This window comes from Saccostrea echinata, unplaced genomic scaffold, assembly GCF_033153115.1.
Source record: "Saccostrea echinata isolate AGI-Se365-2 ecotype Australia unplaced genomic scaffold, CSIRO_AGI_Sech_v1 ptg000029l, whole genome shotgun sequence".
In the NCBI taxonomy this organism is placed as follows: Eukaryota; Metazoa; Mollusca; class Bivalvia; order Ostreida; family Ostreidae; genus Saccostrea; species Saccostrea echinata.
In genome coordinates, this window is record NW_026889778.1 from 17125038 (window position 1) to 17197126 (window position 72089).

A 72089-nucleotide genomic window follows, 5' to 3' on the forward strand; every position below is an offset into this window, starting at 1 on the left:
ATTAATGATTGAACTTCTGGTAAGTCTTTTGCCTTCATAAACCTTGTACAAATTATCATATTCTACTGTAAAGGAATTTCCAAGATATACGTTAAACTTTTCATCCGTTCGTTGTTCGAGTACGACTGAGTCAACCATTTTTTGCAACAAGTCACATACATACTGACGTCATTTTCACATTGTGACGTCACAAACACTTTGCAAAACATTATATAACACCTGTTATTAATAGAATATGTGTATGACAATATGTGTGCGAAATTTCATTCTGATCTGGATTGTGGTTTTGTAAATATAGAGATAGTTCGCGAACTTTTTGATCACCTCTCGTATTAAAACATATTACCAATATCAAAGTGAAAGTTCATTTTAATATTAAAGGGGCTTAGATCACAGATTTGAAGTTAATATTTCCTCAAATTTTCTGTATAATATCATGACTTATATGTTACTATAGCATTTCACACGAAAATATAATAAAAAAACTTATTTTATCTGGAAAATATTGAAGCTACAAATTTCGGGACGCGTTTGAATGACACATCCTTGCATTTTCACAAAACTAAACTTTATCCTTAATACTTAAGAAAAGTAGAAATTTAGTTGTGTATTAATGAACAATATTAAAACTATAATCCAGAAAATTCAGAATAGAAACTGTGAGAAAACAGAACTAACTCATCAGTATTGTCAGTCCGTGCTCAGTGATGTGTGCAGAGTTTAACAAATTGAACACATCCGGCGAATCGTAAACATTAACAATAACAGAGCTCGTGCCCTTTTTACAAAAACAGTTTACGTTTCCCGGTGTGTTCAATTTGTTAAACTCTGCACACATCATTGCGCAGGGACTGACAATACTGGTGAATTGGTTTTGTGTCCAAGCCCCTTTAATATCTATTTTTGACCATAACCTATGAAAAGTATATAGACATTTTATGTATGATTTAATAAATGAATGAATAAAATAAATTAAAAATTATAAATAATCAATTAACAAATAGATTATATACATATATTTTAAACTAAACAGATGAATGTATTTAGATTATTTATTTAAGTAATAGCGAGCGCAGCGTGCTCTATAGATAAACTTTATAGACTCTATAGTGTAGTGTAAATGTTCAAAGATATATATAAATAAATATTTTATCATTTAACATTCAGCAAATATTTTTTTAAAAATCAGATTTTGAAATTTAATCACTATTTTTTGAACACCCAAATGTGAGTTCCAAAGAGACGATCGAAGAACGACACAAACTTTGAATTTCAAAACACGCTTACTTTATTTTAGGCAATTATCTAGTAAAATTATTCTATTAACACAATAAATTGTGTTTTTTTTTTAAATGTATGCAAAAAAGACTGATAATAAAACGATTGAAAGAACGTTATTACAGATAAAAAGCAGTGATATTTGTTTTTCGAAAAAAAAAGTGTCTGCTATAGCCAGACTAAAAATATTGATTTTGTTTTATTATTACATTATTTTTCTTTGGTTTTTCTTTTGTCCCTGTCTTTTCCTACAGCAATGTCATATGCTTTGACGTTATAGTTGAGCGGTCGTGAGATGCCATAGACAATCAATGATGAGACTGTAAATTGTATACATGGATTTACCAGCACGTTGGAGAAACTTTGGCAGTTTAAGTCTATATTTCTGTATAGTTTATTCAATTTCACAATCTATAGGGGTATTTTCTTTTAGCAATCTTCAAGAAGGAAAGCAAAATAGAGTTTGCCCCGGTTGTTATCACTTTTGATATTTTTATTGCGAAAATATCACTTGCTTACATACCAATTTTCTTCAAGGGATAAATAATAGTATTTCACTTTTGAAAATGTAATAAAAACTTTCATATCTTCATTATTATAAGCATATTGTTGGAACAAACAAAAGAAAAATATTGATTAATCTTGTACGGTCTAGTGTTTAGAGAAGATCGATGTTTTAGCTACTGAAAAATAAGCTGATGCTACAGGACTTTCGACAATCTTGTTCAAAGTCAACATTTCGGAAATTCTATGGTCAATAAAATGACCTTGTTTGCAAATACAAGCTTTTGTTGTATATTGACGTATTTCATAGTTATTTTACCTGGTTTTAACTATGGATTACTTCGTTTCTGATCAATGCTAAGGACGCAGGGAATGTCCACTCCTCCTAGGCACCTGATCCCACATCTGCTGTTTCCTTATTTTGTAACGGAACAGAGCTAGAATGAAGACAAGATCATTAAACTCTCTAATAAATTTATTACGTTACATATAAATCATCATACAAAAGTGATTGTATAGTTTTGAAGAACTTAGAAATAATGTTCAGTAAATTAGCAGTGAAGTCTTTTCGCCAAAGTAGTCGTAATTGGAAAAATTTTAATTTCTTTTAGCATTGCCATATCTTTCTGATATAACTTGGAACATTTGAAATTGTCAGAATATTTCTCACTGTATGGCTTCATTAAAGATGATTAAAGAATGCTCTATCATTTTTAGAGTTAGGAATGTTTTGTGAGAATGAGTTTGAAGTAGAAAATTAAATATAAACAATAATCTTTGTTCTTCGTTTTCGATTGGCTCCTTATTGTAGTCTGAAACTAGGTCCTCATGTCAAGGCGATAACCACTTAAAAGTCAAATATCAGTAAGATCAGGCGACCACTTAATAAAAAGGCGCTTCTTGTATTTCGCAATGTATATCTTATATTTTATCCCTCTAAAAGTACTGTCATTAAACATGAAAGGGAATTATTTTGTAAGCCTACTTGCTATTTTTCTAATATCAGAATATGCTGATGGTAAGTTTGTTACTCTACATATGGTTATTCTTTTGTCAAACTCTACCGACGAATTTAACGTTTAAATTTCCAGGGGTTTAACATTTGAAGTTCCAGGCGTCCGTTTTTATGCCCCGTTCACAGATTTGTATTCTTTGTCTGTTTTTTTTTTTTTTAGATCGATCACTGTGCGCCATCTTAACTAAAGTTTTTTTTTTTTTTTTTTTTTTTTTAGATCGATCACTGCTTCATCTTCACTTATGTCATTAAATGATTTTTTTATGATTTTTTTTCAAACGAAGTATTATTGAGTCTACAGATATAATTTCATAAATAGAATTATAATCTATAAAGCTAAAAAATTAATTTTATTTTAATTTGTTTGCCATTCCTATCACCCCTTTGAATGCTTCTATGGATGTCAATGCTACAAAACTCGTTGTCTCTCTTGACCTATTCAAAGGTTTTAGCTAAAAACCAGTTTCCACAAAGAAATTCAGTAGTAAACAGAATATTTCATATTGTTTCCTGTGCATTGTATGCCACAGTTTTATACTAGAGGTACACATGCACGTTTGTCAGAAAGCAATTTTTTATACACTTCAAATGTACGAAAAAATATTATTTATAAAGCTAAAAACATGGCAACTGATTGAAGAAGTTTAAATCAGTATATCATGTGGAGTATCGGGTGAGTTAAATCCACAAATATTGTATCCGTGGTGAAAACTGAAGCATCAATAATATGACATGTTTCACAAGCATCAATAATATGACATGTTTCATTAAAGTCTCATCAGAGCTTCTGAAATCTTGTTTATTTACTTAATGCCCCCAAAGTAATTGGTTTTCGAGCACCTTCATAAGATCTAGTAGATACAATGGAGCTCCTTATCATATATCAATTTTTAGAAATAAAGCGATAACTTATTTACATATATACATACATGCATTGTACACTTTTAAAGTGTAGTATGTCTTATTTAATAAAATAACCGATAAATATAAAAAAAATATTGTTGGTGCAATTAATATCTGCAATGTTTAAAACCTGCTTGTATAGATGTTCGTTTAAAATTAATACGATTTGGTATCAGAGACAAGAACCATATGTTTAATCATTTTATCATATAAATAAATTTTTTTTTTTTTTGCAGCAGGACTCTATAATTGTAAAATGCCAGAACTGAAAAATGGAAGAGTTAAAATGAGCAGAAAACATGGCATCGTTTACTTTCGTTGTAAAAGAAGATTCAAACTTGTTGGGAAGGATTTAAATGTTTGTCACAGTGATGTCCCTGAGTGGAGAGATCCTATGCCAGTTTGTGTCGGTAGGTCGATTATATATTTTTGATTCTAGACATTTACCCCGTGTGAACCTGGCCATTCTTCTTATTATTATCTGGTTATTCTGATTTTTTCAATAGATGTATTGATACTTAGGTTTAAAATTTTAACATTTTTTGACTGTGAAAGGTATCTTACCTCTGACAATCAGCTGATTTTTCTAGATAACCAGAACATTTCTTTGAAAGCTTTGAAACTCGATATGGGCATCATCCAGATTCAATATGACGAGGATTTAACAAAGGAGATGGGCAAACATAGCGTGCAGAAAGCCTATAGCTTGAGGAATATAAAAATCATGTTCAGTTTGTGAATTTAATATTTAGAGTAAAGTTCTCATTATTGAAATTTATGTAATTGTGATAAACAAATCTTTTCTGAGGAAAATTTTCTCAGCAAAATTTATTCTTCTATTAATAAATTTAATGCGGTATTCATGGGGTTCGAATCCTACCAATAAAAATCCTGAGAATCATTTTCTTTCGAGACTAGCACGCTAACCACTAGACTACACAAGTCCTGACGAACAGTGGCATTTAAATCATGTTTGTGATATGACCCTTGACTTAATGGACTTCAAGTATTTCTCGAAAAAATGAGAATGTTATGTCATAAAAGTATATTTTTAAGGTATAGTGGGTCTTTGCTTCATATTTTTGGTAACCAAAAAATGTATATTTTTATGCAGACTTTGAGGATTAACTTTCAAAAAGATGGAGCGAAGACCCACTCATATCGAAAAATAGTGTTATAGTATGTGAAAATGACTCCTTTTGCCCGCTTTAGTGCGTGTCTAATATTTCACAGGCAAATAATTTCAATCTTTGAGGGATTTTTGCAAATTGTAGAGATTTTACATAAAGTATATTTTAATGTTAGACGAAATATCAAAGAAAATTTTGATATAATGGAAATTTAATTTTTCATCTTCATGTTTGTCACATTATAGGCTTATCGCTCGTCATGTTCACCCATCTCCTTAGATTTGATCATTTTCTGTTTCTTTTCTGTTGAAATTATATCCGATTCCTGGCCGTATCAAAGCTTTCAACATGAAGATGGTAGCAACACTTGTTTTTAATCCAAGCGAATTATAGGAATAGAATGAAATTTTGCAACAATCACTTGCATTGCAGAATACAAAGTATATTAATCATTATTTCGTTCACAGAACGCACTTATAATTGTACAAGGCCAACACTTAAGAATGGTCATGTTCAAGAGATATTCAGGGGACGCCTTTTTAAGTTTCGTTGTGAAAAGGGATTCAAACGTTATGGACGGAAGAGGGCTCTCTGTAATGAGTATTCGTATGTTCGTACACCTGTTTGCGCAGGTAAGTTTATTTTTAAGACCTTTACTATCCTCATATTTGATTGAATAGTTTTACATATTGCATTTTTTCCTAGTAGTATCTTTTTTCAGCGGCTGGTGAAAAATGTCGTAATATATCAGTAGACAGAGATCTGTTAGTTCCTAAAAAGCGGAATGGTGGACTTCTGAAATTCTCCTGCAGCTCTGGTTTACTTTTACATGGGAACAGGTTTATCTATTGTGATGGGTCTTCATGGAGTAGCAAACCTCCAATATGCATTGGTAAATCAGTCATTCAATATCTAGGTAGTGGGAATAACGCCATATTGCTGTTACTTTAAGAGGAGAGAATTATGTTAAATTTTCGAAACTTTTACGATTTATGTGTGATATAGCAAACATTAGAAACTTTAAATAATTTGTTTAACCAAAATAAATAAATAAATAAATAAATAAATAAATAAATAAATAAATAAAAAATAATAAAAAGGTAAAACAAGCAATAATTAGCAATATTTAAGATATCATAATATTCATTTAGATAATGCAATCTACATTTAATGTAATGCAATTTGATTTATACTGTGAGATTTTTGTGCAACCTTATTGTAGAATTAGATTTTGATATATCATAAGAGTTTAATATAATTTTATATGGGTGAATTAACTGAGAAATGCATAACATAACCTAATGAATATTGCAGTCCAATATCCAGTGAAATTATGTGACTTCGAAACAGCAGATTTATGCGGGTGGATCCAAGATAAATCAGACAGTTTTAACTTTGACTGGATACAAGCAACGGCTGCTCAGAACAAACACATCAATGGAACTGGACCTTGGTCTGACCACAACTATTCTGTTAAAGGTATACGTTTGAACTATTCTGTTAAAGGTATTGATTGATTCATTGTATGCTGCTTACGCTCCATTCGAGAATTTTTCACTCACATAGAGACCTCACCATATACATAGGAAGGGCTTCAAATATAGACCAACATGTATACTCAGCACGCAGGGCAATTGAGCAGTGAGGGTTCTTCATCATGCCAACGCCTACCGTAACACGGGACCTCGGTTTTTAAGGTCTCATCCGAAAGACCCATAACTTTCACTTCTCGTGCTGGACGCTTTCAAAGGAACAGTCGCTACCTATTTTTCCGTTTTAGGGTTGACGCAGTGCGGAGAACGAGACCCGAACCCGAACCTCCCGATCATGAAGCGAATGCCCTACCACTTAGCTATTGTGACCGATTTCTGATAGATGTATGGATCTGGCCGTAGCTATTCCATTGAAGGCATAGGACGTTTCTGTTAAAGGAACATAGGTCTGATGACAACTATTCCGTTGAAGAGGTAGCTCTGACCACAACTGACCAATATAAAATAGGTTTGACCACACTTATTTCGATAAAAGCATAGGTCTTCCTTCAACTACTCCGTTAAATGTATAGGTCTGACTAAAACTATTCCATTGAAGGTATATGTCGGAACTATTTTGGTCTTACAATAGTTATTCCGTTAAAACTAAAGGACTGACAACTATTTAGTTGAAAGTATAGGTCTATCCACCACTTTTCAGTTGAAGGCGTAGGTCTGACCACAGCTATCATGTCAAAGGTATAGGTTTGAAAAAAAAAATTATTCCGTTAAACATGTAGATCTTATACCATCCATTCCATTAAAGGTATAAAATTTGAACACAACTATTCCGTTAAAGGTATAGGTCTGACGATTGAATGCACCCTAATATATAATGCTAACAAATCGCTCATATACTGTATAATTATTAACTTTTTTTAGACATTCAACATTTAATAAAATTTGTGTAATCTAGTCATGTTACATCATCCTTATTATTTCTGAAGTGAATTTTTGATACCCCCCTCCCCAAAGTAAACAAAAGATAGACAAATGGCACTTATTTTAATAAATGTGTGAATTCTTCACTCGTAACCGTAAACAGATCAGATTCATGGGAAGGACGGGATGTACATGTGCGTAGCCTATGGAGGTCCTAAACTATGATAAAGATTTATATGACACCGTACAACGCAATTAATTAGATTGTGGGAAAAAGGATTACAGACTTTATCGAACATCTATTTTGGTGACGAAACTGTAGTGAATTTTCTTCTGAAAGTATTTTTTTAACAAACCTTTACCATAATTACTAGTATATTTCACTTTTATCACGTGCACATTGTTAACAACCTTGATCACTTGAAGGTCCTAGGACACCCAAAACCCGGAGAAAGTTGGGATTGATAATAATTTTTTGTTTTTTCTGTTTTTAGGTTCAAAGTAATTTGTTACTTGGTAACATAGTGAATTTGTATTCATTTCAGGTTATTTTATTATTATTATAATTATTTTTGATTTAAATTCAATTTCAATGCAGAGATAAAAGCATGGATAAGGTGAGAATAAAAAGGTAAGAGTGGTTTGATATGGAAAGGACAAGGTATGGTAATTGCCGAATATGGCCCCTTATTTGATGTAAAAATCGGAACACAGTTAAAACTGTGATAGTTTGTTGCTAAGAGCTTAAAATGATGCTTGTTTTAAAACCTTCACTAATTTTCATTCAAAGCTTACACGAAGGCCACAAGAAGGTGCAGAAGTAAGACATTTCCCGAATTTCTTCAATTCTGGTGAAATTTCGTCAAATTTAAGATACTTTTCACTTCGGGAAACATAGAGCACAAGCTTGCCTATCTGAGATTTTATACACAAGATGCATCTGATGCTAGTGTATGAAATATATAAATTTGGTCGATAAGGAAGCTTGTGCTCTATGTTTTCTGAAACAAAATGTGCTGTAAAATCAATGAAAATTAGCATAAAATGAGAAAATTGGAAATTGACATTTTCTGACCTTCCTGTGACCTCTGTGTATTCCATAACATAGAATCAATACTCATTTTATGGTAGGAGTGACAACAGGTTTTCATTGATAAATTGTTGCATCATTCTAAAAGACACCCCAAACCAGGGACCAAAAAAGGGGTCTTAGCCTTTCTTTTCCTTTGTGACAAATATGTGTTTCAGCAGTAACTATGTACATACTCTTTTACAGATCTCTATCAAAATTTGTTTTAGCGATAGCGGATATTTTGTAGGCAACTACTTATTTATGAAAGCATCTAGAGAAAGAGAGCCTGGGGAATACCCTAGAATTATATCTCCATTGTACACACCGAAGGCGGCAGGTGTCTGTTTAGATTTCTACTATCATATGCTGGGACCAGATGGAAAAAATGGTAACAAGAACAGCTAATTAATTATATACTAGAAAAAAAGTTGTGCTTATAATTTATGTTTTGCACGTACTAAGTCAGAATAATGATCTGTGTTTGGAATATGGTGCACGACCCGAAAAGGATGCGTTAAGTATCAAAATCATTACATGTACTACTATTTCTACACAATATTATAATGTGGACTGTCCTATAATATAATTATGCTGACTAATGTTCCATACATATAAAGGCTCATTTTATTCCATATTGATCGCCTTACAAATCTATTGTTAAAAAAGTGGCAATAAACTTCAGTTTGAATTTTGAATCGTAAATATAAATCATACAGGCATTTCAAAAAATCTTCAGTGACGCTGGAGTTGTATAATAGTCAACGGGATACACTTTATCACAGTACACAACATAAGGGATACACAATACCGTTCACTGCATAAAAGCTTTGCATACTGTGTGAAAATATTGGGATATCAAAAATTAAAAGGAAGCATAAAAAAGTATCCTTAAGAAGTAAACAGTAATGAATATCAACTAGATACCAGTAAAATGAAATAAAATAGATAAAATATAAGGTATTGATTTTATCTGTATATCTGTGTTTCTGATACGTATACCCTGTTTTTCCCTCCAGCTCTAAAGGAAATATTTGTTAGAGGAAACTTTGGAAATTTTTGACGAAGAACCTGGTAGTTTGAAAATTTCTCTTTTATAATTAACTTCTTTTCCCAAACCTTTAGATAAAAAAAAATCAGAAATGATGTTTAACTTGTACTTTTAGATGTAGGGTCACTGGAAATTGAAGTATTTGACTACGATAATAAGAGTTTAAATAGAGTTGCTGTGTGGAATGTTTCCGGAAATCAAGGGGATTTCTGGCATAAGGGTTCACTGCAAATCAAGAAGCGGACATCTTTTGTTCAGGTTTTGGAACTTTCTTTTTCATGCATCATTACCCCTATTTTACTCTCTTTCGTGAAATACGCTGGACAGAAAACGTTAATCTAAATCTGAAATAAACGCAATAACTGCATTATTATATTAGTCACCTTTCTATTTTAGATTGTCATCACTGCAACTCGAGGGGATGATTTCCGTGGCGACATAGCAATTGATGACTTCTCTTTCTCATGGTGTACAAGAGGTAATTAAATAGCTCGTTTCTTTACTCACTATAATGTAAACGTTTACCTGTGTATGTGATCTAAGCACTTCGTTTAATATTTCTTAAACATTCCAATTCACGCCAATATATGAAATCCTCCATTTTCTGCCTTTGTTATTGCCTTTATAAAACATCTTCTATGTATAGTATGTTTTAACCCAATAGTCAGAAAACTTATGTAAACATCACCAAATAGTATTTACGTTCTAAAATTTTTAATACATTTCAGGCAGCAAAAGTAAATATTATCCAGTACAATTATAATATATACTGAAATTAATTCATTCAAATCACTGGAAAACAATTAAAAGTATAACACAAACACCACAGCTGTTTTGTATTGCATTGCATGTGAGAGATAATATCAATTTACCGGTGACACATTCATAAATCACCAGTAACGAGATATCTTTATACATTCATAAATAATTTAATTTTGTTTGTATTCTAGCCTCTGATTGGTTAATATTAAAAAAGGAACACAAATTATTTCTGTATAACCTGGTTTGGTATGGGGACCCCCCCCCCCCCCCCCCCGACAACCAGCTGAATCATCTGTATCCATACAGTCCTCTCATTTCCAGTCCTCGGGGTTCATGGAAAATTCCAGATTTAATAAATGTACCTTTAACTTCAAACAATAATTCGATCTTACCACATGTAAACAAACAACAAGGCTGCTAGGCCTATGTGTCAGTTTTTACCTCCCCTCGCTTCCCATCACTTCCGTTACTTCCGTTACTATGGTTGTATTATTGAGCGGCAAATTTGAACTAATAAAAAGCAACGAAATTTTACATCCATAGTTATTTAATGGTTTTTAAATTAAATTATAAGGACTGACTCTTATTCTTGGCCAAATTATTCGAGTATAACCTGGTTTGGGTCAGTTTACGCTGTTTTATAATCCGTTTCGCGGATTATAAAGCGTAAACTGACCCAAACCAGGTTATACTCGAATAATTTGGCCAAGAATTAGAGTCATTCCTAAAATATATTAATAAAAAGCACAAAGAAATCTAATAATCCTCTAATAAAACTAATGTCCAAATAACTGTACCTCACTTCCATTCTCAATGACCGTGTAGTGTAGGGCGGCGCCGTGAGAATTCAGTCGGCATCAAAAGCAAGTTTTTTTTACTTGCCTAGATGGCCAAGTGGTCTAGCGCGCTGTTCCTGTACTGCTAGAATACAGATTCCGCAGGTCGAGAGTTCAACCTCGGGTCGTGGCGGAAGTGGGTATCCTGATAAAGTGAATTTCTCTGTGCTTTCTACATTAATATCTCTTCACTTAGGGGAGTTATGTTAGTTTAAGAGTTGTTGTAAGATATATACAGTATATATATATATATATATATATATATATATATATATATATATATATATATATATATATATATATATATATATATATATATATTAGTATATATTAGTATATAGATGATAAATTCAGTTTTGCTTTAAGGGAACCTTCTTGATTTTGCAGAACCTCTCCTTAACTGCGAGAAGCCTAGCATTAACAATGGTAGAGTTCATGTACGAGACTGGGCCAGCTACATATTATTTTTTTGTAGAGAATCATTCGAACCTCATGGCAGATCGGACAATTTTTGTGATAAAGGTCAATGGTATTATCCTCTACCTGTCTGTGTCGGTAAGTTTTGTTCGACCTGTCTTCATCAAGTGCTTTGTTCATGTACAGTAAAAAAAGTTGTTGGAAAACATATGACGATTTCCTGTCTATAATGTAGAAAACAACTTGCTTGATAGAAAGTCTTGAAACATAAATTTTTAGTTCCTTTTAACCGAAATTCTTTTTATCCATATAAGAAATTAAAATGTGGATGGGGTTCCTTATAACCTAGATTTCCTTACATCCGAGTTCCTTATAAACGAGTTTTACTGTAATCTAATTATTTTTCCTGAACAGTTTATGGTCATATTTGATCTATGGAGGTTACAGAGATTTTACTGTAAAGTTTTTGCACATTTGTTTTTTAGCTAATGGTACACGGTGCCCAGAAGTAAAAGGATACGACAAGTATTTATCAATTCGCAAAAGTCTGAATGGTGGGCTTCTGGAATTTTCTTGTAAATATGGCCTAAAATTGAAAGGGACAGACTTTATTTATTGTGATGGTTTATCTTGGAGTAGCAATTTATTACCCCACTGTATTTGTAAGTAGTTTTAAAACGAGCAAGCAAGCAAACAAACAAAAGCAAAATAAATAAATAAATAAAAATTTTACACAAATAAAATCGTGCACAATGTTTAATCGATGGTTGAGCATCTCATTATATTGATTATGTTTGAATTTGATCTGAATTATGGGTCCTTTTCTACATTTTAAATATGAAAGTACAGGGCTTTCTAAAATGTAGAGGAAACAAATATAACAGAGGTTCATGTGACTTGGAGATTATCAGATTTTTAGTAACTGTCCTAAATGAACATTTCAGACGAAGAACCAGAGAAATCGTGTGACTTTGAGACAGAAAATCTGTGTGGTTGGAAACGAGATGAATTGAACAACATTTACTTTGAGTGGAGACGACAAACGGCCAGAGAGTTAACACGTAACAGAACCACTAAACCCGACCACATCTTCAAAGGTCTCAACAATCATTTTTTTTCTACCTTGCATAAAGACAGTCTACAAATGTATTAGTATTTTTTAACTTTGTTTTTTTAACAAGGACGAGGAAGTTGACAAGTGGAAACTTCTAATCCATGCAATCAGTTATGTCATCGTTTCCCCATTATCAAGTTCCATGCTCTATTTATATTTAAATTTATGAGAAATGTAAATTTTTACTGTAGGTGACCACGTACTATTAGTGGGGACGTGGACGAGAATTCCTGGTAACTCGTCACTGTTTTCGCCATACTATGCGCCAGTAGATAGCGGTCTCTGCTTTGAGTTCTGGTATTACTTCTTTAATCCAGATAGAGAAAAAAGTAAATTATCTTCACATAAATAACTTTGTCTAACTAAGATAATGTTATTTTTTAAAAATAATTTTTATGGAAAAGGAGGTGTTATGACATTTTATTCTGTTTCGAAAAAAGTGTTGTCAAATTTGATTGCTATATTTTTATGATAAACATAATCATTCCATTAATTAGTATTGTTTTATATGTATCTATTCAGATGTAGGGCCTTTATACGTTAAGATAAGTAGCTCCGGTAACAGTTCTTGGAATCCATCGACTTCGTTGAATATTTCTGAATACCGGGGAGACTATTGGCAGAAGGGGTCACTGGAAATTGGAGAACGGTCGTCGTATTTTCAGGTAATATATATGTTTTTTTTTTACACAGAATTTTTGGTATGGACGAGATTGGACACGTGGTGTCAATTTTAGGCGGAAGTTTCTAAATCTACTTCTTTTACGCGCTCCAGGTGTCATATTAATGTAGGCGATTACCAAGCAATACACTTGCATATTATTTATTTCCATCAACTGTTTTAGATTATCATCACAGCAACTCGAAAAGAGGGCCGCATGGGAGGTTTCGTCATTGACGACCTATCGATCTCCAACTGTACCATGGGATAAGAACTGACTTACAAAAAAATGAATACATGTACATGTATGAAGACACGTGTATTTGTACAAGTTCCTTCATTTAATGACAATTTTGCTTAAATTGTATTGTTTGGTTGTACATTACAAAAATAAGTCGTTCTTTTATTATATTACATTTCTTTCGCTGATGTCTTCATTAAAGCATTTGCAAGATAATCTGAACCCCTTGGGATTTTGTTTAAGCCATTAATTTTACAGTCATTGTCACCTACTGGACACCTTTCGCTAGTGTGTAAAATGCACACATTGTTATTATTTGTGAGTGAAATAACATTTATGATTCATGGGTATGAAAAAAAGATATATAGTACATGGACCCAAAAGCTCTAAGTAAGAAACTAATGTTGTCAACGGACTGGATGGGGTGAATATTGATAACATATTTAGCACTGATCACAAAATATCATTCTTGGAGAAGATTGTTTTTAATTTCCTCTGTCAAGTAGAAAGCAGGAATCGTAGCTGTTCTCTGGAAATTCTACATGCAGCGCTAGTAACCCAGCCACAATTCATTGACCTAGGTCGATAAAAAATAGGTAGCAATTGCTCCTTCGCCAAGCACTCGACAGAAAGTTGCGGGTCTTTCAGATAAGACCCTAAAACTCGTGTCGCGGCAGGCGTTGGCACGCTAAAGATTCCTCACTCCTAAATGGCCCTGAGTGCCGAGTAAAGGTCTTAATTTGAAGCCTTTCACCGGTATATGGTGATGTCTCTATATGAGTGAAAAAATCCTCGATCGGGGTGTAAATCAACATACAATCAATTAGTTATATCCCCCCCCCCGCCCTTGAAAAGCGGGAATTTATGTTTGTATAACATCCAAAATAATGTGTATGAAGGTTATTTACCAGTGAAAAATAAGGCAAAAATTTTGTATTGTATTGAATGAATGTGACTTGATAATACATATTTTTGAAATTTGTGTACAAATGAAATTCAATAGTTTCTCGCCGAGGCCCTTGATGGAGTTTGTCTATAATCATTTTATCACAAGTAAGAAAAAAAATTGGTATTTTAACGAGACAATTCGATAACGCTTATAAATCACTTTTGGCAGATGGACCAAATGAAAAAAAGCAGATGCTTCCACGCCATAATAAATTTTTACACTTTTTGAATACTCCTGTTGTATTTGAAGTGGATTTGTGTGAAATATTGACTTTGATCCTTTGCAATACACTCAGAAATTTCAAATAACTATGTAAGCTCTGACCCCACCAAAGCTTTTAATTTTTCGTATGTTAGAAACCCCGAGAGGCCTGCATGAAGAGACGGAAACAAAAATAAGTATATAAATGTAATCATTGATATATAAAGGAAAAAAAGATAATTCTGTGATAAACACAGAGAAAATCATTGAGATATACTGGGATATATACAGTAAAATTAACAATCGCTGAGGTTATATACAGGAAATTTGAGATTCATTGAGATATATACAGGATAAAAACTACTCATTCATAGATCAGATATAAATATACATATAGGAAATTTGATAATCCTTGAGATATAAACCGAAAGCTTTATAATTACATGTATCATTTATTACATACTAAGTAATATCTACTTGAACAATTACAAATAAATAATCTCTTACTACATGTAGCTTATTCTATCATATACTAGTGCTTTAAATTTAATGCATTTTTTTGACACTGAATGTGAAAAGGAAATATAAGTGTGATACTCTTTTGAATGATTTGATTTACAAGGGGTGTGATATTTATCCATATCGCCCGGCAGATCCATATCAACCCTGCAGGAACCGTATCAACCCTGGAAGCTGATACGGCTATTGTGACTGCAGGCATATCACATAATTATGCAAAAACTTGTAATCATTACTAAGTATGTAATGAATAGTTTTAAGGTTTAATCACTTATAGCTCCCATTGGAGATACGTCTAGGGAAGGGTTGATACTTTAGAGTACAACCAAGAAGATTGTCATAGAAAAAAAAATATACTTCTTTGATTAAGAAATACATTGTTAAAAAAAGATATGTCTCCCTTTATCTCGGAAATACAAATTTTAAATAGAACCATTTCGAGGAATTGTTTTTTTATCAGTAATATATTCATATGAAAGGCGTGTGGCAACGCACTTTGAAAAAAAAATACGCACTTTGAAAAAAAATTTCAAAGTGCGTAATTTTTCAAAGTGAGTTGTAACAAAGCCGACATCACTTTTTTTCCGAAAGAATTCGCATGAATTAAAAAATAGGATGATGTTATTAGATAAAGTCAACTGTATATGTGTCAAGTTTCATGAGACGTCTGCAGTAAAGAAAAATTAAACCAGAGTAATTATAATTCTGCAGTCTCATTAACACATTGTAATTAAAAAAAAAAAAAAAAAAAAAAAAAACAGACAGAATTTCGAAACCGAATAAGAAACAGTTACAAGTATATTGTAAAAATGTAAGCTTTTGTTACAAAAATTCACAAAATTTTGGCAGATAATTATTTACAGGAAGTTTTTTTTTGTCAGATCGTAAAAATTAGATGTACCTTTGTAAGTGTGAAAAAATTAACATAGCACTGATTTAACCGCTGCTGACGACAGCTGTCAACTAAAGAAAATGTAAATATTTCTGGTTAAAAAAAGGCCTCAGAAAGAAAAAGAGGAATTAAACTTTTTCTGTTATAAAAGTTGATTTTGTTAATGTTTAGTTCCATGTGCGTCGATAAATGTAGAAGAAGCATTTATTATCGATAAAAATTTGAATTCCCCGTATCGAATAATGTATATTAGACGACAGCTTTTATATAACGAAGTTTAATGGGAAATTGAAGCAAAATCAATAGTAGGTCCTATGTCACGATTCGTTTACAAAGAAAAAACGAGGTAACAAGGTGTACTTTTATTTTTTTTTTTTTTATAATTACTTGTACATATCCCTTACTTAAAAAAAACAAATTATGTTCTACTCCGAGGAGGAAATAAATACTTATCATACATCTATTATCTAAAAATAAGCAATATGTGAGGCAATCCACAATTATTATTACGGAAAAAAAATCTTATTAATTTATGCCATCTAAGATTACAATTATTTCACTTGACAAATTGATAATGTATAAATTAATGTAAATATGGTAGTTGGACCAAATTATAAAAAGAGGAAGTTATCCGCTCAGAGCACGAAGCTCTCACACGATAATGGGGAACTTGATACTTTGAGCATATGTCACAAGCAAACATTTACTGTCATGCAGTTAAAAAGCTATAATATTCACCATGTTTTTGATGGGGATCTATGTGATAATATTTGCTACCAACTTCTGCTATTCCGGAGGACATTTTGGATATAAATATAAAAGTGTTGATCAAAGGCGTGTGACCAAAGACGGTAAAATACAGCTTGGTTCTTAAGTAAACTGGTTGTGTTTTGTTTCCAAAATTCCTAAAATATGCAATATGTTTGAACAATATAGCTTGTCAAAGAGGAAATTAGATTAAATTGTACTTCTAAATCTCAATAAAAAGTATGAAAGTTAAAAAAAAAATATAGGGGATAGGAGAGACACTCGCTCAGGAAATATATTACAAGTATTCGAAAAATGGTGAAGCTTAAAAACTCTAGCAGAACAAGATTTTACAATTTGTTCCTATAATCTGTAACTAAAACCCAAAAAGATTAGAGATTATTTCATAACTATAGCTTTAACTTAAATTCAATACAGAGCAGGGTATACAATGCCATTTCAATTAATAGTAAATTCATGTGATGATCTAGTAGCTTTACAAAAATAAATTCGGTTTAAAAAGGTATGTATTATGCACGTTCATATTTCGTTGATTTCTTCGTAGTAAACCTTAACATTGCTGCGTTCAACGAGGTAAACAAAATAATTGCTGCATCTGAGTAAATATATAAAGCGATTTCATTTTCTGTAAACTTCATTAAAATTTAAATCAGTTAAATTTTTGGGAAAGCAACGCTTCAAATTTAAATGTCTATGAAATTAGTGTACTCTAATGTGTCGATGCAAATCCTTCAGCGAATATGAATTACCTTGCTTTTCTGCATAAATAGACTGTCCTTACATCAGGTTAAGAATATATGAAAATCATTTAGCTCAACGCTTGCTAATTATTTCGCAGAAGTATCTGTTTAGGTCTTAATCACGTCTTCACATTCAAATCCCAGAATGTGTTAATCATTAAATTCTCGTTTCAGCAAATGGAATACCGATATGTGGAGATTACGATTATGGATTTATAGCACATCCGGAGTATTGCCAGGCTTACTATGATTGCAGTTCTACTTCCGGTCCCCTGTACCGACCCTGGGATAAAGGATTCCGTGAATGTCCGTATCCGAAACTGTTTAATGCACAGACTTTAAAGTGTGAAATGTTCTTTTACGTCAAATGTGGAAAAAGAAAAGAATATAAGTCTGGATGTAAGTAAAAGGTATAGGATTTCCCCCTATATTGTGATGCGTCGCTGACCCCCCCCCCCCCCCCCCAAAAAAAAAGAGTAACATGAAAAGTTGGATCACTTTACTTGAAGAAACTTAAATATGCTTCAATAAATATGTTATTTACATAAAGTTTTAAAATATACAGAAATTTAATTCTTACACTATAACAAGCCTATTCATAATTTTCATTCTCTGAATTCTACGATTTAATGAAATATTCTTTCTCAATGAATTCAGAACCTATAATTTCCAGGAAGTTAACCTTGAAGAATACCTTATTCAGAGACTCTAATTATGTTTTCTTTTATCCTCAAAATTGCAAAAAAATTTAAATTCCGCAAATTTATTTGTCAATCTCAACAACCAATTACCAGGTTCTGATCCATCTTGTAGGTGACTACTTTGCCAACCAGTGCTTACGTTCGCATTGTATTCCCTGCTTCATACGCTACCCTAGCTGTGAGGGGTACAGAGATGGAACCCACGAACATCCAATAAGGAGGGGCAGTAAGTGGATGATACACTGTTACAGGGAGAGGCTGATGAATTCGTGGTACGGGTGAAGGTCACTTTAGAAATTGTACACACATCGTGTATTAAATAAAGATAGAATAAAACCTGAAACTGTTTTTCCTCTTATGCTTGGTTTGATCAATTATTGTGTGTATTCACTCATTGTTTGGTTCACACCGATTTCCGTTTGCCCGATCATGACGACACGGCGGGTGTGACCGGTCGACAGGAGATCTTTACTCCTCCATGGCTCCTAATCCCACATCTAATTTTGCATAGGTCCGTGTTTACTCTGCTCTCAATTGTATTGTCCCAATCCACTCTTGAGCTTGATTACTCTTCGTTATTCTCATAATAACAAAAGTTTGGGTCCATGACATGTTATACAATACGTCAAGAGATAGGACTCTGTTTAATTCAACATACTCAATCAGTGCATTAGGGTAGAGGGTACGTATGGAAACAGACAATATGCAATTAGTTTTATCCCATAAATTAATAGTAAGTATATGTGAACACGAAAATACAACATACAAGGTATGCACTTTAATTATATATTTGTTACAATGGCGATTATATTTCCGTCTCCTACATGTAACTGAACTTGTACTTTAAGTTCTTCGATTTCTCGTTGTTAACTTATCGATTTCCATTATTCCTGAATAAAAAGCAATTTGTCATTTCTCTATCATTCATCACAACCAAAAAACATTCAGTAGTGTGAAGCGTGACTTAAGGAGCTCTGATCGTGAGAAAAGATCACTTTATGGAAACAGATGGTATGGTCCCCTTAGGAATTATTGTTTCCTTTTTCTTTAAATATTGGAAACACTCTCTCTCTCTTCTCTCTTCCGCCGATTAACACTGAAATAAGAACGCATTATCGTCCGGTCTCCTCGATCATCATGGATATAAATGGAATTTTCAGTGCTCTAACAATTATTTTATTAATGAAATTAGCCACAATATTTGGAAAAGAAACCGCTTTCGGTGAGTATTCGAGTTGTACAGAAGCTGTAACTTGCATGCAGTCAATTCAACCTTAACATTCCAGTGCACTGGTGTTCCCGATTTAAAAAGTTAGCCACGAGGATAAAGACAATAAAAATTACCGGTATCTCAATACGATATAATCTGTGGGAAAAAAGAAATTCCAAAAATATACCGTGCTATAAGATTAACACATTTGCTAGAACATTCAGGAAAGCTGTCATTTTTGACAATATATCGAAATTTTATTTATTAGCTAAATTGTCGTATCAGTTTTCATTTGGAGCGATATGGAATCAATATCTGGGCCATGTCTGTTTTCCCTGTGCACAAGAAATTTTCAAATATCATGAAAATCGTGTTTCTGAAAAGAAATACATTACTTGGAGCAAAGAAGAAATAAAAATACATTATAGGAGGATCTCTTCAATTTGCGATGAATTACAATTGATATGTTCTGTATGTATCGGGATTGGAAACCTAGACTTAAAAAAAAAAAAAAAAAAAAAAAACCAAAAACTGGAAGGGGTGTTAGAGCACCCTTGGTGACCTCGACATTTTATATTTTGTAGATCTACACGTCCAGAAGTTATGCAGGCAAAACTCCTCCTTAGTACTTCCCCATCCAAGGGAATGTCAGTTATATTACGACTGTTCCACCAAATACAATACCATCCCTCCCAATTTTGTGCAGCACATGAGAGAGTGTCCCTTTCCGGACCTCTTTTCTTTGCAGACCTTGAGATGTGAGGACTACAGACACGTGACATGCGCAGAGAGAACGGAATACAAAACTGCATGTAAGTTTAATGTAATAATGTGAATAAAATAACAGAAACGGCAAGTTTTGAATGTTCTGAGAAGCAAAAGAAAGGGAAAAAAAACATTCGTTTATTGGGACATGCGTGTATGTCAATTTTATAAGATAAAATTTCCATGAGCAAACGGAATTCAGAGGAAAACACTGCATGCAAATATAAATATGTCTATTTTTAATATAACAAAGCTGTCATCGAGACACGTTTTTGAAAGTCTTTGGTTTATATTAAAGAGGCGGTAACAACTGGTGCTGTACATTTGTACCGCAAGCGAACTATGAAATATGAAATATATCCGTTTTTTTTCTTCTTTTATAACAATAGATACCATAGGCGTCGGAACCGGGGGGCTTAGCCACCCCTTTTTTTTTTGCAAAGATAGACATCATATAGGCATTGAACATTGGGGCGTAGACCCCCCCTCCCCCCCCCCCCCCCACTGCACTGTCAATGGGCAAGTTGCAGTGCAGTCAAAGAAGGGTAAGTGGTAGTGTTTGAAAAATAAATTTGGTACAGAAAGAAGTTCGATCCTACCCCCTACCCCCCCCCCCCCCCCCCCCAACGAAATGAATTTTTGGGTTTGGACAAAGGACACATTTTCCTTTTTTTTTTTTTTTGCTTGTCAAGTTTTTTTCAGGTTTGAAATTTTTTCTCTTTCAATTAGCCCCCCCCCCTTTTCAATTTGCTTCCGACGCCAATGGATACAATGCACAAAATATTATAACATTTACTTGTTTTTCAACTTATTATTTTATTCCAGGTAAATATCGAGCGAATCAACTTAATGTCTATCACGTGATGTGCGTATAGTGCAAGATGTTGAAGCACATGAAGCAATATCTCAGGGAATTCTGGGAAAATCTCAGGAGGCCGCACAAGGGAACCAAGATATGAAAGACAATGTATTTATAAATCCTAAAGCACTTATAAACTCTCGACTATCTCTAGATGCACTTAAAAAAGATTTATGTAGCGATAAAATGTCTTGATTTTATTATGATTTTTAAATCGAGTCATTTCATGTACGTCATGGTAAATCAGACATCTTTAAATCGATGATTGGAATGATACCTGGGCTTAAGTATAGCTTTTGAAATAGGGATACTGTATGTTTGATCATTTAAATCCCACTTAAAGATGTATATATACATGTATGCTTATTAAACCTACATTAAATTCAGAAATATGCATTTAATCTACCCTTGTAATATTTTATTAGACGTGCCAGAATTAATTGATGCAAAAAAGGATCTGAAAATTTTCAAATGAATGTGATCAATATTTTCTTATTTAATTGAAGTTTTTAGATAATTATGTAAAAAGACATTAAATTTGTTCAATATTATTTTGACGAGTGCATCATACATGAACACATAATGATGAAATACGTCACTTGGTATAAGAATTTTTAAGATTCTATATTCAACGTGTATTAAAATAAATAATTATCAAGAGAACTTTGGTGTTCATAAATTTTCATCTGTTGATTTCTTTAGTTGAAAATCGTACTTACTATATCCAGTTTACAGTTGTCTTTTCAGCTTTTCTTTTTTTCAACAGATAGATATTTCAGGTATAATTTAAATGAATCTTCTCAATTTGTTCTACTCAAACTTTGGATACATCATTCCATAAAAGAAAACCATTTATTTAAGAAGCAGAAAAGAAACAAATTACTCAAAACGTGTCCTTGAATCTTTTAATAATGAAAAACGATAGAAAATGTTTTTTAAACGATACATAAAATATTGATGCATATTAAAGGTCAACATATATTTTATTTCATAATGGCCCAAAAATGATTATTCAAGGTCAGTGTACAAATAAGAACTTAATGCTATTTCACAATGGGCACGTTTAATTAAATGCCAATATCTTCTGTAGAGGATTATAATGTACAAGTGTCTACGTGTTTAAACCCTGATAGGAGATTCAATTAACTTACTATACAGTTCAAAACAAGTCCTCAAATTATTCCACTCAAGATTAGCATTTACCTTCAACTTCATTGTCACAAAGAAAAAGGATTTATTATATTCACGTATGCTGACAGGTGGAATTTTTTTTTTGACATGTAAAATAATTTATTTCACAACATATATTTGCAATACTCATACAAGTATAAGGGGAAAAATATTTGAAAGAGTAAACAAGAGTGTAAAATTAAAACAACAATTTCCTTTTCCAAACAAACATCCAAGCTGTATTTTCGATAATAACCATGGGGTCGGCTTCATATACAGATAGAAATCTATGTACGATTCTGTTTTCAGTCTTTAAACTTAAATAATCATAGGATGATATAATTCATATTTTTATATCTGGTACATGTATATACTTAACGTTCACTAAATGTAAACTGAATTCTTTGATCTTATGAAAATATTAAGAACCTTTCTTACCAGTGCTGTCTATATAATGGATTCCCTGATAAAAAAAAAAAAAATATTCAAAGCAAGTACCATTGTTCTATGTGTCTTCGAAGATATTTGACGATTATAATCTAATTTTTATGGGAAAAAAATCCAAAATATCTCAATTAATGAACAAAAGTGACCTAGGTATATCAATTTAACAAAAACAAAAAAAGTCTTTGGAATTGTCACGAAATGGAACAGAATTATTCCGCCCTACCACGCCCAGACAGTGTTGGATGCTACGCGGGGTGTAGGGAGGGGAAAATCTACCTTTCGTGGGGATCTCGCATCGTTCCTTGGAGTTTGTGATAAATTTGTTTTCTCTTTAAGAATGTAATTTTCAGAACTCTGAATCAAACGTTCATTCGTCTGAGCTTGAACTTGGAATCGCACCGGTAGTGTTAAGAAGCTGTGATTCTTTGCTTTCCCGTTTTTCAGGAAATTTGATCGTGAAACCACAAAACTATTTCTCTCTGTAGATTGAATTTTACATTTGGCAAAGAGGGGCAATCTACTGTACTTCTTGGACTCAACCTGAGGTTTTAAGGAGGAAATTTTCATCGGAAAACGAACGTCTTTACCGTTTGGTTTTTTATTTTCTTGCGTACTCAATTCTGGATGGTCAATTGGAGTCATCAGCTGAGGGTCAACGATGACGAGAGGCTTAGCCTCGGTTTCATCTTCCTGTGAATTAACAGTTTCCTGAGCGTCTTTCCGCGAACTTTGCCGACCTGCAACGGGAAAACCTCCGTAAAGTTTTTCAGAATTTTTCTTCTGTTCCATGGCATTAGTGTACATGAATCGGACTGATGGGAGAGCTTGGATGTGAAGAGAACTACTAACTGCCATATCTGCTAACTTCTCGTTTGGCGTTTTTTCTCGCGAGACTTGCTTCGCGCGATTTCCCGATGGAGGGGGAAGAGGTGTTGTAGGTTTCGGTGCACTATCTGAATTGTCTTCATCTTCACTAAAAAGAGAGAAAAAAGGGACATTTCAAAATCAGTAGTTAAATTATTGTTGTAGTAATCAGACATTAAACTTTCTTCCAGTGTGTGCAGCTATTGAAATGGCGAAAACTGCTGGTCAATTATTTCAAAAAATGAAAAGAGAATCCTTTCGGCTCATCTCACCTGTTTATTTGTGCCACGACTATACGACATATAGAACCTTCTTCTAGGTGTTTCTGAACGTCTTTTCGCCAATTTTCTACGTAACGTCTTTTAAACGGTGTTAACGATATATCCATTATGGCTCTGTTGAGGGATGAAAAAAATGAAAAAAGAAAAAAAGAATTAGTTTCTTATTAGTTGATCACAACTCTTATTCTGTATGAAGATATGGATTGCGTTTGACTCTTCAAATTTGACATAGGATAATATTATGGATTGCCTAATTATGACTGTTGAAACTCAACGTAATATGATAATATCATCATCTCATAGAAAAAGAATATACAATATTATAATACCTCTGCTTTATTCTGTAAACTAAGGGGAAAAAATCTTCATATTGTTAAAAAAAAACGCAAAAAACATCAAGACAGATATGATTTTTTACATCGCAAATAACGTTAACTTACCACATTAAAACGATGTAAAAATCCATCTAAAAAATTAAAATAAATCAAGAAAATCCTCTCATTCTTAAATAGAACTCTGTCAGCATCGGTATTTATATTTCGGTACCAGAATTTACTATCTCTATTAGGGGGTGAATAAAACCTCAGTTGCGGTCAAAAGCAATACGAAATCGAACTGCCATCTACTTAAAAGGCTACCGCTACATAATTCAGGTGCGAATTAATGTTTAATCCTTCTTTATGTTCAAAGCACTACCTATATTGTTCGCTGCTGTTTTAATAAACCGATCAGAGTGCAAGCGCCAATGTTAATGAATTTTAAAAAGTGGCGTTTAATCTACTGAAATTTAATATCCGTTCGGAGCCGTCATTTAAATACATTAAACGGATTGAATTCGGAACCGTATTTTAATTGACACGGCGAATGTGCAAGCTGTGTGTTTAACGATATATTCCGGGATAGTCATGACACCAATTCATTTAAAGCCCCAAAGAATCCGCTTTATTGCAATTTCAATTCGATTAACTGTCTTTCATCAGTTTGTATAGGAAACGCTTAATTATCACGACACTTCCGGTATCTAATGTTTCCACATATTCGACCCCGCCTACCATCTACAGGTCGCTATATCCAATGATTGTTAATTTATTTTATAGAATTAATTCAAATTTGTTTTTAAAAAGTGTGACAAATTAAAGTTTTTTTTTTCCGATACAAAATACACTATTTAATTTTGACTATCGATTCACCTGACACCTTTAGCGCGCAGATATTTTGTTAATCGTACAATAAGATTAGCTTTTCGAGATCGGTAGAAATACCGTTGATTCCCGGTCCTTACTGGGCCATTCTCGTTTTAAATGGGAATATACATAATTTGATGTATAAAGATTTATAAATATATGGCCCTCCCAAAGCAAAAAAAAAAAAAAAAAAAAAAAAAAAAAAAAAAAAAAATCTTTACTGTCCTTACAACATTAGTGTAACACAACATGTGCTCTGTACCTGTCTCCTTGAAGGATTCTTTCCCAGTGATTAGGGTTACCCTTATTGTCTTCTACAAAAAAATTAGAATTTTTAATTTAAATTTGTATATGACAGATTGTCACATACAGATTTAAATTGAAAAAAAAAAATATTTTTTTGAAGACAGTATGTGTGAAACGACACTTATCGGAGTAAGATTGGTATAATTTAAATTCGGACATCAATCAAAATAAAACAAAGTCTAGAGCTTTAAGTGATATTCTGAAAATCTACATGTACAACTTTCTGAAATATTTCAATAAATAAAAATCCTGTACGGACAAACATATTTATTCTCTTTAGCGAAAGTCATGGCTATTCATCGAATTATTTACACAAGGTAATTTTTAACTCCCAGTAACAAGATTTGTAACTTCAATAGCATTTTACATATACATTTTTTGTTTACATATTCACACATGTATATGTAACCAGGATGATCTATTGTAAGGAATAGCTTGGAATATCGAAGAAACCGAAAAAGGGAAGGGATGAAAAGATTTAGAGGTCTTATTTACAAAACAAGGTACAAGGTGTAATGATGAATCAAATATGACAGACTACTTAAACTCGCTATATACATGTATGTTTCAGTATATATGTTTAGATAAAAATATCTTTAAAAGTTTCTTTGAAACTGAAGTACATGTAAATGTAAATTTAAGAAAACTGAGGTCAAGGTAAATGGAAAGGTTAAGGGCAAATATTTTTGATGTAGTTCAATAACACTCACAAAAATATAGCGGCTTAGGAAGTTAGATAAAAAATATCTTGAATTGTTTCTTTGAAGCTGAGCAAAATGCAAAATTAAGAAAAGTGAGGTCAAGCTCAAAAAGCAGGTATAAGTAAAAAAAAATTTTGGTGTTGTTAAACTTTCTCTATATGTATCAGCATATGAAGTTTGACGTTCGAGGTCCCATGTCACGGAAGGCATTGCCCCCCCCCCCCCTTCCCAAAAGCCCTCGCTGTTTAATGGCGCTTAGTCACGAGTAAAGGTCTAAATTTGAAGCCTTTCGTATTTGATGACGTATTTATATGAGTGAAAAAATTTCGAATGGGACATAAAATCAAATTGATCAATCAAATTTGAGAAAAATAAGGTCAAATGTCAAAGAAAATGTCAAGGTAAAATAAAAAAATGCTAAAGCAGTTGAAATGTACTCATCAAAATATATACGTATATATGACGTTTCTTAAACCGACCTTAACACAAATTTAAGAAAGTGGAGTGAAGGCCAAAGGAAAAGTCAATGTTAAAAATATTGATGCACTTAAATAGTTCTTACCAATATTTATCAACATGCAAGTTTTGATAAAAATATTTTGAATATTTTTCTTTCAAACTGAGCTAAACGCAAATTAAAGAGTGACGTACGTATACGTACAGGGGGAATTTTAAGGACAGAAGACGGAAATGATCATGGCGGGTCATACATTACATATTTCAATAATTCCAAAAATTCTAAAAGATTAAAAGCAGTCGCATCTCAATAAGAAACTGAGACATTAAATTGGATGATTTCATTTTCTTAAAGAGGACAACTTTTGTATATTTAATATTCATCCTTGTTTTGCATACACAGAATAAACTGTACAGTATACAGATTTGTCCTTCCTCTTGTAGCGTACGTCTTACTACGGATTCCCTCTTCCTGTTTTATGCACTTAAAATTATTAGTTAAGAATAGTTTAAAAATGAATATTGTGATGAAAGGTCTCGTATAAAAATTAACAGCTTATAAATGCCTTCTTGCATTTTCCTATGGCACGTCATCATGATCTGAATAACTGAAAAGAGTTTAATCAAAGGTAAGTTAACGTTCTGTTATTCAAGGTTTGCATTTAAAAGAAAATCAATTATTGTTTTTTTTTTCAAATATTTTTTTCCATCTTATTTATAATACTTTTTCTTATTCAGTCCCCCAAAATTTAACTAATTAATATCTCTTGATTGTTGAACACATTTTTTATAGCAGAAACAAATAACTTATATAGGTATTGAAAACCTTGATATCCTGCTTATTTGAAAATAAGTACGTTTAGAGGAGAGATCAGTGTTTGTACATTCTTCTCTAAATATACCAGATATTCTAGATCTGTTTTGACAGAACATAAACTATAATTGTGTTTCAATATCTTATATCACACAATGAGCAGCATTTTAATCATCAAATCATTAAAAAGCATTGATCATCCTAAAAAGTATTCCTTGACGGTCAGCATTTTTTTTGTCGTAAGAGGATGCATGAAAGACTTCAGTATTAAGTAAAACCTGCCTCATATAACTAGTTACCTTTTTGTAGGTTTGGTAGAACCGCTCGAAATTCTTTCATTTCGCCCCAACAATTGCCAGATATGACACAGAAAACATACCTGTCCAGTACAAATGTTTATATCCCCAATTATTCTTTACATGTATAAGGATTTTTAGGAAAAATAAAGGCATTACAATAAGCACAAGGGAAAAATCGCAAACTTTTTTTTATACGCTCGAAAAACGTTTTATCTAACATGGTTTTGCAAATTAATTTATCGCACATTTTGGAATTAAAGATAGATCGCGACTAAATAAAGGTGCATACAAAAATTATGAAGAACTTTACTATTTCATGTATACATTTTTATATTCATGATTGATGATTTGCATAGTACCAACATATTTATTTCCAAAATATGCATTTATTAATAAGCAGTTCACAAAATCATGTTATGTTAAAAATTGAGCCCTGTGACATCTATCTATATTTTTTTTAATGAATACACCAAAAAAGGTTCATGAACGGTTTAGGCTTTATTGTGCCCTAAAAAAATTAATGTTTCCTAAAAGTTATGAAATGTGCTTAAATATGACTTATGTATATGAATGTGATAAACCATGAAAGAATACATTATGATGAAGGAGGACCATTCTCGAAATATGTCGTCATTAATTTGGTATATATCTAATTTTTTAACAGAAAAAGCCTCAAAATGACTCATTTCTGGGGTTATTTTTCTTTAGAAAACAATGTCCACAGCCGTCGCCCATAGCAATTTTCAGATATGTTGTGTAAAATTCTTTGAAAAATCATATTTTTGAAAATCTTTGTGGGCGATGAATGTGCTCTAAATTACATGAATTACATAAGAGAAAATTCCACTGAAAATTGATGTCTTCTGGAGCTTTTTAATAAAATTGGGGAAAATGCACAAGTTCATGATCTCACAATTAGCCTTTAGGAGGTCATTAGTCCGAAATATCTGAAGTTTTCCTGGTTTTTTTCACGATTTTGATATTCTATATGCCAGGAAAACGCCAGAACTGGCGCCATTACGAAAACTGGGAATTCGCCGCCTCCAACCGGAGGCGGCATTTTCGTGCTGATTTTCGATACTTGCGAACCGAATTAAATCTCACAACTTATCAATAGTATAATACTTTTAATTCTCATCAACATAGTTTTTATGGTTCGTTTATAAAATATACAGTCCGATGAAAACATTTTTTCTTACTGTCGAAATTTGTTTTCATTTCGTGCATTTTAAAATCTTGCAAGTCCTGTATAGAAATGGAGTGATGTTTTCTTTACATCGATATTGGTGAGTACTAGACGCATTGTGCTATTGATAAATTGATTTAATACGGTTTGCAAGTATCGAAAATCAACTCCGGTTTGAGACGGAGAAATTTCCAGTTTTCGTAATGGCGCCGGACGTTTTCCTGGCATGTAAAATATCAAAATCATGAAAAAAAAAAAAACAACAACAAACAAACAAAAAAAAAACAAAAAAACAAAAAAACAAAAAAAAAAACAGGAAAACGTCAGATATGTCGGACTAGGAGGTCATATGAGAAAAACGACTTGTATGTTCTTTCTGCATGGAGTTTCAACAATTCAGAAAGCATGAGTTTTAATTTCTTACATCACTTATATTTTAGAAAAATATAGGACCAGATTTGTATTGAAACCGTACCTGTTCTTTAAAATTATTCACCAACCATCATATTTACCCTTTTTGGTTATGAGTGATAATTTTTCAGCTATGAGTGTTAGGCTGATAAGCATTTACAAGCTACCATTTACTTTACATCCAGCTCTGTAAATTAAAGGAAATATACCGCCTAGAAGACATAGTTAGCCGATGTGAGGTGCATCCTGTTTTTTCCTATATTTTTAAACTTATTGGTTCTCTATTTCAGTTTATAAAATCCAAGAGTTTATATTTTTATAAAGCTGTTTTAAAATGATTTAAAATCTTGCAGCGAACAGACATCCTTTGAAAGCAGCGAACAGACATCCCTTGAAAGATAACACAGTTTTGTACTTCCTTGAGCAAATACCGTTTACAAAAAAACCTAAACGTTAATTATAAACAGCACTTAATAAAAATCTGTGAAAGTAAAAGTAGATTATTTCTTTAACTCTAACTATAGACTGGAGGTTTTCTAATAATATATTATAGAACATAAAATCAAGTAAATGTTCTAGTGTTATCTATATATTTCTTTTGTAACTTGGATATTATTGAAATACTTTTTTAAGCAATTAATTTGACTTTGAAATCTTTCTCACTAACATTCAGCTGGTTTTTAATTTAAGCTACTATGCAGAAAAAGACTCAAATTTTGTTATTTTAAGGATTTGTAGCACGGACATAAGTAAATAAATATTGTTTTCAGGAAACAAATTCACAATACAATTAACGTGTTTTAAATACTAAATAATTAAATTCCCTTTTAATTCCTTTCTTTAATATTTTTTTCAATGTATTAGTGTAATTAGTTCTTTCCACCTTTTTGTGTAAAGGCCTACTGCTTATAATTAATATTTTTCCTTCGTGTTTTTGAGTTTCAAAATTTATCTAAAAGATTTATAGTGCATGACAATGTACTCGTTTTAGCAATTTTGTAATTAACCCTGCTTATTTGATCTTTGACCCATCAAGAATTTATTACCACTTTCACAATTAAAGCTTATCACAAAATGATCAGCACGCCTTCGAAATCGTAAAACATAGAGATACCAAACCTTCACCAATGTCTTCCACTTATTTTACAGACTCTCTGGCCTATTCAGTGATAAAGGATTCATCGACACCTTAGAGTAGTTATTGCCCCTCAAAGTTTTCATTTTTTTTACGATAAATTATTTTTAAACGATTAGTTCTAGAGTCATGGGACTTCATGAAACTTGATTGAAATCTTCAACATTTGACCTTGAAATTTAGGTCAAGGTCAAAGTTCAAGGTCGTTCAAAATATGAAAAAATTAAACCTTTTTATATATCTTTTGTCTTTTAATGTATTTTATATATGAATGCAAGTTTGCTATGTCCTTCTACACTTATTCAAAATTTCCTTACTATCTTGCTTGTTAATCTCGTTATTGCTACATCTCTAAAACTGTAAATTGTAGAGACATCAACATTTTACTGATGTTTTTCAGTTTTCAAGACAAAATTTCAACCTATTCAATGCGAAAGGATTTCACAATCCGTTATGTGAGTAATTGCCATTTTATTTCTTTGCAATTATCTTCAAAATGGTTAGTCTTAGATATATCAGACCAACTGCAATGTGATTCTTGACCTTTGACCTTGAACATTTGATCTTGGTCAAAGGTCTAAGTAACTTTGAAATTTCTTCTGAACTTTGATTTTTCGATTTCAAAGCAATTGTAGCATTCTTTTTCATAAAATATGTTTAAAAATATTATAGAGGTGGAAGGACCTCTAACTGCTCTGAAAACAATTAGTCTATTAGTTCTGTTGTGGATTTTGTGTTTGTCTCCCAATGCCTTAAGGACTTCTCCTTCTGCCAATTCTAAAAGAATTCCAAAAATGTCATGAATACATGTACACTGCCAATATGAAATATGTTATCAAATAGTTCTTTAATCAAATACACTGGAGATGGTAGAAGTTAGGTCACACGCAACAACTACCTGTCAGATGACAGGATTTAGAACGCTTACAGAGAAAAAAAATATCAAAACTTAGGGATAAACAGATTGCTTCCTATGAAATTGATACTGTATCAAAAAGTGCTAAATAAAGAAAAACAGACGATCATGATCATCTACTGAGTTAGAGCTTTCATAACAGTCTTTATAAAACGTATTCATGTTAAAAAATGGGGAAAAGGGAAAAAAAAACATATCATATAAGATAACTAAAAATGTCATAATAAAATAGTAGTATCTATGTTATACAGTCTTTCAGAATATAAATCATGAATAAGAAAATTTAAAAAAATGCATCCGTCCTAGTCGGATTACAAAGTTTTACAATAAAGTAATGTTATAACATACAGTAAATGTTTCCAAACTACCATATTTGCTTGATCCACCTTTACATCTGTCAGTACAGCAAAATCAAGTTCGTCGTTTTTACTTCAGCAGGAATACTTTCTTGTAGAATGACTGAAATATATATATATATATATATATATATATATATATATATATATATATATATATATATATATATATATATATATATATATATATATATATATATATATATATATATATATATATATATACACACTAGGTGAAATCCCGTGCAAGCGCGGGGGATTGAATTTATACCACTACCGACAGAAAATATATTGTAGTTTCTACTGACAGCATACAGGGTTATAGCAGGAAGAAATAGTTTGTTTAAAATCCCGCATGTGCGTCTCCACCCCCCCCCCCCCATCCCCACCCCTTTTGTGAAAAATTGAAAAAATAACAATTTCAGTAATTGATGTTTATTGTGAAACCTTTTATATTATGTTATGGATATTGTACTTCAGATGCTCTTATTTCATTTCCGTCAAAGATAAAAGCAGCGAATATGCACATTTTTCTGATAATTAAATTGATTTTCTTTTTTTTTGGGGGGGGGAGGGGGGGTAAAATTCACAGGTGCTTGGTCTTGGTTTATAAATATGTATGTACCTTATTGATATGTCAAAAATATACTTTACCATTTTAAATATCAATAAGGTATATACATATATATATATATAAACCAAGACGCAAGTATCTGTGTAAAAATTAGATTTTAACACCCTATGAATAGGCCGAGTATTTGATACGAATTAAAAGTCTGTATTTAGACATTGAAACTCAAATGTATTGATTAAAGCACAAAATTTTACAGCTTTAATTGTATTTGAACAATATCTTATTCATTAATTTTCTCTTTTCAAGTAAGCAAGTTTATTACGAAGTAGAAATTGTACTTCGGGTTCGTTGCCACGATGCTCTCAGTGAGGAATATATACACATTTTACCGATAAATTTATTAGGAAAACCTACTACATATATGAAATAGTCTTTCGATGTATAAATATATTCACAACTTATAGTGTTATCAATGATTTACCATTATTTCAATGACCATTCACACAAAAGCTTTTTTTTGTGTTACTGTAGCTATAATCGTCTCGTTTATCTTTTTGTTTGATAGAAAATGGCTTTTCGAATGTATTTACATAGCGATGATACACCTTATAAACGGATTGTTTTAAAGAAGGATTTAATTTTTGCATTTTAGCAAGGGTGTTGAGGTCGCTTTTTGAATTCAACATCGTTTATACTGACTCCATTCTGTATCTGAGGTAAGACTTCTCTTGAATGGCACAGTAAAGTCGCTAATATTACGCTTTGCTAAAATTACCGGTATATATTACATGATTGAATAATTCCTAGTTTTCTCATTGGCTGAGATCTGTTATTGTAGAAAAAAATACGTTTTGTTTATTTGCATCTGACCTTCCAGGTGGAACATAATGATTTTTTTACATTCCTTTTCTACATTGGACTTAAAAAGATCTTGAAATTCCAAACTGATACAAATAGTTCTGCAACGTTATTTCACTTGCATCCAACTTCCACTCAAGTGAGCATAGCATTCAGGCATGCATATAGAATCGGGGTTTTTTTGGGGTGGGGATTTGTGGTTGGAGTTGAGGTGGGGGTGCAGGGAGTCTGCCCCTCCTCACATTTTTAATTTAGTATGAAAATGTTCATTCAAAAGCTGTTTACCCCTTCCCCCTTCCTCGTTAATGGACCTTTATATCCTCCCTATACCCCAAACCCTGAAATAGATAAAATATGGGGTTTTGAGAGCTCTCCTCTTTTTAAGAGTTGGGTGGAGTAGGGCGCTTATCATTTTCTTTCTTATAATGCCCCCCTCCCGCGATCCTATGTACCTGCCATTTATTTTTTCTACATCCCGCCTAAAATAGCTTTTGAAAATCCAGATCAACACAAGTGGTTATGGTTATTTTAATCCCGCTTCTCTCATTTCGTTTGCTAGGACTTCAGCAAATGGAAACAAGTAACTTAAGAGGGCAGGGATTGCTAAACGAGTTAGTAACATTTAATTGTTGAAACATATAATGAAACATTTATTGCTATTTTTCAGTCAAAATGATGATTTAGCCTTTTGGGCTTGAATTTTGTACTCCTCAGGTGTCTAAATTATTGTATTGACCTAAAAAAAACAGAAATGGTTGCATAATACCGAAAAAAATCGCTAATTTTTCATCTCATTAAAAATTTCACTTACAGTGTATACTGTCGTAAGTATTTTTCGATTTATTCTGTATTTAAGAGCTATTCTCTATAAGCACCAAAATATGTCAGTTATCGATGGAAAGGTGATGTTACAGATTTTGATAATATATATATTTTTTTGCTTATACAACACACTTTCTTGAAATTTAGCAAAAAAAAAAAAAAAAAAAAAAAAAAAAAAAAAAAAAAAAAAAAAATCTAACGAGGTGCCTTCACCATTGTTACATGTACCACATATCATTAAAAACGTCCTCCTGAATATAAGTGCTGTTATAAGTACTTGCCGATTAATTCTGCATAAAATATGTGCAGGTCATGTACTAAGAATATTCCCATATCTTGTTTAAATGCAACTTAAAATAATAATTGGACTTGATACTTGTAATTTACAATAGGAAGTCACTGTAGTTTCTAAAATGAAAATTAAACATGCGTTTTTAAAAATAAAATCAATGATGCTATAATTCATAGACTATTTCAATATGTCTATCCTTGTGTATACAATACACATTTACATGACTGAATATACACCAGGAGTAAATTTACTCCTATGTAAAAATTAATTTGCACCCAGTCTAACTAGATGAAAATTTTGCTCAAGCAGTAAAAATATGTACCTGAGGATCTTGCTCCCCCATCACATGCACTGAAATACACCCGAGTAAAAAAAATTACATGCAAAGTTTGCTCATCGTTTTTTGTAAATAGGTCCATGTGAACGTGGCTTAAGACTATTTAATTTATTATTGAGCCAAAAAAATATATTGATGAAAAATAATTATATGACTCTTATATGTTTTGTATTTTTAGTGTTTTTTTAAGTGCAAAACTATCATATGTTTAAACATAATTCAAGGAATGGACCACATTCCCCGTCTATCAGAAGTCATGTATGCTGGTCTGTGTCGTAAGATAGGGACACCGAGAGAAGTGGCCATCAGAAGAGACGTGAGAGACATGGCGGACTTAATGGAGAAAAATATACATACTGGTCACAAAGGATGTGCAGGAAGAAGAATGCTTAGCGGTAGTTATAGAGAAGTATTCAGGTTTGATACATCCGACTTCGATTACATGATGTGGTATTGTACTTTTGAATTAATAAATAATATTTCTCAACTAAGGACTTACAATTCCTCAAAACGTTATATTATTCTAATGGATGACACTGATACACCACCTGGGTTTGCTCGATTACAGCTTCTTTCACCGCCGCCATGGGAAAATTTTTTAAGATTTTCAATCACTCCATTCAATGATAGAATGTATATATCAAGTTTCTTATGGAGACAGGTACATTTACATCAGTTCTCCAGAGGTAATTATTACAAAAATGTTACTGATCATGGTCCCTGTTCTAGTGGTTACATTGGATCTGATTCAATTGATAGAGCGGCTTGTTTTACCTGCAGATATTGGCCAAGTATCACAGGACCCTGGAAGGAAAGATGTCTTAGACATAATTGGCCTCATGTAAGAGTTCTTAAGGATATTTTGAGTGATAGTTATCACTGTGTGGCCATTGGAAGTAAGCATACTACGGGTATAAATGAATTAGAGTGGAGATTGTCCTTTTCTCTTGCTGAACAAAAATTGGTGTTCAATATGAATCATACTCAATTTTTATGTTATGGACTCCTTAAAATATTTCTCAAAGAAGTAATCAGTAACAACATGGAGGAACCATTACTGTGTTCTTACTTCATGAAGACAACAATGTTTTGGTTAATACAAATTGGACATATGAGGTGGTGTCCTAAAAAATTACTTGAATGCTTTTGGAAGTGTTTTAAATACCTCATTCATTGTGTATATTGTGGCGAATTTCCTAATTTTTTTATTCCACAAAACAATATGTTTTTGAACAAAATTGTCGGTGCTGTACGTGCATCTATGTTAGAACAACTTTATCAGTATTACAGAATAGGGATATCCTGCTTACTGCATAGTCCAACACTCAGATCTATCATTGAGCCGGCCCTGATCAGTCCGTCATTTGTGATGCCTTCCATTGTGGGGCATTTTCAAGACAATGAAGATATAGATTCATGTATCCAGTATGAAATATGTATGACTTCCGATGTTTTCTTGAAAAATTGCTTTTTATATTTAAAATATTTAGACATATTATCACATTCGTCAATGTCACCATACCAGTCTTTAACATTACAATACTGGACAGCTAATTACCTTGCTCGTGTGGCGTTTATGATTGTGAGCAATACTTTATGTTTCAAATATAAAGATCTGTACTGTTTGGACAGAAAAATTTGCAATATGTTGGCATTGTCATCACAGATAGGAACCATCTCCCATTCAATATATTTAGCTCTTTATTACTATAGGACAGGTAGATATAACAAAGCACTTAGTATAACTAATCTGACTAAACGAAGACTATCAAAGCCCTTGATATGTTTTCCACATGTAATTGCAGATGTAGGTAGGTACAGGGAAAACATAAGCGATCTGCCTTTATCTAGAAAAATAAAAGTTGCCTGGGCTACGGATATAAGGTTTTATTTTGGGATTCAATACATTGAAGAATTAATATTAGAACTAGAAGCAGAAAGGCTACGAGATTGAAAAGTTTCAGAAGGTTTATGTTATCCAGTATTTGCAGTAGTAGAAATGCTGTCTGTGTTATCAAACTATCGACTTGGTAACAGAATTCAGTGTCTTCAGTCTTTGACAGATCTCCGCACTATGCTACTTTGTGATGATGGAATTTACATGTATTTGCCAGCTGTTTACAGAGAGAAATCCTGGCATATACTTAAAATCTGTCAGCAGGTTGTTGGAGACTTACACGGGGCATTACAGTCTTATCAGGAGTCACTTAGACAGTCAATTTAGATACTTAGACACAATTTTTGAATGTATAATTCACAAAATACAGAAAATAACAAAAACTAGAATAGACTATAAACTACATCAATTGAGAGGAAACATACGTGTGTAATTATGAATTCCTGTAAATACATGTATTTCGTTTAAGTTTTATATCACAAAAAACACCCACAGTGCATAAAGAAAAATGTAGAAATACAAAGTATAAGACATAAATGAACGAAAATCATAAGGTATTCATTATCCTACATATATCAAGGAAGAAAACGTAATAAGCGTACATGTACTTCGTCTTTTGATCTTCTTGGTTTTGTACATATGTACTCATTTTTTTTAATTCAAGGATGTCAAAGTGCACTTTGTTTAGTTCTGATACAATTTCTTATAGACAGATGCAAACATAAAACTGTGTAACTGCGAATTGTATATCAATTTTAATTATAATTGTATTGTAATTTATCTGTTAGATGAAGATTCTGTCACATAATTTATTGATTATTTTAGAAGTTTTATAAACGTAATAGTAAAGAAACAGAATATTTTTCTATGATTCCTAATTTATAAAAATTTCAACCTGAATATTTTCATTACTGCTTGTATAAAAAATTATTTCTTGTGTTAATGTACGATGAGGAACATTTTTCTTTTATATATTTTTTGTATGCAACGCAACTCCTTGGTTTGAACTTATGGCGTCTTTTTCTTGGCGTTAAATCGCATTTTTAGCACTTTTCTTTACTCTCTTCACCAAGTTTGTTTTATCAGACATTTTCAAATTCTTTGACAAATGGAATAATAATGAAATAATATACTGTGTTAAAATTTTCGGAGGTAAATGTTTTATTTTGTTAATTAAAAGTTGCAAAATCTGTTCAACCTGTATAAAACAAGTTTTTAAATTAATTAATTTATTTTTTGTTAACTAATAAATATTTGCTAACTTTATTTAAAATCTCTGAATTCATCAAGAATAGAAACAGGGCTAAAATAACTCAAAGAGTTATTAATTTGAAAAGTTCTTATAATTTTGAAATATAATTTAACCATATCACTATTACTGATCTATAAGCTCATAAGGCAGTAATAGGGCTTAAAAGGGCACCGCAAAGAGGAGCATCCCCTCGCAAAGACCATATCTATAAATCAAAGCATCATTCGACATCCATCCCGATGCAAATTACGTCACTTCCGTTTCGCACAGGACATAACCTACAAACAAACACACACACTCACACGCTCGGTTGCGTTACTATATTAACTCCAACTCCGTTGTAAGGGGATGATTACTTTATTAAAATGATTAAATTATATTATAGTATTACTATTACTTGATTTACCATGGAGTTAAACCTTATTTTGAAAAAAAAACTTCAACCTTGGCCATAGAATTCAAGCAAAAGGCCCCTGGGTCGTTATGCTTGTTAGAGTCACAATGATCCTTGATTTTTTTTTAATTTTCCACGTTTCTGTACAAAAGAAATGTCCACCAAATATTGTGGCTCCACCCTATCTTCATGCGTCATGTCATTATTTCTAAAACAACATGGAAATTAACTAAAATTTAAGAATCTCACAAAGCTTGAAATTATTTGCATATGGAATAGGATACACACACTAAAGAGGACAAAAAGGATCATTTTCTCATACTATAACACAATTTTTCGATGTGAATGGGTCTTCGCTCCATTTTTTGAAAGTTTATCCTCAAAGTTTGCGTAAAAAAGTACATTGTTTGGTTAACAAAAACATGGAGCAAAGACCTACTATACCTTAAAAATACTCTTTTATAGCACAACATTCGCATCTTTCCGAGAAATATTTGAAGTACATTTAGCCAAGTGTCATATCTCAAACATTATTTAAATGTCACTATTCATCAAGAGTTGTAAAGCATAGTGGTTAGCGTGTTGATCTTAAAGGAAAATAATACTCAGTATTTTTATTGCTAGGGTTCAAACTCCGCGAGTACCACTTTAGTTTTTAACAACAGAGAAACTTTTGCCGAGAGAATTTTTCTCAGAAAAGTGTTGTTTATCAGTTTCATAAATTTCAATGAGTACTTTACTTTAAGTACTAGATTCACAAACTGAATATGATTTTTATATATCTGAAGCTATAGGCATTCTGCATGCCTTGTTCACCCATCTCCTTTGTTTCAATTTGTATCACAGGTTGGTATAAAAATTTGCAAACCTCCACAATTTTAAGCCCCTGTCACACTTTCACGCTTTAAGATCACGGTAAGCTATGGTTTAGGGATCCGTGAATATTCTTAGATATCCGAAGTCAGTCCGTTTTTAGTACCGTGGTGAGCCCTAATAACTTATGATCCATAAATCACTATGACTGTTTTGAAATTCTGCTATTCTGTTTCTGGTTAGTTGTTCCGTACTGTGAGCCTATCATCACCGTGTAACCACCGCTTAGACTTTCGTGGTATTTTGGGGTCATCCGTGACACGTAAGTCTACGCTTTCTTGAGGATTACAGCTAGGGAAAACGTACAGATATAAAGGATAATCCATAATTAATTGTAGGCCCAGCACTTTTGTTTCGGTTGCAGTAGGATAACATCAATTAAGGAAACAATACAGAGACTCACGAATAATGGCAGTGAAGCGTTTTATACCTTACTTTGTAAAGAAGGCAGCAGTAAGGGTTCGGATAACCACTTGTTTTAACAGTAAAACTTTAGGGGGGTATGTTTAGATTTACAGGGATTGAATACAACTTTTCGACACATTCTGGCAAAGAACAAGGTTCACTTAGGGCCTTTTTGGCCGTGTAAATTTCTGTAAAATCAGAACTGTTCAGGTTTAGTTGACATTACATTAAATTCCCCCTTGGTGACTGCATATCTATTAAATGAGACATATTTTCACACTAGTCTATGTATTATGATGTCATGAAATGCCTCATCTTCCTCAAATCCTGAAAATTTTCTGAAAAGAGCTAGGTACGTTAGTTAATGTCAGCAGGCCCTGTAAAATACATAAAAAATAAAGTCAGCCTATCCTCACTATCCATGTACTATATTTATAAAGTTAAAAATTCCAAGTCTTTGCATATGTAAACATATGGGCGGATCCAAGCTTCTTATGCTGCTATATAGCATCGGAACCTAGGCTGGATCCGGAAAACGAGCATTTCTCTCCACTTTTCACTCGTTTTTTAGGAAAATTTGATGTGGCCACAAGCATCGGCCACAAAAAATATTTTAACCAGAAATACATTAACATAAAAGGAGTTGATTTAAACAGGTTTCGTTCTGGTCGTGGGCTGTGGCCACATTGAATTTTTGAAAATTCTAATATTCAGTCGTCTGCTTTATCATGTTTTACTGTGACGTAACACCTGTGACGCACAGCTAGTTCATGTACCTGCAGTATGTAGACCTGCATTGGATCGGCACTGCGTAAAAGAAGAGTATTTAGAGAAAAATTATAGCATCTAAAGGTGCGTAAAACTTTGTAGTGATGCTGAATGATACGCATAAATAACTTCTACATTCTAATAGCCTTGTACATTTGTGTGATCCATTGTTTTCGCTTTCGCAGAAGGCGGCTGTCAGGTACATACAAAACATGGACAAAAGCCGCATATAAACATCAAATCTGAGAAAGTGTAGTTTGAAAAGGAAATAATTGAAATGTACAAATTCAAAAATATATATTTTATGTCTATTTCGAGGTAAAACTTAGCTCGTACACCAATCGTCTAAAAATAGAACTTTTCATTATTTACATTGACAACAAACAGTTACTTGCCAAAAGTCTATCACGCTTTTGTTTATTTTTCGTTAGACTTATTTTATAAAACGAAATATTGTTTCAACAAATAAAATATATAATATAAAGGATTTTTACATGATAAATATCATGTGGAAGAGAATATTTTCGATTTTTCTTTTCGCTACAAAGATATATTTAATACTTCAGGTTTAATGCTGCTTTGTGAAATGAACTGATGAATCTTGTAACTGTGAGTCACATGATTGAATAATAGGCCTAGTGGACATTGCACTGCGTTTTTAAGGTATAGTTCAATATTGTTTCCAATAGTCATATTTTTTGTCATGAGGTTTGATATTTTATTCAAAAGTTGTCAATGTTTTCTTTTTTTTTTATTTTCTTTTTTTCAAGGTAAAGGAGAAGTTACAAGTATATAAACATGATATAGGCCATGTTACATGATTTAATCATTTAATATATATATATTACATTTAATATTTTTAATGAAATATTTTTTCTACCTGCCTGGAAACTGCAGGTGGAAAAATATGAATTTTAATTACAGATAAGGCCTAAAAAAATAAGTTTGTTTCCTGTAACCCGAACGACGCTTTCAAATTACCCCCGGGCGGATTTTTTTTCTGCCAGATCTGCGTTTGCTATTTGGTTTGATCAATAAGCTGATTCCATTTTTTCAGAAAATATTAATTGTAGCTTTATTTGAGATATAAAATATGTCATCCTAGTCAACATTTACCTTAAATATAAAGAGTAATCATTATTGTAACAACAATTTCCACCCGCAACTTTTTGAAGTTTGTTTTTCTGCCGCTAAGCAGCCATTCTGGGTGTCCACTTTAAATATAACACCTGGTTAATTCAGTCCGGGGATGTTTGTCCCCCTTATCCATAAGCAAAAGCTGGAGACATAAGGCCATCAAAGTCAAGGAGTGTTAGAACCTGTTTAGCCATCTTTCTGACCAAAATGAGGACAGCTATGGATAACAATATGCTGGGAGTTTTGTTCACGGTAAACCACAGGTAGGAAAGAATTAAAAATAGTGAAAATTACATTTTAATTAGTTAATAAATATAAGTTGAATTATGAGATATAATTTAGATTTATTCAGATTCTACATTAAATTATTTGTATATGTTTGGAGATACAAGTGAATAACCAACAATGTTCAACTGCAGAACTTTCATTATTTAATGGGCACATTTAATTGTGATGATTTAATTTACTTTATTTAAGGAATGAATTTAATAGCTACCCATTTTATACGGTATAAACTGGGTTGGGGCAGTTTACGCTTTATAAACCGCGAAGCTTCAAGAGGATGATATCATGATAGTGGATAGGGGCTTTAGAGATTCTGTTGAGGTGCTGGAAAATCTTGGCATTCATATGGAGATGCCGTCCTTTTTACAAAAAGGCCAGAAACAACACTCCACAGAGGATGCCAATAGTTCTCGTTTAATTCCAAAGGTATGCATGTACCATGCACGCAGTAAACGAATGTTGATTGATTATAGACATATAAGTAAGATATGCACACATGTATTGGTATATTAACAGAGATTATGAATTTTTCCTATAATAGATTAGGTGGGTGGTGAAATCTGTATATGCTAGAATTAAGACGTGGCGCTACTTGGCAAGATCGACAGCGTCCAAATTCTCAGATCCCACATGTTGGCGAATACGTGCGAATTATTAGTGCAATCTGCAACAAATACAGGTACACTTAATAGGTTTAATTAGAAAACTTTAAAACAGCCTGAACATATTTAAATTCTTATTATGAAGATTTCAATTTAGAATACATTGTAATTGATCTGAAAATATTGTTTTAGGCCCCCGCTCAGCAGTGGTGATGAAGAGAGTGGTGTACAGATGGCAGCCAAGATGCAATACCTCTCTGCCCAGACAAATCTGCTGCAGATGGAGGTAGAATTAGAAAATCTCTTTAAAAACAGTACATCTGGAGGAAGATCAATGATGAAAATATCACCTTAAATAACTTTCCTAAGTATACAGAGGAAGAAATTCGAGAATTGACTCTTGGTGTGTATCAAATTGAATTGGCAAAGTCTTACACCCAGGAACATGTGAACCAGGATGGATATCAGATTTGGGTTGACCAGCAGAAACCAGGCCTCCTTGCTGCCAAGATCCAGAGTAGACATATTTCAAGCAAATGCTACCTGTCCTGGATTAGGTTTGGGGATGGTGTCGTGACCTCTTGGTATTGCCGTTGTAAATCAGGAGCAAGAGTAGTTGGAACCTGTGCACACGTTGCCAGTGTTATTTGGTACTTGTCCTTTGCTAGATATTCTAACGTGATCAACCTTGAATTAGGCAAGAACAGGTCCGGTTAGACAATGTATGTGAAGCAGCGGACATTCCGGAGGAAGTTGATGAAAGTGACAGTGAAACTGAAGCCACTAAGGAATGAAGCCAGTATGTATGTTATTGATTGTGTATTTCAAGTTTTGTATTGTTCATTTAGGTTGACAGGTTATTGGAATTCATTTTTTCTTTTGTCTGTTTGGAAATGTTCATGTATAACTTTTTGAAAAATAATTTCTTGTATAATTTTTCTGTGTGAGTGTAATGTCGGATGCGGAAATGGGCCGCTCCACATGAACATTTTTACTTTATCAATTTTCATGTATAATTTTTCTGTGTGAGTGTAATGTCGGATGCGGAAATGGACCGCTTCACAAGTAGATTTTCATTTTATCAATTTTAATGTTTAATTGTTTGTATGAGTGTAATGTCGGATGTGGAAATGGGTCGCTCCACAAGTAGATTTTCATTTTATCAAATTTAATGCTTAATTTTCTGTGTGAGTGTAATGTTGGATGCGGAAATGGGCCGCTCCACATGTAGATTTTTACTTTATCAATTTTAATATTTAATTTTCTTGTGAGTGAAATGTCGGGTGCAGTAATGGGCCGCTCCAGATGTAGATTTTCTGTGTGAGTGTAATATCAGATGCGGTAATGGGCCGCTCCACAGGTTGATTTTCATTTTTTTCAATTTTCATGTATAATTTTCTGTGTGAGTATTATGTGGGGTGCGATAATGGACCACTCCACATGTAGATTTTCTTTAAATTCTTTCTTTATAAAAATTTTAATGTTTAGTTTTCTGTGTGAGTGTAATGTCGGGTGCGGTACTGGGCCACTCCACGTGTAGAGTTTCATTTTTTTTTTTTTGATTTTGATGTTTACTTTTTCTGTATGAGTGTTATGTTATGTGCGGTAATGGGTTACTCCACATGTAGATTTTCATTTTTTTTTTCAATTTTGATGTTTAATTTTTCTGTGTGAGTGTTATGTCGGGTGCGGTAATGGGTCACTCCACATGCAGATTTTCATTTTTTTTTTCAATTTTGATGTTTAATTTTTCTGTGTGAGTGTTATGTCGGGTGCGGTAATGGGTCACTCCACATGCAGATTTTCAATTTTTTTTTCAATTTTGATGTTTAATTTTTCTGTGTGAGTGTTATGTCGGGTGCGGTAATGGGTCACTCCACATGTAGATTTTTTCACAGTCGGAGGCATAAGCTTAAGTTGGATACGGAAGTAGCTTGCTACACGTGTAGATTTTTCATTCAATTCTGGTGCAATAATATACCACTCCACTTGTAGTCCATTTTTCTTTGGAAAACAGAATGTGAGTGTTCTGTCGGATGTAGTAGCTGACAACACTACATGTAATCTTCTTTTTTCTGATATTTATGTTTGTTTCATGTATATTTTAACATTAATGTTATGTAATTATTTTAAATTTTTTATGATGATCTTGATAAATATATTCCTCAGAGCTCAAAATACAAAGTCTTATTGCAAAGTGTATCTGCCTTGTTTTTATATTTGAACTCACAATCATGGAACATGTTTTATTTATTAAAGAGATGATTTTCTTATACAGCTGCTAACTGGAACAATTTGAGACATTTACCTTTCATATCAGAAAAAAGCAAAAGCAATTCATCCCATATTTCACAAAGTTGGAACAATTTGAGACATTTACCTTTCATATCAGAAAAAAGCAAAAGCAATTCATCCCATATTTCACAAAGTTTTAAAAGGAAAGTATTGTACAGTTCCAATTCTGAATTCCACATTAGACAAATAAAATTATATTTTATCACTACTGTTATTATACCCGCACTTTCTAAAGTGCGGGTATATTGTTGTTACTCATGTCTGTCCGTCCGTCCGTCCGTCTGTCACACTCTTCTTTCTCAAACTCCTCTTACATTTTATACAGTAGCCTAATAATCTTTTGGGAGATGGTTGGTGGTGTCATGTAGATGTGCATTTAGGTTTCGGTATTTTCATTTTCACCCTGGGGGTCAAATGGGGGTCGAAAAATGAAGTTTTTTATGCAAAAAGCCCCTGGTTCCCAGAACTCCTCTTACCTTTTACACAGTAGCCTAATCATCTTTTGGGAGATGGTTGGTGGTGTCATGTAGATGTGCAGTAAGGTTTCGGAATTTTCATTTTCACCCTGGGGGTCAAATGGGGGTCGAAAAATGACGTTTTTTATGCAAAAAGGCCCTGGTTCCCAGAACTCCTCTTCCATTTTACACAGTAGCCTAATCATCTTTTGGGAGATGGTTAGTGGTGTCATGTAGATGTGCAGTAAGGTTTCGGAATTTTCATTTTCACCCTAGGGGTCAAATTCAGGTCGAAAAATGACGTTTTTTATGCAAAAAGCTCCTGGTGTCCTGAACTCCTCTTACATTTTATACAGTAGCCTAATCATCTTTTGGGAGATGGTTGGTGGTGCCATGTAGATGTGCAGTAAGGTTTCGGAATTTTCATTTTCACCCTGGGGTCAAACAGGGGTCGAAAAATGACGTTTTTTATGCAAAAAGCTCCTGGTTCCCTGAACTCCTCTTACATTTTATACAGTAACCTAATCATCTTTTGGGAGATGGTTAGTGGTGTCATGTAGATGTGCAGTAAGGTTTCAGAATTTTCATTTTCACCCTAGGGGTCAAATTCAGGTCGAAAAATGACGTTTTCTTTTATGCAAAAAGGCCCTGGTTCCCAGAACTCCTCTTACATTTTATACAGTAACCTAATCATCTTTTGGGAGATGGTTGGTGGTGCCATGTAGATGTGCAGTAAGGTTTTCATTTAGATGTAGATGTGCAGTAAGAATTTTCATTTCCACCCTGGGGTCAAACAGGGGTCAAAAAATGACGTTTTTTATGCAAAAAGCTCCTTGTTCCCTGAACTCCTCTTACATTTTATACAGTAACCTAATCATCTTTTGGGAGATGGTTAGTGGTGTCATGTAGATGTGAATTTTCATTTCCACCCTGGGGTCAAACAGGGGTCGAAAAATGACGTTTTTTATGCAAAAAGCTCCTGGTTCCCTGAACTCCTCTTACATTTTATACAGTAACCTAATCATCTTTTGGGAGATGGTTAGTGGTGTCATGTAGATGTGCAGTAAGGTTTCAGAATTTTCATTTTCACCCTAGGGGTCAAATTCAGGTCGAAAAATGACGTTTTTTTATGCAAAAAGGCCCTGGTTATCAGAACTCCTCTTCCATTTTACACAGTAGCCTAATCATCTTTTGGGAGTTGGATGGTGGTGTCATGTGGATGTGCAGTAAAGTTTCGGAATTTTCATTTTCACCCTGGGGTCAAAAAGGGGTCAAAAAATGACGTTTTTGATGCAAAAAGCCCCTGGTTCCCAGACTCCTCTTACATTTTATACAGTAGCCTAATCATCTTTTGGGAGATGGTTGGTGGTGCCATGTAGATGTGCAGTAAGGTTTCGGAATTTTCATTTTCACCCTGGGGGTCAAATTTAAAAAAAATATTTAACATGTTTAAACACCCTAGTTCCCAGAACTTCCCTTATATTTTATGCACTAGCCTTAAATCATGATCATTTGGACGATGATTGATTTTGTCCTGTGGATGTGTAAAATGGTTTTAAAATTTGCATTTCCATGTGAATGGCAAATAGGGGCAGGAAAAAATGGCCCCTCCCTAACCCATGGGGTCATGTTTTGTACAAACTTGAATCTACACTTCTTGGGAATGTTTTCATATCTATCATGCGTTTCTTGTTCTTGAAAAGAAGAATTTTGAAGATTTTTTCCCCTTTTATTCCTATATAAAATTTTGATCCCTTATTGTGGCCTGACCCTATCCTCAGAGGTCATGATTTGAAAACTAGAAATATGTCCATAGGACATAAATGCCCCACCAAATGTATATTACTAATGCAACATGGAAATTTGTATGAGTGTATGAAGTTTGATGAGAATATCTTGAACAGTTTCTTTAAAATTGAAACTAAAATCTAAAAAAATGGATATAGATGATAAATTCTCACCAAACTATATATAAGTGCATGCTTACATAAAAATATCTTAGATTGTTTCTTTAAAACTAAGCAAAATATAAATTAAAGAGAAGGGAGGTCAAGGTCACAGGAAAGTGCAAGGTGAAAAGTTTCTGATGCAGTTAAATAGCTCTCACTAATACATATTACCATATTAAGTTTAATAAAAAAATCTTGAATGATTTATTTAAAACGGAGCTTAATACTTATTTGAGAAAAGAGAGGTCAAGGTCAAAGGAAAAGTTGAGGTCAAAATGTTGATGTAGTTGAAAAGCTTACATCAGTATGTATTTACTTTTAGCATATGAAGTTTGATAAAAATATCATAAATGGTTTATTTAAAACGTAGATAAACACTAATTTAAAAAAAAAAATTGAGGTCAAGGTCAAAGGAAAAAAACAAGGTCAAAAAAGTTGATGCAATTGATAGGTCTCAGCAGTATATATCAGCATATGAAGTTTGATAAATATATCTTGAATTGTTTATTCAAAACTGATCTAAGATACTAATTTAAGAAAAGTGAGGTCAAGGTCAAAGGAAAGGTCAAGGTCAAAAAGGTTGATGCAGTTGAAACCTTACATCAGTATGTATCAGCATATGATGTTTGATTGAAGTCAGACATGACAAACACTAAATGCATCGGCCATATTCATGGCAGGGCATAAAAATCTTGAATCTACACTATATGAGGATGTTTCCATATCAAAATGACTAACAAGCAAATTCAAAGAATTATGGTCCCCTGCTTTCTGTGTCCTAGTGGATGGGATGCAATTATTTATGACATATTGTTTCAAATATGCACGCCCAATCATATGTCATTCAAAAGTAAACACCAAAGTTAAAATTTTTGAAAATTAGGTAAAACATGAAGGTCAAGGGGTAAAAAATCATAGCTTACTCGGAAACATATTGTTACATGTAATGTACATGTCAAATATGAAAGTCCTATCTCTTCTCAATCAAAAGTTATAAGGAAATATAACATTTTTGAAAAGTAGGTTAAACTTCAAGGTCAATGTCACAGAGTTGAAAGTCATGATATATCAAGGTCTTGTCACAGGTAATATACATGTATAATATGAATGCCCTATCTTTTCTCTTTCAAATGATCAATTTAAAATAATGTTAAATTTTTTGAAAAGTAGGTCAAACTTCAAGGTCAAGGTCATGGGTTCAAAAATCATGGTATGTTTAGAGAGTTCTTGTAGGTAATGTACATATGAAATATGAAAGCCCTATTTCTTATTACTCAAAAATTATGACCAACGCAGCACAGTTAAGGCTGCAGTAAGGAGGCGGGGCTTAATTTATACGGGAAATGCTTACTATGACATCACACAAAAATATAAGTTCTTCAAATTACCACAAAATGAAATGATTTGCTATTTTAAACTTATGAATAGCTTTGAACTACATCAATACTAACTAGTGCATGCATTATTGTCCTTGGTTAAATCCCACACAGCAATATATAAACAAATCACTGATCGCAATGCACTTGTCAATGTGACGTCATATCGGAAAATTTGACGCAGTTTGTATGCAGTGAGAGGCGGATCAAGTTATATTTATATAATGAAAAATGTATTTTGTAATTAAATAAAATATAAATTGTACGCGGGTACGTTAAGGCAGTACACAGATCATATTTGGGCGAATTTCGACTTTTTTCGTAAAATGTAACATTAATAAATCGGAAAAGCCTTAGATAAAACATTTACTATTATTATCCATTGTATAGACGCCATTGAGTCTGAGGCTAAAAGAAGCACTCCACTACGACGTCATCACGTGACGTCTATAAATAGAAAAATTACCTTAATGAAAAAGTGAAAAGTTCAACACTACCCCGGGGATAATTGATTTCTTTTTGTGAAAATAATTATGTAAAAACATCACTGGACCATGAAAAGTGCTGCTAGAATCCTACTCTCGAAACAGAGAAAAAAATATTCCCAAGTTTCGCATGAAACCTTACCAAAAGTTTTACATTTTATACATACGATCAAGGAATTGTCATCAATTTATGTTAACCACACGATTCTAGCAGCACTTTCCAAGTACCGTATATACTCGCCTATAAGTCGGATTTTTGGGAGTTAAACTTTGGTCCAAAACTCTATGTCCGACTTATAGGGGAGTTATAAAAAGATTATTATTTTAGAAAGTCAATCCCTCTAATATAAGCTTCAAAAATACAACCGACTTATAGGCGGACCGACTTTTAGGCGAGTATATACAGAATACAAGCTTTCGATACAAACAAAAATTATGTTTCACAGTATGCGGCGTAGTGTTGAACTTTTGCATCTTTGTTGTTATAGAACCGACAGAGGAAAGGCTGATCGGGATTTCAAAGCACTGCCTCTGTTCATTAGAAGAAAACATGCTAAGAATATATCAGCGTACCTGATTCTTAATCTTTAATTCCTTATGAATCACACATAACATTCAATGTATATGCTTTAAAACTCCCATTTCATTTATTTGTTTACATGAATTCTCGTCACGTTTCATTTTCACTCGGCAAATATTTGATCAATATTTATGACGTCATGGGTTTGGTATTTAACCCCCGTGATAAATACTTAGCTATTTATACCACCCAAAAACGACAAGATTTAATTTATATTATGTTTTTGAATGATTCCATTCATTTCTTGGATCTGAAATTAAACTTTATATATAGATTTTAAGAAATCATTATTTCTAAAGATCACGTCATACAGCTTACTATGACGTCATATTGTAAAGGCAAGTAGGATATCTCTGGGTGTAGCCTTAACATACCCGCGTAGATATATAAGAGGCCATTAACTTGAATGCGATGTCTGTTTTATGATTTTATTCATATACTTCCCGTACATTCCCTAGAGAAGCGATACTATCGTATATTTGTATGCAGATTCATTGAAGGGTAATAGAAGGGTCGTAATAAATCGATATATTGCAAGGGCATACCCTCAATGAATTATGACAAGCTTTAACACATAAACTCAAGAAGTATGAAGATATTTGAAAAGTGCTGCGAACCTGCTGAAATCTTGCAAATGAATTAATTATATCTATATTCAATGTACTTGACCAGCAAAATATTCAACATACGGTCTAACAAATGTAATTTTAGCAATAAGATAGTAGAATCTATATAGGTTCGCAGCACTTTTCGCAAACTAAAAAGAGTGTTGAAAATAATTGTATGTTAAACTTAGATTTTTAACTTGGTTATGCCCTTGCAATATTAGAATTTATAGATGACCTCAGTACTTCAGGTATATTTGCTAAAATCACGTGACTGCCACATCACGTGACAAGTCTTCATAAGAAATCTAATCGTCCTCAACATTTAGTTTTCAACCACATTGCATTTGTCTTATAATAGTAAAGTCCTAAAAAGAAATGCCCATCCTTGCAAAGAATGTATTTTTTAGCTAAAGAATTCGCCGATATTTCCATTTGGCACCTTAAATGTGCTGCGAAGGTTAAATTTATTGTGACAGACGGACAAACTGACAAACGGACAGACTGACAGACAAATGAGATTTAATGTCCCCTAGGTCCCTTTCGCGAAAACGGATGACAATAATGCCCTTGCTGTTCTTGAGAAGAAGATTTATGATGGAAAAAATCCCCTGCATTTTTCTATGTAAATCATTGGATCCCCATATGTGGCCCCACCCTACCCCAGTGGGTCATAATTTGAACAAAGTTGAATCTACACTAAGTCTGTGTAAAGAAAGTTTCAACTTTGTGGGTCCAGTCAGTGGTTCTTCATAAGACTTTTTTAAATGATACCACCAAATTTTCACTAATTCTTGATTATCCCCCCTTGAAAGAGGGTGTGACCCTTCACTTGAACAAACTTGAATCCCCTTTACCCGAAGATGCTTTGTGGCAGGGTTGGTTGAAATTGACCCAGCGGTTCTAGTGAAGAAGACAAAAATGTGAAAAGTTTACTGGCAGACAGATGGATGACAGACAAAATGTGATCAGAAAACCAGAAAAACTCAAGTGAGCTAAAAACCTATGATCACAAGTATTTGGAAAGAGTTACAGTATTTGAAAAGCAGTTTTTTTTTTCATGCATTGTTTTCAGAAGCTGAAAAGGTATGACTTGTATCCATGTTGAAAAAAACTTCACATTTCAGAAAACTGTTAACAGTATGATTAAAAATAGTTAATCAAGGTGCTTTGAGTAGCAAAATAAGCTAAGGTATAGCTAATTCAACCACAGAGCTTAATCAATTTTAAAATGCACAACCTTTTCAACTCTTAATCATTCTTAAAATATATATATCATTCATTTCTGATTCAAGGGAGAACTAGAGATATGACCAGAAGTATATCCGTTGACTAATAAACATGTACATGTATATTGTGTTTTTTAAGTCATTTGTTTGTTTGTTGTTAAATGTCCCTCTCGGAAATTTTTCACTCATATGGAGACACCACCACCTAAAGTTAATGAAGACGTACAAGTCGAATTTGAGGTTAACATTCATTAGAGGAGTTTTCAACAATTAAGATATAAAGAGATAACTCCTTCCCCTCGCCCCTTCCCCTGTTTGTTCATGACACTAATAATTTGTTTTGACATAAAAAAAAGTGTGAATATGTACAAATAGTTTAATGGTCCATCCCTTTAATGATTTTCATTCCTAATTCTACATGGGTTGACCCAAATTCAGGAATGAAATGTCAAGCAATCTTATCATTGATACACTTTTATTTAATTTGATGCAGTCATATTGTGAACATTTCCAGTTCATTAAGAGAGTGGGGATGACCTCCAGGGGATCATAACCTCAAACCATTAGATGTACATAACATAATAACACAAGAAACAAAATTATGTATAGTCAAATGGAAAAGTTTTCTACTATCTTGGAGTCACATGATCATTTGTCATTTCAGGGACGGAGCGACTAGGGAAACATTTTAAAAACATGGACCCCACCATCATTGTGTTTATTTTGTTTGTTTGTTTGTTTCGGAAAAAATTCCTGGATCTGTGCCTGTAACTGAATGTAATGTCGACAACGGGAGATAACTCTTCAGAATCCGATTATCTTTCATCCTTTTTAAACTTTTACCTAACCATTTGCATTTCGGTTATTTTACCCCAATCAATACTTAAACTTGTACTTACCGACTGCCATAGGTCCTGTTAACTTCATGAAATATAATATTAATCCAATTGACACAAAATGAATTAATTTCTACTGATAAACGTATCATGATGTATACACCACGCTGCACCATGTGCAATGATAATGGTAAAACTAGTACTAGTAGGGTGACGCAAGCCCATTGTGATGTAGACATTTTCAAAAAGGTGTTCACATACATGTACAGTACAAGAACAAATTTTAAATTATCATAACAAACGATGTTTTAACGTAACTTTGCCATCTAGGCCTATTTCCAAAAACAGGGAATTTGTGTGTGTGAGAGGGGGGGGGGGGGGAGACAAAATTGATTGGGTATGGCTTTTCAAGGAGGTTTTTGCCTAATCAAATACTAAATAAAAAGTTTGCACATTTTGATAAATTCATCAAAAACGATATTACTAAAATAAAATTATTTGTTGTTGAGAAAATAAATTTAAAAAGTTCCAATTATGGGCCAAAAATTTATATCCCCCTTTTATCAAAACCTTATTTACATCATTAATTAAATTCTGTTATTTCAGACTGGTAATGAACTAAGTAAAGGAAATACCAATAAGAGGCTCATAGGTCACATGGTCACCTGAGCATTTTATGCTCGAATTGACGAATACATGTACTGTGTAAATTATAGAATTATTTTGACTTTTTCCTTGGTAAGACCAATACGAAGGAGTGTGCATTTAGAGGCAAACACCTTAGTGCGGGTATTACTGTCTCATGACAGCATCTAGTTTGAGTTTACATCAGCAGTTTTGAATGGCTTTGCAAGTTCTCTGTTGGTAAGTTAGGAATATGATTCCATTTTATTCTTTGTAAGTTGACACTTTTATCAGTGGTCCAAATTCAAAGATCAATTTGCAAGGTCATCATAAACTAAAAGAAAATGCTAATGAAGACATGTCACCTATAGCCTGACTCTGACCCAAAGATATGTTATTTAGATCCATTCTACTGTATGTATGAGTTTTGACCAAATATAAAAGTTAACTCCCCCCTTCCTTCCTTTCACAGCGCAATAGCGACGTAGTATATGTTTTTACTTTAAATAAAGCCTTGGAGTGACTCAGAATTTTAGGGTTCTGCAGTCAAGACCCAAAAAGATTTTATTGAATGTTTCATATACATTGTATGTTCAAAATATGCAGATGAGCTTTACTGTATATTTCTTAGGTTGCAGGTACGTACATATAGTATCGTTTTTGAAGGGGGAGGGGGGGCAAACTCGAAAATCCTATTTCTTTGGGGGATTCTTCCACAATCAATTTTTTTTCATACATTACCACATAACCCTGACTTTGACTAAGCTGCAACGAAAGGTTACGGAGGGGGGGGGGAGGCAACTAGCCCTTCAATAAACATTTTCAAGAGTGAAATATATATAAATGTTTGAAAAAAAAGGAGGCACCCTCCCACTTCGTGCCTGAGTTGTCATTAATATTAAATAATGCTGATATAATTTCTTTATATTTAATTTTGCTGCCCATTGTTCTCTTTTGCATGAAGAATTTAAAATTGTCTTAAATTGTAATAATTTATCTCAAAAAGGGCGATTTTCAGCATTATAACATAATAATTTGAACTTAAGTACAAATAGGTCAACATTAATGTTTAAGTAAGCTATCTTTCTTCGTTTACTGTTCTTGTTTGTTACCAAAACTTCATTTCAAGGATCTTTCAGCAATCTCAATTTAATTTTTTTTAAACGTTACAAAAAAAATAAAATTAATTTATTTGTGGAGAAAAACAAACTACACATTATGCAAACAATTTGACTACAATTATGATATGCAGATATACATGTATCGACACTTTGAAGGTCATTCTTTCTTTAAAAAGTTCTTTTTGTGCAATATATTATCTTTGAAGTAAATAAACAATGCAGAGTAAAGATTTTAATATCGTATCTGTTACCTATAATATACATTGATACATTAAAGTTGTTCTTAAAATGTTCTTAATTGACGGCAATAATGACGTCATAGTGCTCAAAGCGGTTAAATGCAATAAAATACATTCCATCTTCAGAGGGTCACTGCAACTTAACTATAAAAGATAGATGAAAATTTTTAATATATTTATAAAGTGTACATCCTTAAGACATATCTATATAATTATTTTAAATTTTCAAAGAAAGGCCGATTTCACTACCATTGTACCTGGCTCTTTCTTCAGAATAAAAATTTCTCCAAAGCACAGAGTGTTGTCCTTGATCAGGAAGACCAAATCCATAAATCATTTTTGGATACACGAGAGATAATCAAGTTTTGGTAGAGGCAAATCATATTAGTAATGTTAACCATCCTCTGCTTGCAGTAAACCCCAAACAGAGTACATCTAGGCCCTACTACAACTCAAATGCAGGCATATGGCAACTTCACATGATTTGACTAAAAATAACTGAACGTGATAGTTATATGTGATTATTTCTTTGAAAATTTCTTCGAATAAATGAATATATCTGCCACGGTAGCCTAGAAGTAGGGCGCTTGCTTCGTGCTCGGGAGGCCCGGGTTCGATTCTCATTCGCGTCAAACCTTAGACGTAAACATAGGTAGTGACTGTTCCTTCGCCAAGCGACGGCATTAGAAGTGAAAGACATGGGTTCTTCGAATAAGACCTTCAAAACGAAGGTCCCTTGTCATTCGTGGCATGCTTATGTAAGAGCGTTATCTTGCCTTAATGAACCGTAATATGATGTTAAGGAGATCCGTTGCAATCCTTGCCTACTCCCGTGAAATGTGATCTTAACTTTACACAGGCTCCGGGGCCATAAAACTAAGATCATCTCACTTTTGATCTCAGTCCCACTTTTCCACTATATATTCTTTTTGTAGAAATGAGACTGAGATCAAAAGTTAGCTCATCTAAGTTTTATGGCCTTGGAGCCAGGTTTTAGCTAAGATAAAAAAACATTAACCCCCCCCCCCCCCAAAAAAAAAAAAAAAAAAAAAAAAAAACTACTATACAAATACATGTATCATACAATATTTTATGAATATTAAGCTGATAAGTATTTACAAGCAAATATTAACATTAGATCATTTTGTTCTGTAAATGAAATATATCGCCTAAAATAATGATTAGTCGATTTACGGTGTTGCATGTTTCACCTACCATTTCAAATTTTTCGATTCTCTTTCAGTTTTTGTCGAATCGCAGTTTACAAAGTTCAAGAATTTAAGTTTTCATAAAGGTTTTTAAGTATTTAAAATCTTGCAGGGGACAGAATCCTCTGAAAGATAACACAATTTTGTATATCCTTGAGTAAATAGTGTTAATGAAAATTATGGTTACGTGTGTGATATTTATTACAATTTCATATTTTCTTTTTAGATCAGATTTCAGTGAGAAACATTTTTACGGAAGCCGGTGGGTGCCAGGTAGAAAAATATTTTATCTGGCGGCCTCCACATAATAACTGGCGGCCACCAGAAACATATCTGGCGGCGGCCAAATAATTTTCTGGCGGCCGCAAGATAACTTTCTGGCGGCCGCCAGAAAATTATTTGGCGGCCGCCAGATAATTATTTGACGGCCCCCATAAACTTATCTGGCGGCCGCCAGATAAAATATTTTTTCTACCCTGGCACCAACCGGCTTCCATATATTTTTCTTTAGTTTGACTTAAATATTAAATAATAAATAAATTTATAATTTGTTTGAAGTCTTCCAATTTTATGAAAATTTTGATATGTTTCTGCCTCACTAACATTAAGCTGGTTTTTAATTGAAGGTACAGTGCATATTCTTATGCTGAATGTCGTGAGTATGGATATAAGTAAATAAATATTGTTTACAGGAAAAAGATATCGCCATAATAACAAGTTTTTTTTTCAAAACTAGAATATTAAACTCCTGTAATTTAAAATAAAAAGAAAGGATTTTCATTGTGTTTGAGTGTGTCTTATGTGGTTGTGGGAAAGTTTTCATCGCCGAAGAGACTTTTTCTCCAATGCACTGAAGAATCCTCTCTTTTCTGGTAATTCCAAAAAATGTCATGCATATGCTGCCAATATGAAATACGCTATCAATGAATAAATTATAAATACTCTTTCAAAGAAATATAATACTTTTAATGTCCTTGAAGATTTCATTATCGGCTCTTCTGTGGTATAATTTAAGTCACGAGCAACGACTGACTGTCACCTGACAGGATTTAAAAAAAAAACGTACGGTGACAAAAATATTAAATCTGAGGGATAAACGGATATCTGTTTCCTATGAAATTGATACTGTATCCAAAACGTCTTAATAGGGAGAGCTTCATTTTACTTGGAAGAATTGGAAAAAATCCATTGTATTTTTTGACGATTTCTCAATGTATTTGTGTGTTTCTGTTGTGCATCAAGGAATCGTCCCCCTTCTGGTAAATCCAAAAGAATTTCAAAATGTCATGCATACACTTACGCTGCCAATATAAAATACGCTTTTAAATATTTCTTAAATTACATTGCAGATTGTCTTATGAGCACTTTACTGTGGTAAAAGTAATATCACTCGTAACGACTTAGCATCACATGACAGGATTTAGAAAACAAACAGTGATAAAAATATTGAATTTGAATGATAAACGGATATCTGCTTCCTATGAAATTGATACTTTATCCAAATGCATGTCCTAAAAGAGAGAGGTTCATTATACATGTACTTGGAATAATTTGAATTCCGACCGGCTGTTAATCTTCCAGAAAAAAAAAATAATTTCACATAGAAAAAAAAAGCTAAATTAAGAAAAAAAAGACAATCATCTATTGAGCTACATGTAATTAAAGCGTTCATTAGGTATAGAGTCTTTTTAAAACGTATCACTGTTTTAAAATTGGTGAAAAGGGACTTTCATTGTCAGATAGGTATTTGTCCAAAAATGTGCTATAATACCATAAATAGTCTATCTGGTATACCTTTGATCGGAATATAAGTCATGGAAAAGAAATTGTTGAAAAAATATGCCTCACTTTTAGTAAAATTATGAAGTTTTACAATCATATAATATCATTACATATGTCCAAGTTAACATATTCGCTTGATCCTCGCCTTAAGCTTTTAATCTGTCAATAAAGCAAAATCAAGTTATTATCATTCGTTCGGAAAGAGTACTTTCTTGCCATTTAATTCATTTTTATAAGTTTATAAGAATTATTGATATCATATAATTAAGCATCAGGGGATAAAACGCATTGCTTTTTTCATCCTGATTAAATTTGATAGTATAGAAAATGTAAATGAACTACATCGCCTAAAAGAAACGAGTAACCAATATGCAATTAACCCTGTTTACGAAGTCTAATGGTTTATATTTCCGCAAAAGCGATTTAAACTGATTTAAAATCTTGCATTGAACAGACATCTTACGAAAGATAACAACGTTGTTTACTTCTTTGAGTAAATACCATCAATAAAAAATGTTACTTAATTATTTATAGACAGCACTATACTAAGATCCGTTAAAGTAGAATAATCCATTCAGTCTAAGTATAATCTGGGTATTTTCAAATATCTATGACAGCAAAATGTTATTGAAAATAAAATCGGGATTTATTTTTATCTATATATTTCTTTTTAACCCAGGTATTATCGAAATTTAAAAAAAAATTATTTGACTTCGAAATCTCTCAACCTCATAAAAATATTGGGTTTGTAAGTTTTTTGTATAGCTATAAAAGGTAACCTTTAATCCTTACTCCTTACCCTTACTAATATTCAACTGCTTCTTGATTTAAGCTACAAATACATAAAGACTGGAATTTAGTAATTTTGATTATTTTGAGTACTGCCCTAAGTTAATTAATATTGTTTACAGGAAACAAATCGTTACAAGAACAATTATTGTTTTTCATACATATACCATTACTTTCCCTTTTAATGAATCTTTAATTGATTTTGAAGTGTATTTGTTTGTTTGTGCTGTGGGTTACTGTGGGGTTTCTTCACCGAAGAGACGTTTCCTCCTTATATCAAGGAATTGTCCCTTTTCTGACTATTCCAAAAAATAAAAAAAAATGTCATTCGCTGCCATTTATGAAATACACTATCAAATCCTTTTGAATACATTTTTAATATTCTTGAACTGCAATATATAATTCTCAATGTCATAAGAGATTGTATTATCGGTTCTTCACTATGTTCAATGTTAGTATCCCTCATAACAACTACCTCTAACGTGACAGGATTTAAAAAGCTTACAGTGACAAAAATATCAAATTTAAGGAAAAACAGACATCTGTTTCCTATGAAATTGATACTGTATTTATACCTCCATATCAGCCGGGAAACTGTCATTATACTTTGATGAATTGGAAGTTCATTTGTTTATCTATAAACAAAAAAAAATTCTCATAAAAACGTTAAACTGCGGAAAAAAGATGATCAGCGTTGGAGTTAAGCTTTCACGGCAATCTTTATAAAACGTATTCTTGTTTAAAAAATGTAGCAGAGGGAGGATACATGTCATAGAAGTAAGAATTTTGTTTAATAATATGTTATTATACAATAAATTTTCTCATTGTTATACTTTTGGTTAAGATGCAAATCATGGATAAGGAAATGAAAAAAAAAAATCCTCATTGTTAGTCAGTTTACAGTAATGTTATGTGATTTATATTAAGTTTATGTTTTCAAGATACCATATTTGCTGGATTCACGCCTCTACAATTACACAAAACTAAGTAATAATGGGTAAATTGTATTGTTTTTATTCAACCTGATTCATCCCGACAGTATCGATATTGTAATTATAAATTTAAATAATCCTTTAATTATAGATCATATGTTTCATAGATAGAATGATGAGCATGTAAAACATCCTTATTTAACCTTTAAAGGGATATGGAATTGATATATTATGATTTATGAATTTATTATTTCTTTGATTTCGTAGCCCAAAATAGTTTGTGTTCTTAAATAATGCTTTTTTTCTTAAAATAAACCATATTAGCAGAAAAAATGTACTTTCTATTTGTTAATAGCACAATACAATGCAAGCTCTTATATACTAACTACATGTATTATGTTTCTATCATTAGTAAATGAAACTACTAGTATTATGTTAAATGAAAGACAAATTTTACGATAAATTAACAGTAAGAGTTGTATTTCGAGCATACTGAAACACTCACTTTATGTTATTAATTCCATCTCTTTAATTGGAATTTCCTAAACCAAATAAACATTGAATCTAATTTAAGGATGAATGCCTAATTTTCCATGAAGTTTCAAGGAAAACCTTGTCAGTGTGTACAAAAGTGTCATTAAAAATGGCTTTTTAAAAATGTTTCTATGGAGATAATATCCGTGTAACCAGATTTTTTGGGAAGGATTCAATTTTGGCATCTTTAGCGAGTATATTGAGGTAGCTAGTTTAATTAAATATCATTACATCATTCTATATCGGAGGTTTTTTTATGGCATAATAAAATATGAAAAAACATTTTTGCTAAAATTATATAAACAAATCGTTCTTTCCGTCTGTCTGAGAATTTCACTAATACCGTAATAAGTATATCATGCTTTCCAATTCTGCATATAGATCTGTCCAGCAGTAAAATTTGTGCCATCACAATCCTGTAATATTAACATTTTCAATAATTTTTTAAGTGAATTTTTAACATTATTGCCTTTTTTTTAATTACTGTAAACCAACTATTATTCGCGTCATCTTTTATTCGCGATTAGTCCGTTTAAAATCAAACAATCAATCAATCAATCAATCAATCAATATATATATATATATATATATATATATATATATATATATATATATATATATATATATATATATATATATATATATATATATATATATATATATATATATATATATATATATATATATATATATATATAAAAGGTTCCATCCGGTTATCCATATCGAATACAATATCTGATTAAAGAAAGTAAGAAAAAAAATACCGCATGTTTCAGTAAACCGTGGAGACAGCATTTTTTGGAGATTTTAAACGGGGTCAGAAGTCATCGAGGTACAGATGTTCATCTGCAAATGAGTATAGTATTGAAAATCAGTTAGATGATGGTAACAAAATATGAATAAAAAAATATTTATAAAAGAATTTTTCATTGCTAAAACCTTTTGGTAATTTAAAAAAGACAGTCTTAAAACCAAATATATGAAAATCGTTTTCAAATATTTTGTTTTTAAAGCAAATACACTGACAATAGTTTTGCAAAATGAAGATGGTATGAATTAAACCTAATGACCTAATTAGGTATAGTGTTCCCAGAAATTATTGACAATTTTTCTATGATACTATTACTAGTATCTAAATTATCTAAATATATTTTTATTAACATTACTATTTTATTTAATGACAATACTCCTAACTTTCTAATTATACATGCAGTTTTCATGAATAGGTCCATTTTATTTTATATTCTTCCTGTTGTCTGATGATGTTCAAATTTACTGCTATCGAAAAAAGAAAGCCTACTTAAGCTATGTATTAGTATACAGTTAAAGTATATCATTGAGGGAGTTAGCAAGATTCTAGGTCCCCAAGGCCAGTACTATTTCCCGATGCGAAGCCAAGGGAAATAGTCCTGGTCGAGGGAAACTGGAATCTTGCTAACTCCCACAATGATATACTTTTAACTGTTTTATTATACCGATACAAACGTAAAATTTAGAGGATTCAGATAGCGTGATTTCAAAGCAGGGATTAGCTTACTGAACTAACACACGGGGATTAGTCCATTCACATATCATACCAATGTAAAAGTAAAATCAAGAGGATTTCGGATAACCGGGAATTAGCTTTCGAAGCAGGGATTAGCTCACTTTACTAACGCACCTAACGCACGGGGGTTAGTCCATTCATAACGATTTCTAGGGAATTAGTCACATCTAAAGATCTAATGTTATATAGGGAAAAAATCAGTAGAGGTATAATAATAAGGTTTATCAAATCTGCTGATATTTCTGAAACACTGAGTATTTAACCGTCTTCTATGTGTTGTGTGGTACAAAATATTAAAATAACAAGAGAAATTCTTTTAAGGAAAAGAGATTGTAGGCATAGGAAACTAACATTCACATATCAAAGAAGGCCTGGATATTTGCTCATAAAAATAGATAGTGTAAAAGAATGGGGTTTCATTCCTAGCTCTACCAGCTCTTTCTCCCTGCCAAATTCCTTTCCATTTTTCAATATTTTGTCACACGTGAACCAATAGTAGACGGTGGATTACTCAGTCTTTAAGAAGTATTGCTAGTTTTGCTTCTTCTTTTTTTTTTTAAAAAAGTTACATCTTCAATAGGCTTTATTTTTTCAAAAAGCATTCATTTTGAACATAAGCAAACGACCGGAAGTATACAAAGAAAACAACAAATTATTCATGCAAATTGCATATAAAAGAAGGAAGTAGCAAGTATTGTCATTTGACAAAAAGAAGCTGATTTCAAACTACAAATCTTTTATTTTAAAAATGTTTTTTAAAATCACTTCTCAAAAGTATTCTCACTAGTTTCTGGGAACACGATTTTTCATTTATATGTGACAAGATAACTCATGCAAAGTATACATTAAACAAAACTACAAGGATAAGATAATCATAATCCCCCCCCCCCCCAAAAAAAAAAAAATAGCAAGTATATTTTGTTAAGCACGTGTCAGTTCTATTGATACTAAGAAAAAAGATTATTTCATTTTGCATATCTATATTGCGATATCTCACATAAGTCATAAGAAGAAAACTAAGCTAAAACGTTAGGGCGGGATGTTGTGCAAAAAGCAAATAATGGTATGCTGAAGAGGCAGTGCACGCTGTACGAACGAGGGCCTACGAAAAAATAGCAGTATCTGGTCAATTAATGACGAGAAATTATCAGCTAACAGGAATGTGAACGAAAGGAGAAATTTTTCTTCTTGTTTGACATGAGTTAATTATAATTTAGAGTGCAAAGAACAAGGTACAGCTTGACTTCCTAAATGCTAATTGTGACGTCATAAACTTGTGCATTTTCCAGTATTTTCTTTAAAAAGTTGCAGTAGACATCGATTTTCATTGAAAATTTCTTTCAGATAATATGAACCACATGCATCGCCCACAAAGATTTTGAGAAGTGTGATTTTTCAAAAATATTTACACAATATTTCTGAGTATTAAAGTGGGCGACGGCTGTTGACACTATTTTCTCAATGAAATACCACCTGAAATGAGTCATTTTGAGGCTTTTTATGCTTAAAACTTAGAAAAATACTAATTTAATGATTTCATTTTTCCAGAATGGTCCTCCTTCATGCTATATTCTTTCATGAATTATCACACTCATATACTCAACTCATACTTATGCCAATTTCAAAACTTTTTGAAAACAGTCAATTTTTAGGCACAATTAAGCCAAAACCGTACCTTCTTCTTAAGATTGTACTAATAAAAGGAAAATATTTACGTTTGTTTAATTTATTCTGAATAGAACTTTACTAGTCAAAGAACACTCCAACAACTTCTACAAAGAATATGCATAATCTCAATATTATGTCACAAATAAAACTTACTAAATTAACATTGCTGATAAAATGAATATATTATTTGAAAATTCTGAAAGTTAAATTTTATATACTTTTATTGCAATCAATTTAACTTACTGTGTGTAAATTAACCGAAATGAAAGTAAACCAATACATTTGTATTTATAGGCTTACCTTGGCGTACATACCTTTAAAGATACATGTATCTTAAATGATATATTTTCCGTTGAAAGAGAAAGAAAAACAAATGGATTGATTAATGAATCCGATAAAAAAAAATAATAGGCTATTATTACTTTTCTATTTTCAATGTTCGTTTGTTTACATGCGCAATAATCAATTCTACATTCATAATTTACAGAATGGATCATATTTCCCGTCTATCAGAGGTCCTGTATGTTGGTCTGTGTCGTAAGATAGGGACACCGACAGAAGTGAAAATCAGAAGAGACGTGAGAGACATGGAGGATCTAATGGAAACAAATTCACACACAGCTGGTAAACATATATGTAATGGAAGAAGAATGCTTAGCGGTAGTCATAGAGAAGGCTTCAGGTTTGAAACATCTGACCTCGATTACATGATGTGGTACTGTAGTTTTGAAGTAATAAGCGATATTTCTCAACTAAAGAATTACTATTCATCAATTAGTTGTATTATTCTCATGGATGACTCTGAAACACCACCTGGATTTGCTAGATTACAGGTTCTTATACCGCCGCCGCCATGTGATTTATTAAGTATATCACTCACTTCATTCAATGATAGAATATATGTATCAAATATTTTATGGAGACAAATACACTTTCAACAATTTTCTAAAGGAAATTATTACCAAAATGTTATTCATCATGGTCCTTGTTCTAGTGGTTACATTGGATCTGATTCAATTGATAGGGCGGCTTGTTTCACATGCAAGTATTGGCCCAATGCTATAGGACACTGGATGGAGAGATGCCTTAGGCATAAATGGCCTCCCACAAGTGTGCTTAAAAACATTCTAAACCAAAATTTTCACTGTGTGTCTATTGGGAGTAAATGTACTACCAGTGAAAATGAATTAGAGTGGAGATTGTCCTTTTCTCATGCCGAACAAAAACTAGTGTACAGCATGAATCATACTCAGTTTATATGCTATGGACTTCTTAAAATATTTCTCAAAGAAGTAATCAATAACAACGAGGAGGAAACATTACTATGTTCTTACTTCATGAAAACTACCTTATTTTGGTTAATACAAGTTGGACATGTCAGATGGTGTCCTAGCAAACTACTGGAATGCTTTTGGGTGTGTTTTAAATATCTCATTCACTGTGTGGTTCATGGCAAATTTCCTAATTTTTTTATTCCACAGAATAATATGTTTCTGAACAAGATTATTGGTGCTGCACGCACATCCCTGTTAGGACAACTTCATCAGTATTACAGAATTGGCGTATCCTGCCTACTGCAAAGTCCAACACTCAGATCTCTCCTTGAGCCAGCCCTGATCAGTCCGTCGTTTGTGATGCCTTCCATTGTAGGGCATTTTCAAGAAAGTGAAGTTATAGATTCATGTATACAATATGAAATTAGTAGGATATCCGAGGTCAATTTGAGAGATTGCATTCTACATTTAAAAAATTTAGAAACATTGTTAAGTTCGTCAATGTCAATATACCAGTCTTTAACATTACAACACCGGACAGCCAATCAGCTTGCTCGTGTGGCCTTCATGATTGTAAACAATACCTCATATTTCTATCATAAAGATTTGTACTGTTTGGACAGAAATATTTGCAATATGTTGGAACTGTCTTCACGTATAGGAACTATCTCACATTCACTGTATTTAGCATTGTATTACTATAGGACAGGGAGATATGATAAGGCACTTAGTATAATTAATGTGACTGAACGAAGACTCTCGAAGCCTTTTATTTATCTATTCACACACAGCAATGTACACAGACAAAGATACAGGGAAGATGTAAGTGGTCTGTCTCTATCAAGAAAAATGAAACTTGCCTGGGTTACGGATGTAACGCTTTATCATGAGATACACTACATTGAAGAATTATTTTTAGAACATGAAGTGGAAAAGGTAAAGGGTCATCTAGGTTCACAATATCCAGTATTCGTAGTTATTGAAATGCTTTCCGTATTAGCGAACTATCGACTTGGTAAAATAATACAGTATCGACGGCCACTTAAAAAACTTCATACTATGCTCCTTTTCGATAACAGGGGATATGTACCTTTATTTCACAGAGACATATCATGGCAGATACTTGGAATCTGTCAGGAAGTTGTAGGAGACTTACACGGAGCATTATACTCTTTTCAGGAGTCAGATAGACAGAAACCAATTCACGAAATACAACAAGCTACAAAAACTAGAATAGAATATATACTACAACGATTGAGCAGAAATATACATCTGTGATGTTTAACGAGTGTAAATATCTCATTTATGCTTTATAGCACAAAAGGCATTCACGGCACACGTACGGAGTGAACTGGTAAAAAAAATTCAAAGTATGATACAAAAATGAACCAAATTCAGAAGATAGTGCTAATATCAAACAATGTGTAACACATATTGTTGGCCTTGTGCATTTGTACTCTGAAGGCCAATTCACAGACGTGGTCGAAGTTCACATTTTTTTTTGTTATTTTGTGATTGTTTCTTTTCTACAAAAATAAAGTTTTTAATCTGTGTAACCCTGAAATATTTTTTGATCTATGATTGTAATTTACCATATTATACATATTCTGTTATAACATTTTCATTTTTGAAAGAAGTTTATAAAATTGAGAATTTCTTAAACACATGGATTTTTGTTTTATTTATTGTATATAAACATGACATCATTTTTTTTTTATCTTGATTCGTAATTTACGAAAGGCACAAACAGAATATTGTAATACATGTATCTGCTTATATAAAAGTATATTTGATGTGTTAATAAATAATGAGGAATATTTTTCTTTATATATTTTTAAACAAACAAAGAATGAATCGAACAATATACCTCTTGGTTTTTAATTTAAAGATTAAATTATAAAATTATGACGCATGGTTCTCTTCGCTTTAGATATTTCTTTAGCACCTTCTTTTTTCTCTTAACTATCTTTAAACTCGTATTTGATAAATGGACTTTAGAGTGGTTGATTTTTCGGAGATACATGCATTATTTTGCCTATTTTTAATTTCTTTGATGTTTGATATAGAAAAATAAAATTTAAAATGTTTAATAGTCATTAAGTATTTTTAGAAGTCATCAAAAGTTCATATACTTGAAAAAAAAAACCCACACTTTTGTTTTTCCCCCAATATAATACTCAGAAAAAAAATTCTGTCTATAATTCAGACTCGAGTATGTATAACTCTTAAAACTTGATAAAGTGCCGAAATCTAATTTAATCCCTCCATCAAGTAATAAGTAATATATTGTCGTATTAACATTGAAAGCTTAACATTATAAGAAAAACATTTTACCTTAACTACTATCAAAGAAAACAGTAAGACAACTAAATAAAGGATTAACAAGCTGAAGTCAACTACTTCCTAATACTACCTTGAAGGTTCAAAGAAGATGGGCAAATGGATTTGTTTTTTTCTCCTCTATTTCCTCTCTCCATATTCAATTCCTTCATCTTGAGGAGCTGATGATTCTTCCTAGTGTCTACCTTTGGCTGATAGTTTCAATAACCAGATGAAGACAGAAAGAAGGACGATTTCTTTTCCATTTCTTAAATAAATGAATCTTGTATTTTTTCTTTGATGGAGGTATCAAAGAATCTTGGACGAAACTATCACTAATAAAATGTTTACTATTTAGAAAAACTGTTGCATGTATACGAAAAATCTATGATATCAGTAATTCAAACGAAGAGAAGAGTATCTCGAGGTGTGTTGCAAAAAATATACTCTCTGGTATATTATACTAGTAAGTTAGAGGGAGAATAAACACACCATCCTGACAGAGACTAAAGCTACAAGAGAGTCTCAAAATATGTTTTTGAATTCCATGTTTACAGTTTTTACAATCGTGACGTCAAAGCTTACGATTATGTATTACAAAAATACAGAGGCTTATGAATATCAGAGATCATATAAGTTATAAGGTTATCATTCTCCATTTTCCCCCATTAGCTTTTTCCCACCCCACCCCCTGTGGGTCTATATCATTTTCTGCACAGTTACTAAATAGCTTACTATTCTTCTTCAATAAATAGTACTTTGAATTCTGCATTGTGAAGCCAACTTTTTCTAGTAAACTTTGACATTAATTTTTATTGGACTTTCAATGTGATGTACACAAATAATAACATGATACAGGCAAGATGGAAAACATCTTCCATACATATTGATGATATCTTACTCTTCTTTGAAATCTTTGAAAAATGAATATATGACACCAAAGAGCTATATACTATTTTTTTCATGTGATAGAATACTGGAATCTATGAACCAAAATTCAAGCATTTCCTCAATTTTACAAGTCATTGCCTTGAGAACTGTATCATGTTTGTGATGTCATACGAGTTGATAAGCGGTATTCTTTCCTGTAAATCCAAAATTGAATTATGATACAGAATTGGGGGTAAACAAAAAAACTGAGACTTGTTTGCATTCTCTCGTTATGATGATGTAGATCCTGCAAATGCAGTAAAACACGAAATAGATACCAGTACGTGTCATGCCTCACGTCCAATTAAACAAGCACCTAGATGTACTCTCTATTTATCCTAGGATTTGGTAATACAGGTCGAAGAACTACATATGGTATATTTGACAATTGAAAAGGGATGTACGGATACAGACACAGTTTCAGTGGTAAGCTGGAGTGTGTCGGACTCTGGTTGCTTTTACTTTATGTTCAATTTTTGTTATACAGTTGAAATAATTTTATAGATGCGCGTTTTTGTAAAATTATGAAAAAAACAGGCAAAAAACTGATTGTTTAATTTACTAAAGAGTGGTAAACTGGATTGTGTCTGTCTCTGGTGCATTTTTTATAGGTTGGATAACATCACCACTCCACAACACCCGTGAGCCGTGGTCAGGAAAGGTCTTTATAAATTGGAGGTGGAATTTTAATACGCAAGAGTCATTTCGCATTAATAAAAGTTTGTCTTGGGTCACTCCGACCAAGCTCAAGGTTTGTAAGAGCCGTTCTGCTTGGTGTGTCCTCTCACTTGCAAAGCCAAGGATCTCGGGTTACAAAGACAATGCATGATTGGCCCAATGTCATGCGGGACTCTGTCAGACTCAGTTACTTCGGTGTCAAAGGTTTAGAAGGTTTTTAGGCTGGAGTCCTGAATGAGGTTGACCCGTTTATGATAGAACTATCAATTTGTTAGTTATTCAAGTCCGCATTTCCTCTGATCGTGTCCTGACCTTTACATGTACCCCTTTTAGAGTAGTGTTACACAAATCTGACTGATTAAGAACTCTAAACTATTTATAGCCTCAGTTTACTTTTGTTTCCCGTATTCTGTTGGTATGCAAATTAATTTTTTTTGAGATATGTTGTCTGAAATAGTTTTTGCCCATAATTTTGAAATTCTTTATAACATTGAATTATTTAAAGTAATACAAGAACTTTAACACAAAACTTGCAAAATCCTTTTCAAAAATACGTAAAAAGAAAAGAAATGAGAAATGAAATTTTAGTCCTAGCTTCCTCTGTATCACAGTAGATTTACTTTTGTTTTTGCATATCTTCTTTAAATGAAAAACTAAAGGTTAATTTGTCAATTTAGCACAAGTTTTGATTTTACATATTGTACTCTTAATCATTCCGTTTTTTGTCAACTAAAACCATGTGTAAGCGTCATCCTTATGACCGGATTATATATATTCAGAAAAGACAGTAGGGTAGGTAGGTTTGTCTGTTGCTTGAGGGTCTTTCAAAACACAGGACAGAAGAGATGGACGAAATGCTGAGTGTACTGTAAGTGTTTTCTGAGCAAAGTCAAGTCGTACAAGTTTTTGATTGAACGGCAAAAGGAAGTGCGCTTCAGCTCATGAAAATGCATGTTCTCAAGAAAAAGACAAGAAAGTGTAAATATTGCCATTTTTCATTCAGTCTATGATTGAGATGTTTTAATTGTATATGATTTGTTTTTTTTTAGAAAGAATATCCAGATCCTGTATCATCTTATTCCCAAACATAAGCCATTTCTTTTGCAGAAATGCCCATTTGTACAGAGCAAATTCTGTAATGTTTTTGCTTCGGTCATGTTTCAATGTAGTAGAAATCCTCAGATGAAATACATGTTCGTTTATGACATTTTTAGTTTCCGAAATTTAAATAAAAATGTGTACACTGTAATCTTAGGGATTCGAACCCGGCAAGCCGAACTTGTGTGATTTTAAAAACAAAACCTATTCTTTTCTTAATACAAAGTAGCTTCTGGTTCAGTTTAGATCTACATACTCTATTGTGTGCAAAAATAACGATTCTAGTCAATACATAGTGTAACCGAAAAATTACGAGCCAATCTCTATAATGACTCGAACTTTCATATATGAGCTGTGGCACGCATAGTCTCAGAATTTCTCCAAACTCTCTATGATAAAAGTCTTTGATACCGTACACTCAGATCAGACAAAAATTGGTTGCTACGTGTCATGGTTACCATAGCAACATGTCCTAAAATGTTAAAAATGGCATTTTCAACATGTTCTGAGTCCCGTAGTAAACGTTTGCAGCAAAGCAAACAAGTGGCAATGACTGTTTCTGAAAGTTGGTGGCCTGATGTCTTAAATGCACGATAAACATATTCGGTAAATTAACTATTATATACGTTACTATGGAAACAAAGTATTCAAAAGTAATAATTTTGTTCATTTAATTTTAACAACTATAGATTGAAATGCAAGCAAATAATAGACAAAAGATCCTTGTAACATATACCAAGGACGAAATATGATATTTCTTATAGGTTGGCAACGGTTGCCATGGTTTTAATACCAGGAAGGGGTTTTAAATTCACTCTCTTTGTGTTTTAATCTTATCCTATCTTTTTAAAAAGCATATTTCTATATAACTAATGATCAATTTCTAAAGGCGTTGGTGTAATCCTAATTTTCACATTTCAAAAAATTCAAATTAAATTCTCTAAATAGAGCATTGGTATGGAAATTAGCCGAAAAAATATGCATAAAATTCTGAAATTTTTTTCTGTTTCCTTGAATACGTACCATTGTATGTATATTCCCAAAACTTTTATGATTGATATTTTTGAACAACTAACCTGGCATTCAATTCTGACTAACACCAAATCTCTAACTGGATGCAAAAAGCTGGCACATAGGGTTTAATATTGATATAATGTTAACGAAATCGAAACACTTTCCCTTCTTGGTAGCAGTGTTGTATTTTTTCATCAAACTTTATCAATATATAATCTTCACCTTTAGTTCTACCAGATAAGTACTATTCAAGGTGAGTCAATTAATATGTTTCTTGATTAAAAGATAAGTAAATTCCTAAAGCAGCAAAAAAAAAAAAAAAAAAAAAAAAAAAAAAAAAATCACTTTAAATAACTTGTACGTTGTTTTCATGGTTACACTGCAAAGTAACAATTAATCCCAATTTTTCTTATGTTGTCGGTGTTGCAAGTTCCTAAGGATGTACATGTATATGTGACAGTCATTAATTTTATTGTTTTTCATCAACACACACACACGTGTGTGTGCGTGTGTGTGTGTGTGTGTGTGTGTGTGTGTTTTAGAGTAAAATTGTCAATACCTAATTACTTAAGGTCAAATATTTGTATCGTTTTTCTTAGATTGTTGATTGAGTTTGATCATATAACACCTATCATTAGTGAATATTGAGCGTTTTTCAGCATTTTTCAGCATCTAAAATGTATTTCAAATGTACCCATGGTTACCACTTACTTAGAGATATATTCTTAATAGTTTCTTTATAGGAAAGTGGCAACAAGGTGTCATGTTTTTGTGAGAATGGTTTGTTTGTTTTTCTTAGTCTTTATTAAGGCTTAATAAAGATTCAAAGTAGCTGAAAATCTCAATTTTTCCAACTTTTCTGGCTGTTACCATGGCAACCAAGACACAAAGCAACGGAATTTTATTTGATATATGTTTCTGGTGTCAAGTTGTAATAATGGGAAAATTTCATCAAAATCGGTGACCATGCGTGGCAAAGAAATTTAAGTGGTTACAGAGAATCACTATTGAAAAGTCAGGTTTAGTGGCAGATGTATTTATTAATTAAAAAAATTGATTACAATTGACCTACAAAGCAATACACAATAATATATATATATAATGTAATAATTTTACATATATTTGGTATTATAAATATATTGACCAATGACAATTAATTTCATCTAGCATAGTATACGTCTAATAAAAAATATGAAAAAAATATACAGTTAACACAAGGACCGTTGAAGTTGACAGACATACAAATTTATTAAAACTTTAACTGCATAAATACACAGAGAGAGAGAAAAAAAAAGAGAGAGAGAGAGAGAGAGAGAGAGAGAGAGAGAGAGGGCGACTGAAAACTGCAAGAGATATTGAAATATAATGTCACTTACATATACATATCCATATAAATATTTTGGTCAGTTAAATTAAACACATTGTAATAAATGATTGATCTATTTAATCAATGTATATGGTTCAAGGTGCGTTGGTACCAGTCAAAATGGGATGCTTGCTCCTCCCTGGAATTTCCAGGGGTCAGTGTTTTATGCACTGTACACAGATTTGTATTGTTTATTGATTTTTTTTTAATATATAGAACGCTGTTCGTTATCTTCACTTATTTTTCATTTAAGAGGAAATTTTGAGTAATTTTTTAATTTTGTTTTGCAGTTCTTTTTAAACCTTTATTTTTTCAATTAAGATCTGAAGCACAGCTGTACATAAAAAAGTTGCAGATCTGCTTCAAGTTTCATAGTATTTGATTCCTTTTGTCAAAGTTGAAATCCTTTTTCGACCTTACAATAACAACATCCTGTTTCCATGTCATTTTTTTTTTATCAAACTATAAAGTTCCTATTTATGATTTTATACTCCTGAACTATGAAAGTTGCATGTCAAGTAAGTTGACTTCATTTCTTGCCTGTTATTTAACAAAAATTAACATTTTTTTTGTTTTTCAGGATCCGGTTGTTCAATCGATAGTTAAATCAACTTCAATTTAGCGCCGTAACTAACCGATAAATTTCTTACGCTAAATTAACTGTCAGTTAAATTGTCGCTGTTGGAAAGTTAATTTAGGCTTAATTAGCTAACTCAGATTTAATTCATATCTTATGAGTAAACTCACTACCATCGGTGAAAAAAAAATGAAAAAGCCACAACATAATCAAAGTTACGTCAATCCATGTCTCTCTTTCTCTGCCTCTAAAAATATATTATTTAATACCTCTCAGAAACTAGGGAGAGACCCTCCCATCCCTCTTACGTGCCTGAAGTTTTTAGACTTCAACGTTTAATCTAATTTTGACAGAGGTTATCTTTTTTGGCAAAAATAATAATCTTTTTGATAAGATATAATGATATGTCCTGAATGCTTCTTTAATGGGAGGGGAAAAACATTTCCATATTGAATGACTTCGTCTTGTTGCTCATTGCAACATATATCAGGAATTTACATAATATAATCTTGCAATATTCATTTACAATTTGTGGACTCCAAAATATTGATTGATTTTA

The 72089-nt window shown here is 32.5% G+C and overlaps 3 protein-coding genes and 1 pseudogene across 3 annotated transcripts; 3 read left to right on the plus strand and 1 right to left on the minus strand.

Moving 5' to 3' along the window:
- Positions 1-2733: 2733 nt before the first annotated feature.
- On the plus strand, positions 2734-13576 carry LOC133194563 (MAM and LDL-receptor class A domain-containing protein 1-like). The gene is made up of 14 exons (XM_061330506.1): positions 2734-2800; positions 3937-4110; positions 5298-5462; positions 5552-5722; positions 6145-6309; positions 8564-8704; positions 9480-9622; positions 9761-9842; positions 11350-11517; positions 11865-12041; positions 12324-12476; positions 12685-12822; positions 13016-13158; positions 13339-13576. Exons 1-14 carry the CDS (start codon positions 2740-2742, stop codon positions 13423-13425), a joined length of 1968 nt encoding a protein of 655 aa, XP_061186490.1. The 5' UTR covers positions 2734-2739; the 3' UTR covers positions 13426-13576.
- Positions 13577-16659: 3083 nt separating this feature from the next.
- Positions 16660-18480, plus strand: LOC133194564 (uncharacterized). The gene is made up of 3 exons (XM_061330507.1): positions 16660-16807; positions 17639-17863; positions 18278-18480. Exons 1-3 carry the CDS (start codon positions 16696-16698, stop codon positions 18445-18447), a joined length of 507 nt encoding a protein of 168 aa, XP_061186491.1. The 5' UTR covers positions 16660-16695; the 3' UTR covers positions 18448-18480.
- An 803-nt stretch (positions 18481-19283) lies between these two features.
- On the plus strand, positions 19284-21400 carry LOC133194565 (uncharacterized; annotated as a pseudogene).
- Positions 21401-22442: 1042 nt separating this feature from the next.
- On the minus strand, positions 22443-24275 carry LOC133194566 (uncharacterized). The gene is made up of 3 exons (XM_061330508.1): positions 24202-24275; positions 23753-23875; positions 22443-23589 (listed from the first exon to the last, which is right to left on the minus strand). Exons 2-3 carry the CDS (start codon positions 23866-23868, stop codon positions 22836-22838), a joined length of 870 nt encoding a protein of 289 aa, XP_061186492.1. The 5' UTR covers positions 23869-23875; positions 24202-24275; the 3' UTR covers positions 22443-22835.
- Between the last annotated feature and the right edge of the window lie 47814 nt (positions 24276-72089).

Coding starts and splice junctions, on each gene's coding strand:
- LOC133194563 (XM_061330506.1), top strand. CDS start 2,740: ATGAAAGGGAATTATTTTGTAAGCCTACTTGCTATTTTTCTAATATCA. Junction 11,518..11,864: donor TCCTCTACCTGTCTGTGTCG/GTAAGTTTTGTT, acceptor TTTGTTTTTTAG/CTAATGGTACACGGTGCCCA. Junction 12,042..12,323: donor TTTATTACCCCACTGTATTT/GTAAGTAGTTTT, acceptor TGAACATTTCAG/ACGAAGAACCAGAGAAATCG.
- LOC133194564 (XM_061330507.1), top strand. CDS start 16,696: ATGTTTTTGATGGGGATCTATGTGATAATATTTGCTACCAACTTCTGC. Junction 16,808..17,638: donor AAGGCGTGTGACCAAAGACG/GTAAAATACAGC, acceptor TTCTCGTTTCAG/CAAATGGAATACCGATATGT. Junction 17,864..18,277: donor AAAAGAATATAAGTCTGGAT/GTAAGTAAAAGG, acceptor TCCATCTTGTAG/GTGACTACTTTGCCAACCAG.
- LOC133194566 (XM_061330508.1), bottom strand. CDS start 23,868: ATGGATATATCGTTAACACCGTTTAAAAGACGTTACGTAGAAAATTGG. Junction 23,590..23,752: donor GTCGTGGCACAAATAAACAG/GTGAGATGAGCC, acceptor CTCTCTTTTTAG/TGAAGATGAAGACAATTCAG.